Here is a 72,089-nt window from a genome sequence, read left to right as displayed (position 1 = left end):
AGACAATTTGTATATGAGTCAAACACCCACCCGATTAGTCCTCGGACTAGTCGCCTCTACAGCCTTTAATGGGAGTTAGACGAAAAACCCCTTCAATTTTCAACATTTTCACTTGACGTATTTAAATGTAAGCGTTGATGGACGATCGTTATCGGGGAAACCACTGGTCATGGACTTTGACAGGAATCAAGCCATTAGAGCATTTTTCAATAGTAACCTCTCTCTGGGTATGGTTGGAAAAGATGCTGGGAATGGGATAGACTATAAACACTTTAAGAACGGCTATACCCTGTTTGCTTTTGATTTAAGCCCCAGTCTTTTGGATGGTGAACAATTTGAATTGGCTAAATCTGGACCTGTTTCTATTGAACTTAAATTTTCACAAGTTACAACTGAACCGATTCAAGTTATTGCGTATGCTGAACTAGATTCGGTGTTAGAAATTTCAAAAACGAGACAAGTGTTGACAGATTACACCGCCTAAAGCGTCCTATAAACGAAAATGAACACAAGAGAACTACAAAGTATACTGGCCGCAGACTTATTTGTACAACGCACAAATCTCTTTGGTGTTGTAGCGTGCGATCAACTACCTACTCGTATCGATAGAACGAAGCAAGCGGCGTTCATTATAAATTTAGATTTGTCCAAGGATGAAGGCAGCCACTGGGTTGGTCTTTTTTTCAATGGTCTATCGCAATTTACTTATTTCGATAGTTTTGGATTACCACCGCGTGAACCCGCCATTTTGACTTTTATAAAAAATAATTCAAACAGATCATTCGTTTACAATTCAAGAGTTTTGCAAGACATTGTAACCAACAGCTGTGGATTATACGCAGTTTATTTTGTTTTGAAGAAAGTTCGGGGAGCTAGCCTAAAACTTATTCTCCGCCCTTTTTCACCGTCACCGGCTCGACAATATATTAACGATCGACTTATATCACGTTTAACACTTGCACTTATTGGGACTAATTATAAACGTTTATTTCCGCGCTTTCAAGATGTCTAGTGAAGATTGGATACTTGTGGCCAGGAGTAGTTATAAAGTGACGGAAATACGAACGACGAATGACAGTGGTTATAAAGTAGCTATCGTTAGTCAATTCATGAACAAAAACACTTTAAACCTTAGAGATCTTATGGATGGTACAGATCTTAAATTTCCTAATAATTCTGGAATTAATCTCTCTCGTGTAGCCTTTGAACGTTTACTCGCCCTGAGATATGATATTTTAAAAGCGTTTGATGACTTGGAGAAAGTTGAAATAAATTCATAAAATATAAGAAGTCTTTTGTTGTGATATAAGTTGTGTGTAAGTTGTGTGTGTGTGAGTGTGTGTATATAAACGCAAGCCATAAACACAACAAGCAAGTAGAAACCAGGAAGGGGGCAATAACCGCCCGGCTGTTGGCACGTGATGTATCTCTTTATATTAGGACGAGTAGAATTCGACATCCATCAGTCCTATTCAACAAAGATTTTATACGGTCAACATGTTTAAACATGACTTTTAAAAAAATCGATAGTAAAGGCGCGTGAGTTGGATTAGACAATGAGGTACAGCACCTGCCTTTGAGTATGACGCGAGTAGCGGCACACAAAAGGACATGCTCACACAGACTTCAGACAAAGGGAGAATGAGATTGCAACACACAAAGGGAAGGGATACCACCTGCTACCACCTCCCCCACCCCGCCCCCCGGGTTTCACCCGCGTCACCCCCACCCACACCCTCACTGGAGGGTGGTGAAATACTATTTTACTATATACTGTTAAAGCCGGACTGTCGTCCAGGTCAATAAAAAAAAAAAAAAAAAAAAAAAAAAAAAAAAAAAAAAAAAAAAAACAACAACCAACAAATGGGCAACTGGTCAACAACCGATAAACTGATCATCTGGTCAACTACTGGTCAGTTGGTCAACAACTGTATAAGACCATTAATAAAACAATAGCTCAAGTGGTCAGTTGGTCAACTGGTCAATATATCGATCAATTGATCAAAACAATAACCTCCTCCTCCTCTATGATAACCGTTAATAAAACAATGTAAAACAACATCTGGTCAACAAGTGATCAAGTGGTCAACATACCGATCAAAACAATAACCTACTAGTCAAAATAATCAACAGTTGTTTAATGAACAATCAACAACGGGCTGAAAAAATCAATAGTTGGTCAAAAAACAGGGACAAAAATCAACAGGTGGTTGAGAATCAATCAATAACGGGTTAAATAATCAACAGGTGGTCGAGAATCAATCAATAACGGGTTAAATAATCAACAGGTGGTCAAGAATCAATCAATAACGGTCAAAATATGCAACAGGTGGGCAAAAGTCAATCAATAACGGTCAAAATAATCAATCACTCCTCCTCCTCCTCCTCCCCCTCCCCTCCTCCTCCTCCTCCCCCTCGCCTCCTCCTCCTCTTGCGGTCCAAACACGACCTACTATACTACTCAGGTTACAACGTTATAACCTTGTTAAGGCCACTAACCTCTTACTTAACTTACACTAGACTGGAAGTGCGAAAGAGTAGGAAACCATTGCCGCTTACATTTTAAAGCTACAAATAAATTATTCATGAACAAGAAACACACACACACTCAAACAAACACACACACACTCACACACACACACAGTCACATACAGACACAGCGCAATGCTCCGTTTACTTAGCTCAGCATTCCACGTCATACCAATGGGGATTCCCCTTTTCGACTTTTTTAGAAAATGTGTTTTCCTGGGAATTCTTTCCAGCGGAGAAGGTGTAAGCTGAACAACCGTTTTATCAAGGGTACAGAACTGTTAAAAAAAAAGCAAATAATAAACGTGTAATAATTATCTCGCAATTTTAAGAGCACTTATGTATTAAAAGTTACACAACTGTTTTCAAATAATTGTGTTAAAACTTTTCAGTAATAAATAAAGATTAGCGATGTTTTTATCAGATGCAACCGAGCGTGTTAACTTAGCAGCAATCTTTTAATTTTATTTTTTGGTAAATTATAGCTAGATCTGGAATTTCAGGGGAAGCCACTCTACTTTACAGATGGTTGCTGTTTATACAAGATACTAGCCATCGGTACCCGTTTCACGTGAATTAATAGACCTATATATTTTAATTTTTAAATGTACTTGTTTGAGAAAAATAATTTATGAAATAGTTATTGGTCGCTGAACTATTTATTAGTGACAAAGCAAAGAAATAACTAATTAGCTAAAAATCCGACAATTTAACATAACACAGGCTCACACTGATTAAGTGACTTAAATGATTCTGTTAAAAATCTGGCTATTCAATGGTCATTATGTTGTTTTTAAGTAATTTGTATTAGTTTGACCGATAAAATTGTATATAGTTCTTAGCGTACGTCTTGTTGAGTAGATCTATAGATCTAGATGTAAATCAAATTTGAATGAGATAGTTCATTTCTTTTTATTCTAAACTCGGCAGATGACGTCATTAGTTAATGTATAAACATTAGTGACGTCATTGTTTCTTGGGTTCTTTTTCACAACTATAAACGCTTTTAACTAAAACTGTTTTTCCACATTTGAATACGCCTTTATTTTTTTATTTTTGTTCTTTAAATAAAATGTTGGTTATACATTTAAAACATCTACCATATTTTTTTCAACAAAAGTCCGTATCAAGTTCTCTATATTTCGCTGAAGATTCTGATGTGATGTCCGGCGAAAATATTTTGCGTACAGAGAGAGAGAGAGAGAGAAGTGCGCACATGAGCTTTTATATATTAGGATAGCAAATTTTGCTCTCACACATTGCTATTTAAAGTTGATTTTGGTCCTATATTGATATATATAGACATTGCGTTTGGTTTATTATTTAATAATATATTATATTAGATTAAAATATACCACAATATACTTGTATAAAAGCAACATTAATTAGTCACCTTTCTTTCACATTAATAGCTTCGGGCGATTTTACTTAAGGCCTTCCTAAAATGAGTGAGAGAAGTTGACTAAGTTATTCTATGAGAAGAACTGTTTGACACACAAAAACACTGCACACAAACATTAAAACAATCTGGTAAAGAAAATTATTGAGGCAATGCCAGTAACGTACATAACGTTTAAACAACGTTGCAGAACAGCAGATATGAATTAGAGACATAAACAAAGAGGAAATAACTATGGCAGTTGAATGGAAAGTTGATATGAGATACATGTTAGTCAAAGCGTTCGCCTAAAAATAAAGCTACAACGGGGTCGGCGTGGTCGAGAGGGTAAAGCTTTTCATTGCTAAACCGAAAAGTCTAGAGCTTGGACCCTCGGGCAGATGTGGCTTGACTGCTGGGAGAGACAACTCTAATATATATATATATATATATATATATATATATATATATATATATATATATATATATATATATATATATATATATATGTATATATATATATATATATATATATATATATATATATATATAATTTTGTTGGAGTGAATCCCTTGCAACCACTAGAATGAAGAACGAAGAAAAAGAACTTTTGTTACAAAACAAAATTTTATTTCGCAAGATTTTTTGAAAAAATAAATACAACAAATAAAACTTTTTTTTTTCTTTTCTTTTTGCAACGTTTTCACAGATAAATGGCAAAAGTAGAAAGCGAGGAAGTGGTATTGTTAATGGTGGGCAGGACAGGCAGTGGTAAAAGTTCAACAGGAAACAGATTACTGGGGTCAGGAAAATTCAAACCAGCAAGTACTTCGGACAAACCAGAGGATCATCAGGTAATGAAAGGTGAAGGTCATGTTGGTGGTGTCAGACTGACCGTTGTGGACGGGTCGAGGATTGGCGACACGGGTGAAGACATGCCTGGAGGTATCAAGGAAGCCGAAAAACGGAAAAAGGAAGCTTTAGAACTCTGTAAAGGCAAATTTAACGCTTTAGTGTACTGTTTAAAGTACGGAGAGAGGTTCACAAAACAGGAACAGGACGCTGTAGCTCACGTTAGGAGTTTGTTTCACACAGATGTGTTTTCTAAACACGGTATCATAGTGATGACACACGGGGATAACTTTGATGGGAGCACAGAACATTTTAAAGAATGGTGTAAGCAACAGGAGGGGGAATTTAAAAATCTGTTTGATGAATGTGAAGAGAGGTGTGTTCTTTTTAATAATAAAAGTCCGGACGGAGGGATGATTGATAATGTAATTAAAACAGCTAAACTCTTAAAACTTTATAGAAAGAAAAAACATGCATGCCGAATTCATTTTCAAAGAAAAGAAAGGAAATAATTACATTTAAAAAACTGGTTTTATTTTTTAAGTAAAAACAGAAGTGAAACGAACATCTATTTTTTAATTCATTTTAAAACAAGATGAGTTAATATTTTTGAAGCTCTTAAGTTCCGACATCAATAATAAATGAAGTAGTTTTAGATATTGTCATGTTTTAGATTTGATATTATTTTTCACGTATATATGGTGTTCATCGTGTTATTCATATCTATTACAAACATGCATGTAAAATATATTTATATTGTTTGGTACTAATTCAACAAAACAATTATAGATCAATATCTTTTGATCTTCATTATCACGCTCACACCAGCAATCGATACAATCCATCGAACCCCAACAATGCATGGGTTGGAGGGAGGTATGTGTGTGGGGGGAGGGAGGCGGCTGGGGTTGCTTGGCTTGAATCGATTCAGTAGCTAATTTGCACAAGTTAAATTCAAAATGTAACAAGTTGTATTCTACATTGTATTTAAAAAAGTCTTTGGCTTTGCCATCGTTATAATGTAAAAGACCAGCGAGGTGTTGTTAGAGTATAGTTCCTCGACACCATCAATAACCAATGATATATTGAATGATATATTGAATGATATATCGAAGAAAACTTTAATCCAAGATGATTGAACACAAGCAAACATTCATGATGCTCCAATAGAATTGCATATCACCGATTCTTCGACATAATCAGTATTCTCATGATACTTGGACACTATCACTAATCTACGATAATTCGACACAATCACTAATCTACGATACTTGTACACAACCACATATATACGATAATCCGACACAATCACTAAACCTCGATAATTAGACACAATCACTAACTCCCAATACTTAGACACAATTATTTATAGTCTGAGTTGCTGTAAACTCTTTCGACAACAAATACAAAGTTTGTAGCGTACCAGACCGAGTTTTTGTGAAAGGAATTATATCATAATGTTATTGACAAAGTCGAGATGACAGTGTCATTCGTCTGTTTGCTTTTGTCGCAAAAAAGTAATATCGCCCATAGCCCACCTTTATAACAATTGTTATAACCTATAACCTAATCCGCTACATAATTAATACTTAACTGCATAATCAAACATTAAAGTGTAGGCTACACAGTATTGTAATATAATTTATATTTTGTTATATTCTGTGGTTTAACATCCTTGGCCAAGCTTTCTATTTTTAGTTTCGAATTTTTAAAACAGCTCCTGTACTTTTATTTCAAGTACATATAGCTATTGTTTTGTTTTCAGCAAAAAAAAAAAAAAAAAAGAAAAAAAAGATATATAGGCCTATATATATATATATATATATATATATATATATATATATATATATATATATATATATATATATATATACATATATATATATATATATACTAGCTGCATCCCGTGCTCCGCCACGGTAAATCATTTTTAAATGAACCAACTTGGGAACAGAACAAAATTAAACACAACACAAACGAACGCAAAAAAAAAACACAAACGAAAAAACAAACACAACACTCATAACATAAACACAAGTTAAATGCAATCATAAAGGCATATTGCTCACAGTCTAGCCCGTAGCGCCAAATCGCGCAATTTCCAGTGATTTGCACCCCCCTCAAACTTTCGATTTGCACCCCTGTCTCCCACGCCCTAAAACTTTTGATTTCCACCACCCCCCCTCGCATATTTTTTCCAACCCACTTTGGCGCCCTCTAAGGTCGGCACCCGGGGTCATATGCCCCCCCCCCTCGCTACACCTCTCCTATAAAACGCCTAGCTTTTCCGCAAACCAAAAGATAGAATAATAATTAGTAAACAGTATAAATAAACAGTATTTAAAATATCCGTGTTTTACCTACAATATTTCACTTTATCCATTCACGCATTTTTTTTCCCAGTACTTTAATTTTTAAAAAATTACAATAGAGTTTCATAACTAAAACCATTGGGCACCTAATGAACGTGATGACGCGTCTATAATAGTGCTGAATAGTTGATTAAAATTATAAGTAATAAACAGTAGGGCCTACATTCAGTGAATAAAATAAATAAAAGATTGCCTTTTATCAATCCATGCTAATTATAATTTTCTAACAATTGTTTCCTCTTACACCTCCGCATAATTTGCATTCACATTTTGTTAATTATATTATTGCAACACTAATTCCTTCTATGACGACCGTATATTTGCATTCACATTTTTATTAGCGTTAGTTTAATGTATTTTTAAATTACCTCCTTTGTCAAAATTAGAAAAAAGAGCTAAATTAATTTGATTTTTCTACCGTACTGTTATTTTGTTATTGAATTGTATCCACTTTTTCTGGGAATATAAACGAAAATGATATTTGACATTAATACTTTTAATATTTTAGCAGTGTGCGTGTATTTAATATTTTCTTTACGTTATGCAAAAAAGTAAAAACAGTGGCAATTATAAAATAGCTCTAAGCCGTTATATAAACAAACCCTACTCCATTACTTATAATAAGACACTGCGGTGCACTGAAAAGCACAGCATGGTGAGATGTATACTTTCATGGTTCCAAAAACTATAGCGATGACAGAAGGAAGGAAGGAAGGACTGGCGCACGCTCAGCCCGCTTATATTATAGATATATATGAGTATATGTCCACCAAACTGAATACTACACCATTCATTCGATTGCCACGAAATTCGAGAATGGTTCCAACATTAAACATTTTCAATTCCTTAAACAGACGTTTCATTTCTTATTTGTTGCTGCTCATAAAGATAAAAGTACAAAGTTTCTTTTATTACATAAACATATTCAAACAATACTACTATTACTATTGAACGTTTCGTTACTTACCTGTTTGTGAGAGTTATAGCTTGGACGATGTATTCAGCCATTAGGTCCACCATCCACCAACCGTTGTATTCAGCCATCAGGTCCACCATCCACCAACCGTTGTATTCAGCCATCAGGTCCACCATCCACCAACCGTTGTATTCAGCCATTAGGTCCACCATCCACCAAACATTGTATTCAGCCATCAGGTCCACCATCCACCAACCGTTGTATTCAGCCATCAGGTCCACCATCCACCAACCGTTGTATTCAGCCATCAGGTCCACCATCCACCAACCGATGTATTCAGCCATTAGGTCCACCATCCACCAATCGTTGTATTCAGCCATCAGGTCCACCATCCACCAACCGTTGTATTCAGCCACCAGGTCCACCATCCACCAACCGTTGTATTCAGCCATCAGGTCCACCATCCACCAACCGTTGTATTCAGCCATTAAGTCAACCATCCACCAACCGTTGTATTCAGCCATTAGGTCCACCATCCACCAACCGTTGTATTCAGCCATTACGTCCACCAACCACCAACCGTTGTATTCAACCATTAGCTCCACCATCCACCAACCGTTGTATTTAGCCATCAGGTCCACCATCCACCAACCGTCGTATTAAGCCATCAGGTCCACCATCCATCAACCGTGGTATTCAGCCATCAGGTCCACCAACCGTTGTATTCAGCCATTCGGTCCACCATCCACCAACCGTTGTATTCAGCCATTAGGTTCACCAACCACCAACCGTTGTATTCAGCCATTAGATCCACCATCCACCAACCGTTGTATTCAGCCATTAGGTCCACAATCCACCAACCGCTGTATTCAGCAATTAGGTCCACCATCCACCAACCGTTGTATTCATCAATCAGGTCCACCATCCACCAACCGTTGTATTCAGCCATTAGGTCCACCATCCACCAACCGTTGTATTTAGCCATCAGGTCCACCATCCACCAACCGTTGTATTCAGCCATTAGGTCCACCATCCACCAACCGTTGAATTCAGCCATTAGGTCCACCATCCCCCAACCGATGTATTTAGCCACTAGGTCCACCATCCACCAACCGTTGTATTCAGCCATTGGGTCCACCATCCACCAACCGATGTATTCAGCCACTAGGTCCACCATCCACCAACCGTTGTATTCAGCCATTAGGTCCACCATCCACCAACCGTTGTATGCAGCCATTAGGTCCACCGTCCACAAACCGTTCTATTCAGCCATCAGGTCCACCATCCACCAACCGTTGTATTCAGCCATCATGTCCACCAACCGTTGTATTCAGCCATCAGGTCCACCATCCACCAACCGTTGTATTCAGCCATCAGGTCCACCATCCATCCACCAACCGTTGTATTAAGCCATCAGGTCCACCATCCACCAACCGTTGTATTCAGCCATAAGATCCACCATCCACCAACCGTTGTATTCAGCCATAAGATCCACCATCCACCAACCGTTGTATTCAGCCATCAGGTCCACCATCCACCAACCGTTGTATTCAGCCATCAGGTCCACCATCCACCAACCGTTGTATTCAGCCATCAGGTCCACCATCCACCAACCGTTGTATTCAGCCATCAGGTCCACCATCCATCCAGCAACCGTTGTATTCAGCCATCAGGTCCACCATCCACCAACCGTTGTATTCAGCCATAAGATCCACCATCCACCAACCGTAGTATCCAGCCATCAGGTCCACCATCCATCCAGCAACCGTTGTATTCAGCCATCAGGTCCACCATCCACCAACCGTTGTATTCAGCCATAAGATCCACCATCCACCAACCGTTGTATCCAGCCATTAGGTCCACCAACCGTTGTATTCAGCCATTAGGTCCACCATCACCAACCGTTGAATTCCGCCATTAGGTCCACCATCCACCAACCGTTGTATTCAGCCATTAGGTCTACCATCCACCAATCGTTGTATTCAGCCATCAGGTCTACCATCCACCAACCGTTGCATTCAGCCATTAGGTCCACCATCCACCAACCGTTGTATTCAGCCATCAGGTCCACTCTCCACCAACCGTTGTATTCAGCCATTAGGTCCACCATCCACCAACCGATGTATTTAGCCATTAGGTCCACCATCCACCAACCGTTGTATTCAGCCATTAGGTCTACCATCCACCAATCGTTGTATTCAGCCATCAGGTCTACCATCCACCAACCGTTGCATTCAGCCATTAGGTCCACCATCCACCAACCGTTGTATTCAGCCATCAGGTCCACTCTCCACCAACCGTTGTATTCAGCCATTAGGTCCACCATCCACCAACCGATGTATTTAGCCAGTAGGTCCACCATCCACCAACCGTTGTATTCAACCATTAGGTCCACCATCCACCAACCGTTGTATGCAGCCATTAGGTCCACCGTCCACCAACCGTTGTATTCAGCCATCAGGTCCACCATCCACCAACCGTTGTTTTCAGCCATTAGGTCCACCATCCACCAACCATTGTATTCAGCCATTAGGTCCACCAACCGTTGTATTCAGCCATCAGGTCCACCATCCACCAACCGTTGTATTCAGCCATTAGGTCCACCAACCGTTGTATTCAGCCATTAGGTCCACCATCACCAACCGTTGAATTCCGCCATTAGGTCCACCATCCACCAACCGTTGTATTCAGCCATCAGGTCCACCATCCACCAACCGTTGTATTCAGCCATCAGGTCCACCATCCACCAACCGTTGTATTCAGCCATTAGGTCCACCATCCACCAACCGTTGTATTCAGCCAACAGGTCCACCAACCGTTGTATTCAGCCATTAGGTCCACCATCCAAAAAAAGTTGTATTCAGCCATCAGGTCCACCATCCACCAACCGTTGTATTCAGCCATTAGGTCCACCATCCACCAACCATTGTATTCAGCCATTAAGTCCACAATCCACCAACCGTTGTATTCAGCCATCAGGTCCACCATCCACCAACCGATGTATTCAGCCATTAGGTCCACCATCCACCAACCGTTGTATTCAGCCATTAGGTCCACCATTTACCAACCGTTGTATTCAGCCATCAGGTCCACCATCCACCAACCGTTGTATTCAGCCATCATGTCCACCAACCGTTGTATTCAGCCATTAGGTCCACCATCCACCAACCGTTGTATTCAGCCATTAGGTCCACCATCCACCAACCGTTGTATTCAGCCATCAGGTCCACCATCCACCAACCGTTGTATTCAGCCACCAGGTCCACCATCCACCAACCGTTGTATTCAGCCATCAGGTCCACCATCCACCAATCGTTGTATTCAGCCATCATGTCCACCAACCGTTGTATTCAGCCATTAGGTCCACCATCCACCAACCGTTGTATTCAGCCATCAGGTCCACCATCCACCAACCGTTGTATTCAGCCATCAGGTCCACCATCCATCCACCAACCGTTGTATTCAGCCATCAGGTCCACCATCCACCAACCGTTGTATTCAGCCATAAGATCCACCATCAACCAACCGTAGTATCCAGCCATCAGGTCCACCATCCACCAACCGTTGTATCCAGCCATCAGATCCACCATCCACCAACCGTTGTATTCAGCCATAAGGTCCACCATCCACCAACCGTTGTATTCAGCCATAAGGTCCACGATCCACCAACCGTAGTATCCAGCCATCAGGCCCACCATCCACCAACCGTTGTATTCAGCCATCAGGTCCACCATCCACCAACCGTTGTATTCAGCCATCAGGTCCACCATCCACCAACCGTTGTATTCAGCCATCAGGTCCACCAACCGTTGTATTCACCCATTAGGTCCACCATCCACCAACCGTTGTATTCAGCCATCAGGTCCACCATCCACCAACCGTTGTATTCAGCCATCAGGTCCACCATCCACCAACCGTTGTATTCAGCCATTAGGTCCACCATCCACCAACCGTTGTATTCAGCCATCAGGTCCACCAACCGTTGTATTCAGCCATCAGGTCCACCATCCACCAACCGTTGTATTCAGCCATCAGGTCCACCATCCACCAACCGTTGTATTCAGCCATCAGGTCCACCATCCACCAACCGTAGTATCCAGCCATCAGGTCTACCATCCACCAACCGTTGTATTCAGCCATTAGGTCCACCATCCACCAACCGTTGTATTCAGCCATTAGGTCGAACATCCACCAACCGTTGTATTCAGCCATTAGGTCCACCATCCACCAACCGTTGTATTCAGCCATCAGGTCCACCAACCGTTGTATTCAGCCATCAGGTCCACCATCACCAACCGTTGAATTCCGCCATTAGGTCCACCATCCACCAACCGTTGTATTCAGCCATTAGGTCCACCATCCACCAATCGTTGTATTCAGCCATCAGGTCCACCATCCACCAACCGTTGTATTCAGCCATTAGGTCCACCATCCACCAACCGTTGTATTCAGCCATCAGGTCCACTCCCCACCAACCGTTGTATTCAGCCATTAGGTCCACCATCCACCAAACGATGTATTCAGCCATTAGGTCCACCATCCACCAACCGTTGTATTCAGACATTAGGTCCACCATCCACCAACCGTTGTATTCAGCCATTAGCTCCACCAACCGTTGTATTCAGCCATTAGGTCCACCATCCACCAACCGTTGTATTCAGCCATCAGGTCCACCATCCACCAACCGTTGTATTCAGCCATTAGGTCCACCAACCGTTGTATTCAGCCATTAGGTCTACCATCCACCAACCGTTGTATTCAGCCATCAGGTCCACCATCCACCAACCGTTGTATTCAGCCATTAGGTCCACCATCCACCAATCGTTGTATTCAGCCATCAGGTCCACCATCCACCAACCGTTGTATTCAGCCATTAGGTCCACCGTCCACCAACCGTTGTATTCAGCCATCAGGTCCACCATCCACCAACCGTTGTATTCAGACATTAGGTCCACCATCCACCAACCGTTGTATTCAGCCATTAGGTCCACCATCCACCAACCGTTGTATTCAGCCATCAGGTCCACCATCCACCAACCGTTGTATTCAGCCATTAGGTCCACCATCCACCAACCGTTGTATTCAGCCATTAGGTCGAACATCCACCAACCGTTGTATTCAGCCATTAGGTCCACCATCCACCAACCGTTGTATTCAGCCATCAGGTCCACCAACCGTTGTATTCAGCCATCAGGTCCACCATCACCAACCGTTGAATTCCGCCATTAGGTCCACCATCCACCAACCGTTGTATTCAGCCATTAGGTCCACCATCCACCAATCGTTGTATTCAGCCATCAGGTCCACCATCCACCAACCGTTGTATTCAGCCATTAGGTCCACCATCCACCAACCGTTGTATTCAGCCATCAGGTCCACTCCCCACCAACCGTTGTATTCAGCCATTAGGTCCACCATCCACCAAACGATGTATTCAGCCATTAGGTCCACCATCCACCAACCGTTGTATTCAGACATTAGGTCCACCATCCACCAACCGTTGTATTCAGCCATTAGCTCCACCAACCGTTGTATTCAGCCATTAGGTCCACCATCCACCAACCGTTGTATTCAGCCATCAGGTCCACCATCCACCAACCGTTGTATTCAGCCATTAGGTCCACCAACCGTTGTATTCAGCCATTAGGTCTACCATCCACCAACCGTTGTATTCAGCCATCAGGTCCACCATCCACCAACCGTTGTATTCAGCCATTAGGTCCACCATCCACCAATCGTTGTATTCAGCCATCAGGTCCACCATCCACCAACCGTTGTATTCAGCCATTAGGTCCACCGTCCACCAACCGTTGTATTCAGCCATCAGGTCCACCATCCACCAACCGTTGTATTCAGACATTAGGTCCACCATCCACCAACCGTTGTATTCAGCCATTAGGTCCACCAACCGTTGTATTCAGCCATTAGGTCTACCATCCACCAACCGTTGTATTCAGCCATCAGGTCCACCATCCACAAACCGTTGTATTCAGCCATTAGGTCCACCATCCACCAATCGTTGTATTCAGCCATCAGGTCCACCATCCACCAACCGTTGTATTCAGCCATTAGGTCCACCGTCCACCAACCGTTGTATTCAGCCATCAGGTCCACCATCCACCAACCGTTGTATTCAGACATTAGGTCCACCATCCACCAACCGTTGTATTCAGCCATTAGGTCCACCATCCACCAACCGTTGTATTCAGCCATCAGGTCCACCATCCAGCAACCGTTGTATTCAAGCGATGTGTGGATACAATTGCCACTGCCCATGTTGCCACTCATACGACCGTCGTTTCCTCTATTGGCGATGTTGGACTCAAACTCGGAAGATTGAAAAGCTGGTTTATAGAGCGCCACGTTAAACCATTTGTCACCGCCACTTACGGCTTTTAGAAGTACAAATACTGCAAACGTCTTGAAATATTGCATTGTTTTGATACGCTCTTTAGGTTTAAGTGTAAGCTCAAAGCTACAGAAAGCTACAGCAAGTTAAACACTTGTAGATAATAATTAAAATTATTTTTAAAGCCTCTGCTCTTGATTAATTTTAAGAATGTAATGAGAAATTATTCTTTAAAATATGTATTGATCGCTAAAAAGCGATTACTCAGAATTAAACAATATGAGCGAACGTTTTAAATTAACCAACCAAGAATTTGTTTTGTTTAATCGATCGTTTGTTGTTAACGTGTTTATCAAACAACAATATAAAAACGCTCCATTGGTTTTTAAAGCAAATTGCGAAATGTTAACAATAAAATGATTGAATTATTATATAATATATAATTAAGGAATTCACGGAATTTTAAATTTCCAACCGTCTTAAAACATGTTATTTTATACTTTGAAAATAAGTAAAATAATATAATCTCATGTTTCAGTAGGCCTTTAGTTTTTACCCTATTGTTACTATACAAAATAGAACTCTTGCTAACATGCTATAATGTTGAGGTCGTGTCGGAAATGTGATATAAAAGAATATATATTTTTGATGACAACTTGATTATTGATACGTAGTGCTACTTTGTGACATCTATTTATACAATAATTATCAATAAGAAAGCTGTATATTTGTTATCGTATTGTATTCATTAAAATGGTAAACAATCTGTAGTAGTTTTTTTTATATCTCATTGTATTTAGGGGTCTCCTAACTTCGGCCCGCTGGTCGGATGCCGCCCGCAAGGCCCTCTCGTGCGGGCCGTGGAGATATTTTTGTCTAAGAAAAATATGGAAATTTACGTGTATCCTGTCAAGATCAGCCGCTTACATTGATGTTGTGTTTTTACAGAATTAAAATACAGGTGTGCAGTAGTGCATTATGTCTTCCAACCGATCAAAAACAATTCAAAACATTATTACCAGAAGTTTGTTGGACGGCGCTAAGAAACTTTGCCCAGAAAAGTCTAAACAATTTGAAAAAGTAGCCGAGTTGCTGGCGTGGGTTAAATCATTACGACTCATGTAGCGAAAAAGGCAAGACAGTTTCGCCATTTTATAATTGTAATGGATGAGTTGCTGGACAGCTGCTCCACCTCGCAACTGCGTCTGTTCATTAGAGGTGTGGATGAAGACGTGAACATAACACAAGAGCTGGCTTCCCTTTATAATATGTGTGGCACTGTTACCGGAGAGGATATATTCAATGAGTTAAAGTAAACATTTGCTGATTATAACTTGGACTGGACCAACCTTGTGGGTCAATTAAAAACACTAGTTTAATGCCCCAAAATTCATCAAAATTAAGTGCTTTGAACGGACAAAAATTTTGAAAATTCATAATAAATTATTTTGAAGATATACTCTTAAAATATTTGGCTGAGTTCCTTAAAATATGGGAGAAGATTATGATTGCATTTCAACATGCGAGTGCTCCAGCACAGGTTGGAAAGTATCCTAATATATAAAAGGCCATGTGCGCTCTTCTCTCTCTCTCTCTCTCTCTCTCTCTGTCCGCAAATTATTTTCGCCGGACATCACGTCAGAATCGGCAGCAATATATGGATACCTTTATACGGACTTTTGTTGAAAATAATATGTTAGATGTTTTAAATGTATAACCACAATTTTATTTAAAGAAGAAAAATAAAAAATAAAGGCGTATTCGAATGTAGAAAAACAATATTGATTATGAAACACGAAAAGTATTAATAGATGTGAAAAAGAACGCATAAAACTGTGACGTCACTAATGCTTATACATTAACTAATGACGTCATCTGCCGTGTTTAGAATAAAAAGAAATGAACTGTTTCATTCAAATTTGATTTAGATCTACGTACACTATGAAATGTATACAATACAATTTTTCCGGCCTTAACTCATAAAATTTATTTTATTTATTTGGATTCTAGATCTAGAGATTCTAGATTGTAGATCTAGACTAGATCTAAATCTACGCAATAACCAGACGTAGACGCTAAGATCTAGATTTAGACTCTAACTACTCTATAATCTATTCCAAAAATAAATTTCTATATTAGGCCTAAACTATTTCAAGACTTAATTATTTTATACAAGATCTTTGTTTGGAACTGGCTAATTTGGGATTTAAATAGCCAGATTTTTAACGGAATCATATAAGTCACTTAATCAGTGTGTGCCTGTGTTATGTTAAATGTGTCGGATTTTTAGCTAATTAGTTATTTCTTTGCTTTGTCACTAATATCGTTCAGCGTGTAGTAAAGCACATTGCGTTTTGACCAATAACTATTTCATAAATTATTTTTCTCAAACAAGTAAATTTTAAAATATAATTCACTTGAAACGGTTATTATTTTATTTCATTCAAATTTGATTTAGATCTACGTACGCTATGAAATTTATACAATACAATTTTGCTCGGGCTAAACTTAAAAAAAAATTTTTTAGGATTCTAGATCTAGATATTCTAGATCTAGATATTCCAGATCATCTAGATCTAGATATTCTAGATCATCTAGAGCTAGATATTCTAGATCATCTAGATCTAGATATTCTAGATCATCTAAATCTAAAGATTCTAGATCTAGATCTAGATGATCTAGATCTACGGAAAAACTAGACTTACACAGATGTAGACCTTACCTAGATCTAGAATCTATTCAAATAATACATTTCTATACTTAAGTATTTCAGGCCTTAATTACTTTATTGAAATCTTTGTTTATCTATGCAATTTGCTAATCTCTATAATATATAAAGCAAAGTTGTCGGGTGCCCGATAGGGCACTTCCCGGCGCGGCAGACGCTTCAAATTTGGCAGGATCTTGCCTTGGGGCGACAGAACACGAGGGCCGGTTGGCCGAAAAGTCTTCCATGAGGGGGGTCAAAACTGACTTCGACTGACCGGCGCCTTATATGAGCTATAAATCGAAAAAAATGTCCACGTAGGAACCTCTTCATAACTCCTGAGGTCGTAGACCGACCCTCGGGCGAATTAATTAAGCATTCAAATTCTTAATGTTTTCGAAAGCCTAAGCGAAGCTGGGCAGCATGCCTAGTTTAGAAGAAATAAGAATAAAGAAAATGTTTACACAAGTGTCAGTCTATCAGAGCGACAAACTAGCATTACTATTTGTTGGACAACAATTTGCACATTTTATAATTAGCCAACATCCGAATCACTCTATAAAAATGAAAGCAGCAAGAAAACAATTTCTTGTTATTTTGAAAATTTGTTTTCTAGTATGTAATAAATATGTAAACAAATAGCATGCAATGAAATATGTAAAGTTACAATTCGTGTGGTAAGGTTAGATCAACAATTTTGCCAGCATTTCTTACAAAGTAAAATATTTTAAAAACATTAAACATGTAAAGTGCGTAAAATACATTAAAGTAGATGCAAGTTTTGACGGTAAAACGGTTTAAATCAATCAAAAGATTTGTTTTAATCATTTAAATGTAATGAAATGTTTACAACAAAGAATGTTGGGATGGCGATAGGCATACTTATACGAACCTTTCATTTCCCAACATGTAGACAAACGCTGCAATGGCGCATGGATATGTACATGTTGTGTACCAATACCTGATCCCGATACCAATCTTTTTTTTGTATGCCCATCGTCCTACACAGACCTGTTTAGGACAGCCATGAGGATGTGACACTATAACGGCCGCCTTGTCCACATCAACAAATCTCCTGTATTTGTTCCTTACCCTCTCAAGTAGATAATGAAAGCGCTCACACTTCTTATCAAGTTCATCAATCAATTCTAAGTCACATGTCACATGTCTCAACTGACATTTGTCTCTATCAATGTCTGCCCACCACACTTTCCAGCCATAAAGACAGACCACTGGACGTTTATTGTCATCAAAACCTAAAACACACCTGGTCCGTCTGGTCTCACTGTCATCAAACACCACGTGTGTGGCTGTCACCAAACCAACAACCCCCCACACTTTGCTGGGTGTGGCCGAGACTTGACAATTGGCACAACGACAAGTTCCACATCTGTCATTCTCTGTGTAGCACACCATCCCTGTCCCAAACCTCATCACGTGACTTCCTCTGTCCTTATAACATGGATATGGAACTTGAGTGCCTGGGTAAAACTCTGGTCTCTCTAGACTGGTGAATTTAGTCTTTACCTGGACAGTTAGGGCTGCCAATGTTTTGATTGTCTCAGACATGAGCTCGTCGTCATGGAAACGCGAGGGGAGACAACTTGCGTTGAAATCTTTAAGTGGTATAAAACCTGTGTGGCCTGGATTATTTGTACAGCCTGTAACATGTTTGTGTAGATCAGCTTCTCCTCCATAGCACATCTCAGCTTCATGGTTTCCTACAGGAAGAGGGAAACAAAACATTTGAAACGACTAAAATTGCTTTAAAAAATGATATAAAATTATTTTATTTGGCTAATTAGTTATGCTTTATTTAAACGAGATCAAATGTATAATTGTGTACATTGTGTTCAGCGTACGTTTATTGTTTCTTACCTGGACAAAACACACCTGCTGGGCAAGTTTGTGCAACTTTGTTGGAGTTTTCACAGCAAGATAAATCTTTAGAAAAAAATATTAAGAATCTAGACATGGTTTTCTCACAGTACAAAGGAAACATATTTTCTAAAATGAAAGTCACTTATTATTTTAATAACTCTATTTTTATTCTAGCACAGATTTATATGTACTAAATCTGAAAAAAAGACTATTAGTATTTCAGACTTCCTTACTTACAGGAAGATATATTAACAAAAATCCATTAAAATAAACAAAAACATTCTACTTTTTTTTCTGATAATATAAAACGATAATATAACATAACTGTGCTGTTAGATTAGCATACATATATAGAGGATTTAATAAATTCTCCTTTCAATTTCTGAACAAATAGGCCTACTTTATTTAAGTACAATAAAGTTGTTCATTACCTGCAATTGTTGAGATCTTTGGCTTTTTGTTGGAATTTCCCATGGCGTGTGTTGTTGTAGATAATTAACGTGTTTTATTGAAAACCTGCAATTGTCTTGTAAGATGCATAGGCCTACAAGTTAATACAAATTAATCATTGAAACAAAAAAAAGAAGTTAAAAGTATTTTATATATTTTCCTATATTAAACAGTTTTTTTTTTAATTTGAATTATTTTTTAAGTTAAGTTTGTAATGGTCTTTCAGTTATTAATAAATTGTGTGTACAATATTTATATTCATATTTTGTGTTACATTTCCGAACTTAAGTTGTAAACTTTTAAAATTATTCCTTTATATCTGATCAATGTAAGCTGATACTTTTGTAATTTTTCAAAAACTTATCATAAATGTAGTCAGTTTTCTGTTCAAAAGGACTTGTTTTCAGAGCAAATGCACACAGCTGTCACAACTCATCTTTGAGATCTGAAGTCATGCTCGAGAATAGAGTTTAACTGTTGTATTTTAAAACAAATAATATGCGAAGTATTTTAATTATTGATAACAATAATATACTTTTATAAAAAAAAAAACACAGCGATACACAATATTTAAAGTATCTGATTTAATTTAAAATATTTGTGTGTAAGCAATAATAGAATGATTTAATTCAATTTAAAATAATTACTGTTAACAAATAATGAGAAGCATTTTAAAAATAGAAAACTTTATACACTTTTTCTAAACATGATAAAGGACTGAATTCAAGTTAAAATAATTACCATATGTGACAAAGTCAGCATTGTCTGACTATATTTTGACTTGAAAATAACAATAATTTGAATCATTTGAATCATTTGAATGAACAAAACTTGTTGATCTGAAATTAAACTGTTAAAATTAAATGCTTTCAATAATTCAAAAAGAAAACAAAATACAAAAATAATACTTCAACTTGGTGGAATAATGGGAATAATTGTTATGGTATCAAAATTGAATATGTGTGACTTACATTACTGCAGTAAACTATAATGCAGCTGCCTAAAACATAAGTCGATTGTTTAAATTAATTATTTGATAATATATAATAGGCAACACTTTATACACTATTAGACAGTTTTAAAGCAGTGCATCATATGCTGAAGATGATATGCATACATTTAAAATATAGTCTAAATATCTTAGACTTCTACCAAAATTCATACAAGTTAATTGATTAAAATATAGATTTAAAAATTTAACAATATCCTTACTCTTAAAATCAAGCTGAAAAAAAATGTACTTAAGTATTCTTCAAAGTAGCCCTACTGGTTTAAATAGTTTCAACTGACAATTTACTTTTAAAGGATATTGTTAAATTTTTAAATCTATATTTAAGAGTATAGTTTTTGAAATATAATAAAGGGAAAAACAAGGCTTATAACTGAATTCTCGTCTATTATGCTTATATTTTAAAGTATGACTATTTATGTATGGATAAAATCCGGTGTAGAATATGTTTCTAAATACAGAGACCAACATTTTTTAGTAGCGATATATTCCTGATTTATCCTGACTAAATTGCATCATTTTCAGCAATTGTCGATAAAATATTTTACTTCCCAAATTTCGATTTAAGAAACAGTAGACATAATATATTTAGACTTCAGAATAATATATTTGTATTGACACATTTTGTAGTAATTGTTTAATGAATACCAAACATGATATTTATAAACCAACTCAGTGGCGTCGCTAGGTCGGGTGTGACCCGGTATGGCATTTCGCGGTGTCACTCCCCCCCCCTAAGTAAAAAAATGAGTATATATATATATATATATATATATATATATATATATATATATATATATATATATATATATATATATATATATATATATATATATATATACATACATAAATATATATATACATGTGTGTGTTGCATACATACGCCTACAATTTAAATATATGCCTCATACGATTACATGCATGAGTATACATTTTAATCACTTAATAACAACTATGTTATCTGTACAGTTTGCAATTTTTTTGCCTTGGTGTCACGTCCCTAAAGGGTGTCACCCGGTGCGGTCCGCACCCTCTGTGTCATAGCTTAGAAGAGATAAAACTAAACTGTACAGACTATTAAGGACGGCGTGAACTTGGCGGTAGACGATTTGGTGCGAGAGTATTGTGCGCGTGTTTAATAAAATATTTGTAGCGAGAGTGTGACGTGAGCGTGACACGACAATGTTCCTGTGACGTAGGAGTGAAGACAGTTGGGGGCTAGCCATTGTAGGAAAAGGACGTGTTTTTATATTGTGTAGTATTAGTATTTGATAATAAAGTTTATTCTATTTCATGATCGAAGTTGTTGATATTGTAATCTCAGTGTCGTCGGAAAATAAGCGTGTCCCCGTCCTCCTCGCATGTTATAGTTGGAGTATTAGTTATAGGAGTAGTCACCATAAAGAGTATAGAGCAACGTATACTCTTCCCCCCCCCCCCTCAACACATCCTGCCCCGACATAGCTACGCCTCTGAACCAACTACTGTGAGGTAATTAACACTATCTGTTTTATTACTGTTTATAAACTATAAATAAATAAGACATGTATACCTTACCTAAAAAAGTTTTAGTGCCTATCGATTAAAGTTTCGAATTATTAGTAAGGCAATCACCAAAAATATATTAGATTTATTTTTTCAAATATCGATATATTTATTTTCGCTATATTAATACATATCTAATATTTTTTTATAGAATACATATTTTAATATTTTTTAGTTTATTTAAACCCATATTATTTTTTCTGCAACCGGTGAAAATTAACATTCCCTTAAAATTAAACATACTGATGTGCTAAAACCTGATAACACAATTATATTTTAACCAATTGATGAAGAGTAAGGTGAGTAAATAAAGTAACACCACAATGTAAATTACCCATGGACGTTCTCAAGATCAATTGTGTTGTGAGCTCTCAGTGTTTTCAGACAGTTTTAATTCTATCACAGACTATCTATAGCGATGTCAACAGTTTTAATTCTATCACAGACTATCTATAGCGATGTCAACAGTTTTAATTCTATCACAGACTATCTATAGCGATGTCAACAGTTTTAATTCTATCACAGACTATCTATAGTGATGTCAACAGTTTTAATTCTATCACAGACTATCTATAGTGATGTCAACAGTTTTAATTCTATCACAGACTATCTATAGCGATGTCAACAGTTTTAATTCTATCACAGACTATCTATAGCGATGTCAACAGTTTTAATTCTATCACAGACTATCTATAGTGATGTCAACAGTTTTAATTCTATCACAGACTATCTATAGTGATGTCAACAGTTTTAATTCTATCACAGACTATCTATAGCGATGTCAACAGTTTTAATTCTATCACAGACTATCTATAGCGATGTCAACAGTTTTAATTCTATCACAGACTATCTATAGTGATGTCAACAGTTTTAATTCTATCACATACTATCTATAGTGATGTCAACAGTTTTAATTCTATTACAGACTATCTATAGTGATGTCAACAGTTTTAATTCTATCACAGACTATCTATAGCGATGTCAACAGTTTTAATTCAATCACAGACTTTCTTTAGCGATGTCAACAGTTTTAATTCTATCACAGACTATCTATAGCGATGTCAACAGTTTTAATTCTATCACAGACTATCTATAGCGATGTCAACAGTTTTAATTCTATCACAGACTATCTATAGCGATGTCAACAGTTTTAATTCTATCACAGAATATCTATAGCGATGTCAACAGTTTTAATTCTCTCACAGACTATCTATAGCGATGTCAACAGTTTTAATTCTATCACAGACTATCTATAGTGATGTCAACAGCTTTAATTCTATCACAAACTATCTATAGCGATGTCAACAGTTTTAATTCTATCACAGACTATCTATAGTGATGTCAACAGCTTTAATTCTATCACAGATTATCTATAGCGATGTCAACAGTTTTACATAGTAGAAAAGATGTACAGAGTACGACCCGCGTGACTAGTAGAGGGACTCTCAAACTTCAGCTTGTTGGGTGGATTGTTTCAATGTTGCTTGTTTTAATGTTGTACGTCGGGTTAGAGCACACGTTTTTAACAACTGACAACGCGTCATTATGTATGGGGTTGGTCAATAGGCTCCTGAAGTGGGTATGCGCAAATTAAAAATAAAAAAAGACGTAATAAAGAAAAAAAATAGCGTTCAGGTAACAATCATTTACTTCCCATATCGTTAAAACCTACGTCCGACAATATTATGTATTTTATTTAGGTTTAAAAGCAATTGACATAGTATTATAATGATGGTTTGTAGAGCATATAAACGCTGTTGTTCACACAAAGGAAGCAGGGGTTAGGAAATAGTTCACAGTTCCATGAATCTGATATCGTATAATTAGATATTTACACTGTTTAAGGCATCACACACATCGCTATGATCCGCCGCTATTTAAATTCCGACTCCCCCCCCCCCCCAACAAGATGACCGTGCCCCTAGCGCCTCCTTTTGGAGTTATAGTTATACTATTAATTAAATAAAAGTTTGATTTTAAAAATAATTGATAAACCAGTAACTACATGTATATATATATATATATATATATATATATATATATATATATATATATATATATATATATATATATATATATATATATATATATATAGTCCGGCTTCTTGCTTAGAATAATATTGCTTAATTAAATAGTTTGTAAATGTAATTTTTTAACACGTTATGTTAATTAGTATGTTTAATTTTTTTTAAGAACGATTATGTTACAAAAAGTAGAACCCCTGATAACGTATAATTAGAAAGTCGCCACTTAATTACCTCCCCCCCCCTTTTTGACGTATCTACACACAAACAAAGGTAACATCAGCAATTTTTTAAATCGGGAACTTCCCATTTGTTAAAAACAAAATCAGAAGTTATCGCTCTTGATAACAACAACAAACACGCTTGGATAGCAATGAAAGAATTACACGTACACGTCAGTCTCACATTTAGACTTGACTAATTAGATCATGAAGGCCTGTTTGTAGTTAGACGAATGTATCAAATAGTCCAGTAACACTCGACGCCATTAATGTGAATTATGAAGAGCTACTGATAACGAATATTTATAATTGCTCTGGATCACAAACAGCAATAAAATTATGACTAAAAAAAGTAAACCCTCGTATTGTCATTACGAGAAACTGGCATCATTTAAGAGAAAAGCGCAAAGTGATATCATGTCACTTGTTCACGTAAAAATCTAAAAATTAGATACGCTATCTATTATAACAAATGTGCCATATGCAATGTAGTAAAAATTTGATAAATAATATATTTCATACGTATTTAAAATATATATGGGTGTCAATAAATCTTACCGAGCATCGTGTACAATTTGATACAAAATATCCCTGCGATTGCACACGTCTGAATACAAAAGTGGGACACATAATGGTTATTGAATTAAGAAATGGCTGCATGTTCTGATGTACGATTGGAAAATTGCGATCGTGTTTCGAGCCACAAAGCTTGACCAAAAAGTTTCTATGAGCACCAGGCCTCTCTCACAATCGATGGACCCAGGGGAAAAGGTTCAAAGGGCCAAATAGTGCCCATGTATCAGACCCTTATCTCACAACTGGTGATAGCCTCTAATTTTTATTATTTGTGGAAGTTCTACAATTAGATTCTAGATGATGTTGCATGTTGTTAAATATCAGAAGTCATCAATTTTCACAGTTCACTACAGGAGTATTGTTGTGTGATTCTGAATGGTTTTAAGTCAAAAAAGAAGAAGGAAAAAGTGGAGTTTGTCTGTTTAACTTACATCGATCTCTGTATAACTAATGTGATTAACAGCATCCCCAGCCTCACTATTCAAAGTGTTCCTAACTTTTCTAAACTTAAGTACAATAAAATGTAACTCCTCTACCTCAGTTTTTTACACAATGAGCAGCCCAGAACTAGATTGAATAATAATAAATAATAAATAATAAATGTGCCTACCTGATCTGTCATCACATATGTAGTTATGAGCACCCACATTACACAAAGATGATACATTAGCAGATGGAGTAGAGGTAAGCGACGTATCCGTCGTTTTGTATAACCTACTTAATTTTATCTTACCTGTTTAAAAGGTTTTAAAACTTGTACGCGATAAATACGCGGATTTGATATCATCAGGTTGTTATAGGCTAGATATCATCTGCAATGTTGTGGTAGGCTAGACCAACACCTGCTGTGATGTGGTAGGCTAGACAATCACCTGCTGTGATGTGGTAGGCTAGACCATCACCTGCCGTGTTGTGCTAGGCTAGACCATCACCTGCCGTGTTGTGCTAGGCTAGACCATCACCTGCTGTGATGTGGTAGGCTAGACCATCACCTGCCGTGTTGTGTTAGACTAGACCATCACCTGCCATGTTGTGCCAGGCTAGACCATCACCTGCTGTGATGTGGTAGGCTAGACCATCACATGCCGTGTTGTGCTAGGCTAGACCATCACCTGCTGTGATGTGGTAGGCTAGACCATCACCTGCCGTGTTGTGCTAGGCTAGACCATCACCTGCAGTGTTGTGCTAGGCTAGACCATCACCTGCTGTGATGTGGTAGACTAGACCATCACCTGCCGTGTTGTGCTAGGCTAGACCATCACCTGCCGTGTTGTGCTAGGCTAGACCATCACCTGCTGTGATGTGGTAGGCTAGACCATCACCTGCCGTGTTGTGCTAGGCTAGACCATCACCTGCCGTGTTGTGCTAGGCTAGACCATCACCTGCCGTGTTGTGCTAGGCTAGACCATCACCTGCTGTGATGTGGTAGGCTAGACCATCACTTGCCGTGTTGTGCTAGGCTAGACAATCACCTGCCGTGTTGTGCTAGGCTAGACCATCACCTGCTGTGTTGTACTAGGCTAGACCATCACCTGCCGTGTTGTGCTAGGCTAGACCATCACCTGCTGTGATGTGGTAGGCTAGATCATCACCTGCCGCGTTGTGCTAGGCTAGACCATCACATGCCGTGTTGTGCTAGGCTAGACCATCACCTGCCGTGTTGTGCTAGGCTAGACCATCACCTGCTGTGATGTGCTAGGCTAGACCATCACCTGCTGTGTTGTGCTAGGCTAGACCATCACCTGCTGTGATGTGGTAGACCATCAACCGCCATTTTGATACACTATGTCGTGGTAGCTTTTGTTCTACTACATTTGAAGAAATTATGTATTTATAAAATGTTATTTTTTATTCGTCTATATTTTTACTGATGATCTCATGTGTTACAGTGTTGTGAAAGGCACAATAAGTCTTTCTTCAACATTCTTCTATTCATCAACACATCATCATGATGTGCGCGTGTGTGTTTGTCAAATGATGTCAAAAGTTAAAAAAAAGAGATATGCTTATAACAATTTTCCGTTGTTGTGTTTCAGTGTCATAGTTGTTTTTGTTTCTTGTAGTATGTTAGGCCTGAAATTGTGTTGGATTTTTTGTTTGGTAGTTAAAGCTAATTTTAATGTCATGTTAGAGTACTAGTGTATGTGTGTTGTACAAATAATTGTGTCGATATTAGATGCCTAAAAAATTTCACACATGTATTATTTGTCCATGGACAGTTATTTATAAATAATAAATAGCTTTTATCTTGTGGCTAAGTAATTAACTTCTTGAAGTTTCACGGGGTGATACCGATATGTTTTACGTTATATAGGCCATATAAGGCGGTGAACATTTCTGGTCAATTTTCGCCGCATCATCGAATTTGCAGAGGTGCGCCGATAAATTTCACTGTAGGTTTGAGCTTCTGCTAAATAAAACTGATCAGGCACACTTGGAAATGTCGTGCAGCAAAAAACTAAAACTCCAAACCCTCAATTAAGTTATTGTGTGTATATTTAAACACAAAAAAAAAATCAAATTACTAATAAATATCTGATTATCATAAAAAAAAGCAATGTCAAGGTCGCATCACTTGGCTTTGCCACCTTCAGCTCTACTGTAATTTGCCCGTTTGATCGCTCCTTTTGGGCAGTAAATCGGACATTTTTAAAACCATTTATAACCATGTTGTAATATATCCTGATGTATTTTGACAACTAACATACTTTACAACGAAAAGTAATGTACACTTGAAGCTGAACATATTTTTAATAAACAAACTTAATGTACTAATTGAATAGCATTTGGTACTGTGTTGACAATCATTAGAAAAGATACGTAAAAATGGTACGGACATATCGCATGGTCGTGAAAACTAGACAAAATATGTCCACACAGTGTGAACTTTTGGCTTAACAGGTGATGATGGTGCCTTTGGTGGTTAAATGACAAAGTGGCAGGCAAAGATAAAGATAGGAATATAAAAGTATATGCTAAACAAGTTTAATAGAGGCCCTAAAGATGGAGAAGGACGGAATAACCGAATGAGGTCAAAAGTATGGAAGTGGTCCCCGACCAGTCCACCAAGACTATGGGATTTATAGATAACCAGATAAATTAATTGCAAATCCTAAATTAGATATCAATGCTTATTTTAGACCGATATTTAAAGAAAATATAAGAAATGTGTTTATATCATTAACTGTTTATAGTTAAAACGCAGCATTGTAGATAAACTATGTAGGGGGTGGAAGCAGGCGTTGTAACTGAAATAGCAATATTAACAGAAAGTCATATTTCAACGCCAAGGGTAGACAAAGGTACAGAAAATAGTCCAAGTAAAGACAAGCAGTCAGACACCAACGGGGTTCGAACCTTGTTGTGTTTATGAAAGCTAGCGGTTTGACCTTTCGGGTCAAGGGTCAAAGCCATCCCGCGTCTACCTGCACAAGCTATGATAGTGGTCTGCCAGGAAAGCTTTATTTTTTGTAGGGCTAAGTGGTAGAAGCGGTTACACGTCTGACTTGATGCATGGAAGGCGAAGGCGAATAGGTGCCGTGTGGAACGGTAGGTTCGAACCCCGTTGGTGTCTGACTGCTTGTCTTTACTTGGACTATTTTCTGTACCTTTGTCTACTCTTGGCGTTGAAATATCACTTTCTGTTATTATTGCTATTGTAGATAAACTATCACCATCCTATACATTTCAATGTGTTAACGGTTAATTGTGTCGTATAAACTTACAGGAATTTGTTTATTGTAAACTACTAAAATTATTTAACATGGGCAAACAATAAATAACATATATCAAATACATAACACATTAAAAACACAAATGTCCATCCATATAGATATTTTGAATTATGTATAACACAAATGTGTGTATTAGACTACAGAAAAAAGCAAAGATAACTGTAAAAAACGTTCTGATTATACTTATTATATTGTTCCTTCCCTTTGAACGTAAAATGATTTAAATTTGAACACGTTTTCAAATGCCAATTGTCGTCTTACTATAAAGTGGACAGCACGTTGAAAATTGTAAAAGTAACTCGTTTTATTCGGTGGATGTCAGAAACATTTTGTGAAGCCTACGGGTATTGTAGATATATTCACCGTTTTTGCGCGTTTTGTATAGTGTTTTTTGGAAAATGACCAAAGTAAAGTGTGTAATATTTTAATCTGAAACCTAACTTGTTTTTCATCAACATCCTCTATACAACAAATAAAATCCATTGGAGATCCCAACTCAAGATCAGTTGGTTCGAAATCAAATCTAGTTATGTTTCAAGCTTGTATTGCTAAAGGTCATCTTTATTAACTGTAACATTGAACGGCATATCTTCCAACGCAATTTTTTACCCGCTATTTTACCCTCTCATTTTGACCTTCTGCCTGTTTGATTTATCTGCACCTCTGCCAAGCTAACGAGCCTCATCATCCTGGGGTCATAACAGCTATTATAATCAATTATGACTGATCAAGCTGTCAAAGTTTGTTACAACATTACTTAAAAGTTAACGACTTACTTTAATTTTAAAAACTTTACCAAAAAAAAGTTATTGTTCAAGGCTCACGATCGATCGCTGCCGTATTGAATTTTTTTTTTTTAGCATGGCAAATTATTCGAATGTGAGAAATGTTGTTAACACGCAGATGTGCCTTAACGTGTAACAAAACAAAACTAAGTGAAACAATCGGCTCGTTAAAACGTAAAGAGTTTAATGCGATATACACTATCTACACAGTCTATTCTAGCATCAAATACGAACTCTAATACAAAATTTAATATACAGTAGCTAACTAAAAGTATGTACCTAATCTACACTAACATTGGATGAGATCTGGACGAAACTGAGACAACCACACACGTTCTCGCACACCTTATAAACCCTTACAGAAAATAGGACAAACCGGTTTTCAGAATTCAAGAAAACTCAACAGGAACGAACAGAAAAGGGTACACACAGCATTCCCCTCCATTCATCCTGTTATGATGCATGTTCGACTAGGGAAATTGGTGCGCATGAATGTTGGTGCGAAAGGTATGTTGAACGCAATGAATGATGAAACGTATGGTGCGACAGTGACGTTCTAGGATAGAGACTGGTTGCTGGGTGTTGTGCGTGAGGGAGAAGGATTTTCTTGGCCTTGGTGGAAGGAGGTATGTGAGTTGAGAGTACAGAATTAAAGATAAGAAAAGAAGCCTGCGTTACTCTCATTAATTTGGTGGTCGTCTTTGTCGTCTTGGTGAACGAGTGTACGATGCATGTATGTGAACACGACATCTCCAGATGGTAGTGGTTAAGACAAAATGGTATTGAATCAAACAATCAAAGCCACTCACTCAGTTGTAACATATTCACTATACTCAACCAGATAAAAAAATACTTTACTATTTAATACGAGATGAATGGCCTGGTGAAGGAGAAATACAAAGGGCGCTAGGATTATAGTGTCTTTTTCTCTAAACCGAAACCAAAACCAAAATCACCACCTCATTTCAAGTTTAATCGGAAGCGATACATAGAAAAATGTCATTGAAAACGGTTTTTTATCCAGAATCGGCATTTTAACCGGATTTAAGCTTGATCTACACGTAGTTCCTGCACATTGATTCTAAATATAGTCGTAGCCATACCCCTAATCTTTGCAAGAAATCTCAATCATGACAAGTCGCATTTAGAGTTTCTTTCAGGCGACTCAACTAGGGGGGGGGGTAATCCCCGTCGCCAGACAGCCAGCTATACCCCTCCTAGGCCCCACCTACCCCGAAGCATGCCTACCGCCCCCTTCAACGAAAGAGAATTAGAATTTATATAGAAAAAATACTTTCACCAGTGTCCGCCTCCTCCGAAGTAAATTTTGTCCCATCCCAACTCCGAAAATTCCAAGTACCCACCCGGGAAGGGAAAGACCTAAAGAAACACTGGTTGCATTTGTAGATCATACCGATTAAAGGTAAACCCTACTTCTATGATATAGTCCCGTTTCCTACTTTTGGCTGCTAAACTTAAATCATCGAGATAGTTTTTCTTTCAGACTTTTTTTTTCTTCGGGGAAGGGGGGGGGGGGCACTATACATTTTGAGCGGAGCATGCAGATGGATTTCTTAGAAAGAGGGTGGGGCTAACACGGGTTAAAGTATATATTTTCTATATAAATTGTTTTTGTTCGGGGTGGGGGAGGGGAGACATTTTCTTCGGCGTAATAAATAGAGGGGGGGGGTCGACTTGTCCCCTACCCAAAAAGATACATGAAAGAAAGTATGCACGTAAGCCACTTCTAAGATTAGACAAATGAATTAGGCGGCGATGCCAGTGTTTTTATTATAGAGTATCGATGACATCATTACTATTTTGCATTTTTTCACCATTGGCTTTTTTATTTATTGTTTACACGAGAAACAATGACGTTGTATTATTTGTGTACATTCCCAGCTTTATTCTTGTTCGTACTATATGCTCCATGTGACGTCACGTATAGTTTTTCGTATTACTATGCATGTTTTTACTTTCCATATGTTTTCTCAATAGCGTTCCAAACAGACGCATACATAGATAGACAGACAGATAGACTGACAGCGAAACAATAATTCTTTAGTGTTTTTTCAGGCGACTCTATTTTGGGGAGGGGGGGGGGGGCTCCCAAAGACTCAATTTTCTAATGCAGAGATTTTGTTCAAATTTTCTAGATATCTTTGTGTTCAAGAACAATACAACGATATCTAATTTAATTACATGTTTAATCAGTCATCTATCTATATATATAATTCTCTTCATGGGGACCATATTAGACACCACGCAGCTTAGCCACCACCCTCATACTCACCTGTCAGTTGTGCTGTGGTTCACCCAGAATGTTTACAATCGTTGTGCCGGGTCGGCTATAAGGGGTAGGGGCAGATAATTTAGATGTTAAAAAGGGAGGTAATAACAATTTCTGCCATAACTATTCACTGTCGTCTGTAAACTGTCGTCACGGACTGCTACGAAGTTCGCGGGATGGTGGGGGTGGGGACGGAGGGTGAGGATAAGTAAAAAATTAAACAACTAAACAGCGGCGTATGCTTACGGCACGGGTCAGCTCGTATAAATTAATAAAACAGGTTTAGCAAGATTAAATGCTAGCGATCAATCGATTTATTACTACATTCATTAGCAGAAGGAGAGATAACTAGCTAAACACTATCACACGATCAGTAGGGTGAGCTGTGGTTCACGCCGAATATTTATAAACGGAGAGCTGGATTAAATTAAGGATGTGTATTAGGGGCAGATAATAAAGTTTTCTAACAATTTGAAACTAAGGGAGGTAGCAATATAATGAACTACACGTCGCTTCATAAGCTCAAAGTCTGAAAATTGTTGTCAAAGACGACTTCTTTTCATGGGGCTAATAATTGCCTTTAAAACTGCGTGAGCTAGTAAAAGTGTTTTAAAGCAAATATTTTTCTTCGGATCGACTTCATAAATTAGGAATATCTAAATAGTAGAAAATGAAAAAAAAAATTAAAAACCTTAATTGCAACAAGATTTTAAATGTACTGAAAATAAGATATTAAAACGAATTGGCTTTTCAAATTAATGTCTTTATCTCTCATGAGATCTTTAACATATTTTAGCGCCACTTTTTTGTTTGTTATAAAAACTAGCTAAATTTAAAAAGTATTTTCAATGTATTTATTAGCTTGTAGCCATAAAGATCTTTTATGTTTGCTTTATTATAAGAATACAATTTAACTGTCTGCTAATGACGCGTACATTTATACAAATAGTGGTTCTATATTATTTGAACCTTGATGCTACTATACAGTTTTAGGGCATTATCAAAAGTTGATAATGATAAATTATGAATTATGAATTATGAATATTTACTTTAATCTAGAAGTTACTTTATAATGCCTTGGTTTTTAACATTTAAATTGCAAATTCTGTCCTATAAGCTCTGATTTTCATGACACACGAAGTAACTCGGTAGCGTAGTGCTAACACATTTAATGTGACTTTTTGTGTTTTGTCTAGGTCGTGTAGATCAATGTTCTGTTCCTACATCTCTAGGTAGTCGACTAAGGAATGCTGTTTTATTTATCAGACTGAGGATGCAGTTTGATTTGCTTTGTGATATATTTCGATAGATGCCCATTTCATGGTTGTGAATTAAGGAGTTTATGGGATGTATCCCTAAGGCGAAACTATGAAAATAAATTGCGCATGAAACTTCAATTAGAGTAAAGTTTCTTGTAATAATGAATGTCGAGATCGACTTTTATCTAAAAAAAAATACTTAACCATATTTATTTGTAGAATTTACTAAATTACGGTGTTATGAAGTCTGCGGAGGAGGCGCTATAGTATTTAATGATTACTGCATCGTACTACACTAGTTTAGAGTTATTATTTATTCTCCTATGTTTGAAAAAAGACTTCTAGTAAAAATCATTTCCCTTAGGTCTAGTTAGTTTTACAAATGACCTGCTGTGTTACATTCTATGATGGCAACTGATGACATGTTTGGACTACCGCGATGTGTACTTTAAAGAATCATCATAATGTGTGTGTGTGCTTGTGGGCATGTGTGTGTTTGTGTGTATGTAGGTGATGTGTATTTTAAGGTCGAAGTTGATAAAAGTCGAATGTTGTAAGTGTTTTTGTGCGTATGTGTGTGTGTGTTTGTGTGTGCGTGCGTACGTTCGTACGTTCGTGTGTGTGAGAGAGAGACACATATATATTTAACAATAAAGATTTAGTTATATTTATTTTTTTAAGTTGAAAGGTAACCACAATAGGGTCAGGCTTTAGGAAGAAAACGCAGATCTGAATAAAATTAGAAATGAAAGTCAAAACGTTGTCTTGAAGTTAGAATGATGTCTTCAAGCCCCACTTCATATCGCAGCCTCCCCATCGGTCGTCAGTCTGATCCCGATAGTACTGGGTCCATTCATTGGCGATGACGCACTGGTGTGATGGAGCGTCACCACCACATTGTGAAGCGTCTCCTTCTGCTGCCCATTCATAGCACATCTGTACGGCTTTCATCCAGTATGGTGCGTTGTCAGGGACTTGAATCATCCATCGCATTTGGCATCCACCATTGCGATTGCCTGTGTCATCAAAATACTCAGGAGTGTTTTGGTTTATCGGAGCGCAGTATATTTCACCAGCATTTCCTCCGCATTGGTAAATATCGTCTTCTGCATACCACTGAAAGCACATCTTTACTTGACTCAGCCATGCAGGGGGGTTGGTCCAATTTGTGAAGATCGCCCATTGCATCTTACAGCCTCCCCACCTCCAATCCGTCCAGTCTTTGTATACAGGGGTCATTTGATTGACGTCAGCACAAAGGTCTTGAGGAGTAACGCCGCCCCCACCGCATTGGAACCCGTCAAAGGTTCCCGACCAATGCATACATAATTTTGTTGTCGATACAAACCAATTAGGAACACTAAGGTATTCCTCAATATCGCTAGACAATGCAACAACGGCACTTTCACTGACTTCTTTGCTGTTCTTAAAATCGTTGAGTCGGCCCAAAAATGTACTGATTATGCTATTATCAGACTTCATTCTAGCTGCATAGATGAGAGATTCCAGTTCTCCAAGGTAGCTTCTTATCAAATAGTTTTTGACGGCCGTTTCCATGGATGTCTTTTTTGTTTCGTTTTTCATCAAGTCACTAATGGGCTTCAACTTGCCAGAGCAAAGCCAAGGGTCGTTCTCTACTGTCGGCTGCCACTGTGAGAAACCATCAGCGTTTTGTTGGAGATTCTGGTCGCCTCCATAGTATCTACTTATTTGCTTAGTGTTCGAATTAAACGTTTCGTCCACGTTTACATTTGAGTTGGAGCCCCCAGCACTGGCAGAAAATGCTTTATTGAAGGAAGCTTTAGCATTGGTCTCGATATTGTCTTCCGTTTTGTTTAAAAAATATTCTTTCGTTGTCTCAAACAACATTCGTATATAACCACCAAACTTTCCCGTTGAAAAATAATGCGTGCCGTAAACCTCAATAAATTTGTTGTAAGCGCTAGGGTTACTTTCATAGGTCCCAGTGAGGGTTGTGTCAATGTAGGTTTCGGGAAAGTTGTCTAACGTCAAATTTTCAGGTGGGTTGACATTCATATAGGTTACCCCGACAAATGACGTAACATCAGTCAAATATCTAGAATCGTTGGTGATGTAGCTCTGCATCGTCTTGTAGGAAGAACTTGCTGAGAAAGCAAATTCTCCGATATTAACGTCTAGACCTGCATTAGAACTCATGCTCTCTCTGACTTCAGTGTAGGACGTGTAGGACGTGACTTCGGATGACATGTATCCACCGGGATCAGAATTAATTTGCCAAATCTGGTTAAAATAAAAATAACAATATGACACTTAAGCCGATTTCTCAAATATACGCTTGTCCAAATGCGACAAATGTCCGAAAAGACACTTGCCCGCATGCGACAAATGCCCGAATGCGACACATGCCCGAATTGACATATTCCCTAATGGGACAAATGCCGAATGGACACTTGCTCGAATGCGACAAATGCCCGACAGTCACTTGTATGAAGGCCGCTGGCCCGAAAAATGTTAACATGATATAAATTACTAAATAGTCAATCTTAATCAATTTAAATTTGCTATGTGATAACTAATACATTTCTAAGTAAAATGTAAGAGAAAAAAATAGTATATATTACCAAGCAGGTATTATTAATTAACTGGATGTATAATATAAAATACTTTCAAATTTCGCAGAGTGAAATCTGATTTATTTACTACAAGAGTTTGTTGTGTGACACACCTGATCAGGCATATCGTACGTTACGCCTTTAGGACTCAGCCATTGCTTTTCTTGGTCACATGTCAGTTGAAAGATTGGACTCAACAAACCGTCGTCATGAGCAATGTCGAGTGGAAAAAATTCAAATTTCGAGATATCAACACCTTTGGTTATTTTTGACAGCCCAGGTGGTAAGTTGGTGCAGTTTTTAGCCGCTGCTAGCGACAAGACCACAGGGAACCATAAAAGTAAATTTTTAAACATCTCTGTGACCTGCAAATTATCAACATGACAAGTAGTATTTTGCACTTAACAAAATCATCGCTTTAATTTCCCGACGTTTAAAATAGGCCATAGCCATAGCCATAGCCATAGCCATAGCCATAGCCATAGCCATAGCCATAGCCATAGCCATAGCCATAGCCATAGCCATAGCCATAGCCATAGCCATAGCCATAGCCATAGCCATAGCCATAGCCATAGCCATAGCCATAGCCATAGCCATAGCCATAGCCATAGCCATAGCCATAGCCATAGCCATAGCCATAGCCATAGCCATAGCCATAGCCATAGCCATAGCCATAGCCATAGCCATAGCCATAGCCATAGCCATAGCCATAGCCATAGCCATAGCCATAGCCATAGCCATAGCCATAGCCATAGCCATAGCCATAGCCATAGCCATAGCCATAGCCATAGCCATAGCCATAGCCATAGCCATAGCCATAGCCATAGCCATAGCCATAGCCATAGCCATAGCCATAGCCATAGCCATAGCCATAGCCATAGCCATAGCCATAGCCATAGCCATAGCCATAGCCATAGCCATAGCCATAGCCATACAAGCAAAGTATCATACAATTGAAATCAGTAAAAGAGTACATTACAACAGTGGCACAGTTGCCCACTTTTAGATGACTAAAATGAATCAGGGGATGCACAGAGCCCACGTGGTGTAGTTTAACCGGTGGCTCATGAGAGCACCCAGTGACACCCTTGACACATCACTTTACGGAGGGGGATTAACCAACAGTAAAGATCAAATATTGTGCATGCACTGTTTACAGTTACATAACTCAGTTATAGAAAACTAAATAAAACACAAACGGTAAAGCGTTTATAAAACCCTTCGCAAAAAGTGCTGTGTCACTTAGCTGTGTACAACTAGATTGCACAAACGCGCAACGAGTACGCTAGTATATACAAAACACCACCACAAACGAGCAACATATGTTATAAGCTAAGGCACACATATTTAGTAATGTTTTTAAAACTCACTGCTTCGATGGACTGTCGGTATGAAGTAACCTTCTATGAACAAGATTTAATGCTGCATTGTTAAATAGGTTTGATGTCACAAAAGGTGTGGATACAGCAATTACAGGCCTGGCAGGTATTATATTATTTCTAACAGTTCAAGGCGTGGATACAGCAATTACAGGCCTGGCAGGTATTATATTATTTCTAACAGTTCAAGGCGAGATATTTTGCAATCCTCCTAAACCAATTGTGATTTTGCAATATGTTGCAAGACAGATTCTATTACATAACACCTATGTAAATTATACAGATTTTACTCATTTCAATTGTATGGTGCTTTGCTTGTAATTTTTATCATTTTACATGTTTGTAAACAAGAAGTAACAGTCACATTTAATTTGTACAGGGCAACTCTTAATAAAACAAAGCAAATTATGTATTTAATTTCCTATACAAATGTTATAGTTAGAAACGTTTTGAACTATAAATCGGAATTTAAAAAATTTTTTTTTTTAAATAGCAGAATAAAGTCTTTATCAGTTACTGTGTTAAAAAACTATGTTATAGTTGTGAAATTGAGAAGTATCAGAAAAGAATACAATAAATGTAAACAGGCTTTTAACACCTACACAAGTCAATTATTTGCCAGTCATGAAATAAAGAAATTTAATTTTTAACATCTTAACAAAGTCTTCTCAACAAAGTAATTTAGGAAGTAATTAGCTATAATAGCCTTTTTTCTTCTTTGTATACAGCTTAATACATTGACAATAACTTAGAAAAAATGAGTATTGCAGACATTTGGCTACAGAGACTAATTCAGTACCCTTTGTTGCGATATGTTGCAATATTTAAAAATAAGCACCTCCATAGTGATCAGCAAATCGACAGTTTTTCAAAAGTGAAATTGGAAATTGAAAAAAAACAGGTTGCTTTTTTTTATAGGGAGATTATTCTAAAGGGGTGCAAAAGTTTAATGAACGTTAATAAAAAAGATGCCTCTCAAGCTCAGAGACCCACACTTTCAATCATTGTCTGTAAACCTGGAGTGTTCGCCCGTGACAAAAGATAATATATATGCCCGTGAGAGAAATATTCCTCTTGGTTCTCAACTGACTGACACAACGAAAAATAGTGCAGATGAGCATCTGACACAGTCTGAAATATTTTTATTATCTTCAAAATCTAATTTTCGCCCCGTACAGACCGAATCGGACTTACCACCCCTAACCACCCACACTCTCACTTACTAAGTACCTGGCCCGAATAAGACGCGTCTGAAGCTCAACCCACCTACACGCTCATTGATGAAGCTACCTTTCAATATTACTAGCAACATTTTTTAGGAGATAAGCTGTCTGCTTTATAGGTGATATACCGCTAATTTCCACCAACCCGATTTTTAGTTTCCACCAGTCACAATGCATAACTTAGACAGAAGGTGGAATTTCTTAGTTGGTCATTGCATATATAATTAAATTAGCTTAAAACCAGCTTTGCTATTAATTGCTGCAAGATGTTCAGTTAATGTATATTGAAGCTTGTTTATGACTTACTTAAATATTATATGAAAAGACACATTATTTCCAAAACAAGTTAATTAAAAAGTCTAGTGACAATTTTAGCGCAATTTCCTTATATCGAACCTCAGCTTATTAATAGGGTACAAAAATAACGTTTGATTTAATAAGTAAATTAAATCGAGATAAATCATATATTGAGCAAATAAATAATGCAACACAAGTAGTTTTAATAATTCAAAACAAAATAGAAAAAATATTTATTAACGAGATTTTAAAAAAATCCTTTCGAACCTCCGCTCATTCGCTATGGTAAAATCCTTTCGAACCTCAGCTTATTAATAGGGTACAAAAATAACGTTTGAATTAATAAGTAGATTAAATCGAGATAAATCATATATTCAGCAAATAAATAATGCAACACAAGTAGTTTTAATAATTCAAAACAAAATAGAAACTAGCCTCACGTATCAGTCGAAAAAAAAGGGGAGAGTAGCCTCCCGTATCAGTCGAAAAAAAGGGGAAAAATTTAAAAAATCCTTTCGAACCTCCGCTCATTAAAATCCTTTCGATCCTCAGCTTTTGCGCTAAAAACCTACAAGACGCTCAGTTTAAACATTCTTAATTAATTTTTTGTGACCGAACGAAAGGATATTTTCGAAAACTTTCTTCGGCAATATTGGTTTAAATTATGGCAGGAATCGATTGGTAAATGTTTCAAGCCGCTACGTGGTCTGGTTGCCTAGATATGTAGCAAAAACTGAATTTGTTCGAGGTTTTTTGGCTTTTACGGGAAATCCATGAAAGAAACCCGGAATTTTTATGGCCTATGTTCATCCTCGTAACTGGCTTAACATAATTGCTTTGGAACTAGTCATCGATATTGCTTCGTTGAGGAGGAGATACGACTTAAAGCTGCGGACACACATTCATCCATCCATCCATCCATCCATCCAGAAATGACGGGTTAATAAACGCAATTCTCCAGAATGGAAATTGCGCTAAAAATCAAATGTAACATTGCCAACATGGTTCCATTAATCTCTTAAAAAGATACTTTTATTTCTTTTAATATTTTCCCAGGTACTCATTGCTTGTATAGATAAGATTATGTTAGAAGTTGGGATCCATAATTTGGGAATATTGTATAGCTTTATGCAATGTTAGAAAAAATGTGTGTTGAAACATTGTACTGTTGTCACACCACATAGAATTACAATTGTACTGTTGCTGTTATTCATGATTGCCTTGCATGGTATATTTCTTACAATTTTTCATTTGTTTTGGGTTTCACAAGTAATGTAGACGGCAACTTTGCTTGTTATTGCATACTTGCAGTTATTATTGACTTATGGTTTGTTAAAACAATGTTCTATATTTTGTACTATATATTTGCAGGCACATGATGATGTGCTATTTTTTCTTGCCTTACGTATAAAGGCTTATATTATAGGTCTAACGTTTAGACGATAATAATGTCGGTAATTGAACACTTCTCTCGCTTTCCTGCTGTAATATCACCTGGTTTTCGCATGCCGGTGCCTGGCCTTCAGGCCCTGCTCTTAGGTGCTATAAGTTTGGTTTCACTTTGTTAATTTCACTGTTGGTTTTGTTATTCATGATACTGGATTCTGCTTGTATCAAGCCGGTTTAATAAAAAAAAACATTTTTTTAAATACGCTGCATTATTAATTATATATTTAACAATGTTACGCTGCTTGTGACTTAGCTCACGTAACATTCAATAACTTACCTGATTTAGTTAATTAAAATTTACAGTGTGTCTGTGGTGATGTGAAGTGTATGAAAGGTGTGTGCATGGGATGGATCTCTTCGCATGAGCGTGTACACCGTGGTATTTAGCGCGAGGCGGGTGTGTTAACATGTATGTTGTACAGAGTGAACGAGGGTAACACGGGAAGCTACTGGCCGAGTGACAGCGGGCGTGTTGTGAGCGAGAGGAAGGAGCTGTATAATAGTGTATATCGGTAAATGTAGATGGCAGTTTGAGATCACGATTGGAAGTGATATGTAGCTTGGCTGTGATTAGGAACAGGTAAATAGATCAGATTAAACTGAACTTAACTCAAGCGTTTTATGTTTGGTGTGTCTATATTGGTGCTACAAAGTTAACAACCACTCCGTGAACGCTTTCACACTACCCATGTTTTAGCGTACAGGGCAATTGAATAGTCGAATATCTATATGACTTAAAATAATCCTGTCCATGATGTAGTTCCACATATCAGTTACCTGCTATATAACTTTGTCCTGTCCTGACTTAGCTTTCCTGGCGTTAGACCTTACCTATTGATATGATCAGCCACGGAAAAGTAAACTATACATTATTATATACTACATATTTTTCTTTGCCGGCCGTAAACCCTAAGGGTCAGAGAGAAAAAAAAATAATATCGAAATATCGAATTATTCAAATTTTTAATAAAATATGAACAGCTTTTTTTAAGGTGGAATTATAGTGTTTGAATAACGTGATGTAGGTATGACTAGCTTCGATGATGCCGATGCTGTGATATTACATTCTATACAAGTAAGCCAGGCTACATTGCCACAATTTTAACGTTTACTTGATTTGGTACGCTCTCTACCAATATCATCTTGATTATTACAGAATACATAATTATACACTTAGAAACAATGATAGAGTAAAATAAAATAGTTAATGGTGATGGCTTAAGACTGCTAATACAAAAGCCACGTGTTCAGATCACAGGCTCTTATCTAATGAGCACCAGGCTCAAGCAGCATTTCTTCCAGGCATCCCTTCAGGGGGGCTCTTCCCCCTCCCCGCCCCCCCCCCCCCACCCCGAAAACAATATACCGCCCCCCCCCCCCCCCCGAACGAAATGAAATTTATATAATTTATATAGAAAATATATACTTTTAACAGTGTCCGCACCCCCCCCCCCCGAAGAAAGTCTACCCCCCCCTAAACATTTCAAGTGCCCCCCCCCCCCCCCCACCCCGGAGAAAAAAAGTCTGGAAGAAACACTGGGCTCAAGCTAGAGAAACAAAGACATAGCGCTGGCAACATCATTCGCTCTTACGCCGAGATCAATGAACCATACAACTCTACTTCATCTGTCACATGTATCTTGTTCACGAAAGGGAAAAATCGATGTATCTCGAGCACTCTTTCTGGGCGAAGTACTAATCTTCTACTTTTTAAAATAAAAATTTATTGAGAAAAGTATACAAAAAAAGTTTCATTCCGTCCTGACCGTTTGACTTGATCTTGAAATCGTGTTAGAATTGTTCATGAAAGACAAAACCCAATAATAATTAAAGTGGAAAAAGGACACAGATTTTTCCTTTTAGAATTTAGTTTCTGTTTATGTACAATTTGTGAAGATTACTGATAGGACCATCTAGACCTAAGCATCTAAATTAACACTTTTATAGGACAACAATTTGCACACATTCATAAAGGTCAAAATATTTACATTTGAAAAAAAAATACTCTAAGATAAAATATGGCACAAAAAAGTAAGAAATTAAAAATTGTTTAAAAAAACAACAACAAAAAACGTATCATTCTATTTAACGATATCGTTATGTAATAAAATATTATAAAAACAGTTTAATGATGGAAAATTTTCTGTTATTTCATTTGTTTACATCCAGTAGAGAGGTCAGTGATCAAACAGTTACATTAGTACATATATTCCCCACTGTAATTTCCTTCAAAGTTTGATCCACTGTGGGGATGGTGATGAGACATCCAACCGCTACATCCAAGCCTATAAACAGTCGCTCCACTGGAACCTGGACATGTACATGTTGTGTACCAGTACCTTGTCCAGTCATCCCTCTCACGTCTGTGTATCCATTGTCCTACAGATACCTGTTTAGGACTGCTATGAGGATGTGACACTATAACGGTCAACTTGTCCACATCAACAAATCTCCTGTATTTGTTACTAACTGCCCTACATTGATCAATAAAACGCCGACAAATCTTGTCAAACTCATCAACTAACTCTAAGTTACATGTTACAAAACTCAACCGACACCAGTCTCTCTCAGTGTCTCCCTCACCAAACATCACCCAGCCATCAAGACTGACCACTGGACTGTTATTGTTATCAAAACCTAAAACACACCTGGTATGTCTCGCCTCACTGTCATCAAACACCACGTGTGTGGCTGTCAACACAATAATCTCCCCCCATACTTTTCTGGGTGTGGCAGAGACTTGACACTTAGCACAACGACAAGTTCCACTCTTCTCAATTCTTTTGTCCACACGACACACCCTTCCCGTCCCTAACCTTATCACGTGACTACCTCTGTCCTTATAACATGGATATGGAACTTGAGTGCCTGGATAAAACTCTGGTCTCTCTAGACTGGTGAATTTAGTCTTTACCTGGACAGTTAGGGCTGCCAATGTTTTAATAGTCTCAAACATGAGGTGGTCACCATGGTAACGTGAGGGCAGACAATTTGTGTTGAAATCTTTAAGAGGTATAAAACCTTTGTGACCTGGATTCTTCTTACAGCCACTAACATGTTTGTGTAGATCAGCTTCTCCTCCATAGCACATCTCAGCTTCATGCTTTCCTTTAAGAACAATGAAGCAAAACATTATTTACATATCCAAGGAAATGTTACATTACGTAATGTTAATTTGCATTTAATTTGAATATGTTTTAAAAGAAAACCATTTAGATATTAAATCTAGTACATATTAATGTTTTCTTTAAATATATTTACATCTTGTATAGTGTAGCTTACCTGGAAAAAACGCCCCTGGTTGTGTAATTACTTTATCTTTACTTTTATAATAGAAGATTGCCATATCTGAAACAGTTTGTGGGTATGTTACATTTCAATCCGGAAGTAATACATAATGATATTATCTGCTGTTTAATTATCTGACCATTTTTAAGGTCTCAAAATTACATTTCTTCTTACCTCCTATTTTTTGAGGGGATTTTTGCTAAAGTTTCCAAAAGGGTTCTCTTTGGCAGCTGGAGTGTTTCAACCTGAAGGGTGAAAAACCAAACTCAAATAGTGCACGTACTAGATTTTTTGAGTAATTAGAAACAGCAAAAAGTACTACTACCGGTAAGCGGAAATGTCTCAGTCCAGTAAGTTGGAATTATAGACCTAGATTGAGATAAAATTCTCGATTTAATTATAAACTAATTAGCCATTTATTAAAACATTTAATATGTACTGAAGTCTGAAGGCCTATCGCTTTCCTGAGATGATTGACAAGTTGCTATTTGATTTTTCATTTCTGAGGCGCAATAAGTCGATAGGCGTCTATATTATAAGAGGAGAGTAAGGAGAAGTTGTGACAGAGTTAGTGGTACAGCGCATTATTACGGTTATGATTGTTTCCATTTTTTATGTTGGTAAATTGTCAATGTACAATAAAACATACAAATGCAAGCGAAGCTTTATTAAATAACTTCCTTCCTGTGCTAAAAAATCTATAGTTGAGCTGTACAGAAAAATGCATACAAAACATTATTTAATATCTTCACAATTATTTGGACATGGTCAACATTTTCTTGATCCTAACTATACCATGGTTAGGATAAAATGTGTATTCATGTTGCGATGTAAGTGAATTATTTGTGAATGTTTTGTGCTGATTTGATTTCAACGACTATTTTAGTAAAATTATGCCATAAGTTAGCTTTGTTGAAAAGTGGTACAAGGTGTCCCTTCCTCAGCGCAGCCGTTCAGTATGCCCCCATATAGATATTACAATTCACAGACGCAATAAACTTTATCTTTCTTGCAAGCACATTTGAAAAACAACAGCGCTGTATGCAGACCAAAGTATGATATTTATTGTTATTTTAAAGGTATTGAATATAGAAATGTTGAGGCTTGTGGCAGTGAGTCCTAGAACAAACGTCCTTCGTAACTACAACCTGAGCGATTCATTAGATTGATTTGTGCATGCTTTTCACGATTGTTTTCACTGACTGTAGTGAGAAACTGTAAGACTGTAAGGTATAAAGGGGGAAAGATTGACGTGTGATCTGTGTCAATAGAGTCCGATGTAAAAGTTTGAAGTTTGTTTTTTTAGAAGAGATTTTAATTACACGATTTGTCAACACTAGATAGAGTACAAATCATCAGACTCAAAACAGGCTACAATAGACTAAAACAGCACTTGCATAAAAAAAATTAAAATTGGGTATGTCGAAAATTGCCCATGTGGAATGGCCCCGGAGAATACAGAGCACGTTCCTCACAACTGTTTCTTATATAGCCATGCGCGATCTAAGCACTGACCCCTATACATCCCGCTCAAGGAAAAACTATGTGGGGCACCCGCAGAACTGGAGACCGCAGTCCATTTCATACTCGAAGTTGGACTTAGTGCTTAAATTCTCCACCATAAACTAAATTAAGAACGAAGAAGAAGAAAGAAGAAGATATAATCAATAAACTGGTGAAATAAATCGTGTAGATAAAACGTAAGTACGCTCCAGTTCTATATTTTACTGATTAAAGGAACTCACATCACTGTGTAAGAAGATAAATGATCAGAGAAATTAAAATATACAAGACTTAATATCTCAAAGACAAATGATCTCAGGACAAATATCCCAGACAAAATGTCTCATGGACAAATGATATCAGGACAAAAGATTATTTGCCCTTGAATCAATCACAAATGTATACATGCAAACTACCTTGTGACTGATACAATTCGAAAACGTCTATCCTTCGCAATTATGTACCTAGCAGGCTAGTAAAAGACCATAAACAGCCACATAGTTAACCCATATTCTGCTAGCGTCCCACTTATGGGACGCTTGCAAAAAAAATTGCTAAAATTTGTTAAAAACTAGTTAAAACACAAATTATGTTTCATTGTATTTGAAAATGGTTAGACTATTGAATTTGTCTGTGTTTTGTGAAAAAATTTAATTTAGAAAAATGTTATAGCGCCGGCTTTGCGGGACTTGTCAAAATGGCGGAAAAAAGAAAACATGCGCACAGGAAGATGCATATCTTCTAAAATATTAACATTTTAAGTGCAAAATACATTTGAAACTTGTAGCAGTACCATATTTCTATCTGATAAAAATTTAAGAGTAACAATTTTTTTTAACTACTTCGTTATATCAAGTGTACAACAAGCGTCCCATAAGTGGGACGCTAGCAACGAATGGCCCCATGTAGATTGTTACACAAATGTCACATTTATTGGACACTAGCGAGATAGAGAGATGCAAATGTTTATGTTAAATGGTTATTTATGGTGAAAAAATAGTTGACTTTGTTAACTGTTGACTTTGGGGTGTTAAGTAGTATTTATAGATATGTAATTATGACCTTGACCTATATTTACTTATTCATTATTGTATAAAAATTGAAAATATTTCTTTTGGAATAAATTTACATTTTTTAAAAAAGTTTTCACAACTACACTAACTGATGTATTTAATATAATTGAATATAAACTAATTTAGTATTGCTGTAAATTTATTAGCACGTGATATTAAAATTATAACAAACCAGCATAATAACAATGGTCACGATTTTGGTGAAACGATTCAGTCATAGGGGTTGGTTAACAACAGATGGAAACACTGTACAACTCTCTTCATATAAGAGAGCTCAAGCTACATATAACAGAAAAGTGAATAAGCTGTGTACTGTTGTCATGCCTCAAAAATATCCCCCCCCCCTCAAAGGTTCCCTGTAACAGTTTTACTTTGTTAACTTTGACGAGACTTTGAAAGGGGATTGCTGTTGCTAGGTTGGGAGCTGTTCGAATAGTGAGGTGCATACACGGAAGAGAGCCATGAACACTCAATACAGGACTACAGAGACGGATCCGGGCCCTAGAAATAAGATGTCTGATGTCCTAATGTATGCCTGTAAGGGTGGGAGGGGGGATAGCGAGGGCAACAAAGGAGGAGATGGCTGGATGACATCTGGGACTGGACCGGATCGTCTTTTGCAAATTCACTGAGGGCAGTTTCATCCATGCATCCCTTTGGGGGGGGGGGGGGGAGAGGGTGCTCTGCTCCCGGAACAAAATGGAATTTATATAGAAAACATACTTTTACCAGTGATCACCCCCCCCCCTCCCCTGAAAATTTCAAGTACCCCCCACGGAGAACAAAGTCTGGAAGAAACATGACTGAGGGCATCAGAGGACCAAATGGATTGCAAGGCATTGGGGAAGAGGCAACCGTGGTACCCCACCAACCGTCCGACAGATGTAGAGGTGGATGGGATAGCTGTTCTACACAACGTAATTATCTGAAAGTCTGAAGTCTGAGAACGTTTGATGCAGTGTGGTTCAGTTGCCTGATTGTAGATTTATATACCAGAATAAAAACTTAGGTCTGGTGCTGTGCTAAGCCATACACCATCAGAAATTAAATTAAAAATGACAGACTATATTCACTAGACATTCTTTGTTGACAATTGTATCATCAACTCATCACTTGTTTTATCAAAAGAACGGGGTGCCTAAGTGTCAAACGAATGTGTGTAATGTAATAATCCACATCTTATCAGTTACATTACACTTGCACTATTATATATATATATATATATATATATATATATATATATATATATATATATATATATATATATATATATATATCATGACATAGTAAACACACTTTAACCTAAAAATCAATTATTTATATTTATTTATATTACATTTTCGATGAATAATAACAATATTTGTGATCATGTGTGTATAATTAGATGTACCAGTCACAGATTTACTTATTTCCAAGTGTTATTCACTTTGATGGATACTAGATTAAAAGAAAACTAGACGTTTGAACATAATTTCTGCATTTTAGACCATGGTATGGCTAACCCAATTGAACATTATTAGTATTTTTAGTAGTGGTAAACAATGTAATCATTGGCCTAACAATACAACATCAGTAAACAGCTTAAATTTCGCGTGATTAGAAATATTTGGTGATAAATGGTTATTTTTTTGCAATTAATTTACATGGGGCCGTTCGTTGCTAGCGTCCCATTTATGGGACGTTTTTTAAAATATCGATATTTCAAAAAGTATTGATTTTAAAAAAAAATCCATAGTCATTCCTTCATTCAGTGCCCAAAAGCTAAACCATATCAAAAAATTATAAAAATTTGAGACCTTGGGATAATATGGGTTAAGGCTAAGACTTCGTCAAAACAGTAGCAGTCACATTTGAAGTAAAACTTTAGTCGTAACTGAACAAATCATCTTCAATGTAAGACTTTTCTACATGTTAGATTTGAAGAACATGGTGATACAGGCACAAATGGTTAAGAGAGAGATTAACAAAACATTAACTGCTTTCGTACGTGTCAAGTGGTGTAAGCTGCTTCTGACTACACAGAGGTCTCGAAAAGTTAAAAAAAAAACTAATAAAAGCCTAATTAGCTGCTTTAGAGAGATTGTCTACTTCCCTTAAGCTTTTCAATTTACTTTTTAAAAAGAATGATAGCCTAGCGGAGGAGAGCTAGTGCACATAACTAATAATTTTAAAGCCTCAGATTCAAATCCGTATGAAGTAAGTAGAGCATGCCCGAATCCACCAAAGTAATTTGAATCGAATTCACGTTAGAGAAAGTAAAAGCGCATGTGGAATCGTCTGACAACATCTGCCGAGATCACATGAACTCTCAGATTCTAAAAGGTGAACACAGGAGACAATTAAACTACTTTACAATGAGAATTACCTTGTGTTATTGATATCCGTGGGTACATTCTGAAGTTTAAGTTTCAATGTTTGTAGACAGTTTTAAGTTTATCACAGTCTGAAGGTCTCTGGTAATGTCAACACATAGATAGCGTAGAAAAACTGTGCCAAGTACGACCCGAGTGAAACACTACAGGGACTCTCAAACTTGAGGTTCTTGGGTTGATTGTTTTATAATTGCTGGTTACAGTATAGGACGGCGTGCTACAACACATGATTTATGATGTTTAAGTTATATACCATGACTAGTAGTTTATTCACTTATGAATGTATATCTAGACCAGAAAGTAAGGTATTCTTGTTTATTTTTCCATTTGATTTTACAAAGAGAAAAGATACTGCGCTATAATTTGATGTTTAATGTATGTAGAAATATTAAATAAAACGTACGAGTAATAATTAAAGGACAATAATTAAAAAAGATTGTTTTACAGCAGGGTAAGCAACACAAATGGAAACCACCAATGAAGGAAATATTCATTTAAATAAAATACTTCCTGGTCAGTTGTGAGCGCTTGACTGCTAACACAAACAGTACCGAGTACCGATCAAACAGTGGTCTTTACCTGGGTACAGCAAACCATCTGGGGAAAAAAATATCAAGCAGGAGAGGAACCATTCAGGAAAATAATCTGAACCTTAAAAACCGATAATCTACGATTCTGAAGTTAATATTAAAACGATACGCCACTTTATTACACGATTATTTCAACTGTATTTCCATAAACACGGATACCTAAATGAGCTGACAAGACAAAAGACCGACACGGACAAAACACCGAAATGGACAAAAGGCCGACATGGATAAAAAGCCGATAGCCAAATGGCAGACAATTAAAAGGCCGACAGACCATAAGACCGATAGAACATAAGGCCGTCAAACCATTAGGCCGACAAGAATAAAATATACTAAAATCGCAAAATATGTGTTCCTGCATAGCACATATATTGACACCATCGAAATAAGGCATGAAATAAGGTGAAATGCTTAAGAGACGATACTATTTGCTATCCTTATAAGGTTAATCATCAGGTCCAACTGACTGAAGTTTAGTTTCTTAAATTCTAAGAATCAACACCTAAATATTGCGAAATACGGTAACAACTGTTTTCATAGCTCCTTTTATGTCAACCAGATGAAACAACCCTCAGAGAACAAAGTCAAAAGCCACCGGCTTCATTATCTACATGGAACAAGGTGGAACGCCATAAGACAATCCTAGTTGCTCTCCTTATAACTTGAACAATGGGGTCCATGCAACTAGCAATGACGGGAGTGTACAAATGATAAACAGATGGGTGGCGTTATCACCATATTTCGCAAAGAAACCAAATGACTTGACTGCTTGTTAAATACCGAAAAACTTATATTTTTAGTTTTGTCCATTGCGGGTTGCGTAAAACTAATTGTATACTATATTCATAAACGTGATACTAGCAGGCAGAGAGTGTAGGGGATAATATCAGCTTAAGATAAACCAACAAAAGTTGTATTCGTCTGTAAATATTGTATGTGGGAGATGCAGCAAGCGGACACTGGTTTACAGGTAATTTAATCTTATATAGGTTGTATGTATGATAGTAGAAGACTGAAGATGTAAGTGAAACTATCAGTCATATAGTTATGTTCAAACTAGCAGACCGACAATGAAGGTAATATTAACACACAGAGACGGTCTTATTTTGTTTTAAGTATAAGATATTATAAAAATATGAACGTTTCAAATCGTGTCTGACGTCTTTTTCTCTTTCTGATAGAGCTGTGTCTATTGTCTGCATCTTGATAGATATTGTCTTGAATCCCCTAGCAGGCCTGTAAATCTTCTTAGGCTGGCCTGGACCTTAAGCTTAATTCGTGGGCGGCAGAGAAAAACGTGTTAAATTTTTGTTAAAAATTTTAGTTGTAAACTTTAAAATGAATTGCTTTGTTTTAAAGAAACCAAACGGTATGGGCACTTGATACCGTGTACAATAACTTGTCTCTTTGTACCCAGCTTGGCACTATTGTATTAATAGCCACTTGAAGACTCTTTCTGTAAGGTTTAAACGACACGATTTGTCGTATTCGTTGGTGCTGATAATGTACCATCTCTTTTGGTATTGATTCTATTCATGTTTACGATAACGTTTGCAAAAATATTATTGTTCTAAATTTACCAATAAGAAAGACAGCCATGAAATTCTATTGCAAGAAACATATTTTTATTGTTACTTCCCTTTGACCATTGAATTTTTGTCCATGCAGAGTTAATTAACACGCGTCAACTAACGGCCAAAGGCACCAATACCTAATTACCAAAAATAAAACATTACACAAGTCAAGAAGTCATCATATAATATAACCATTGCTATACAATATATGAATGTCCCTATATTACGATGGAGCTTAATAACTTCGTTTGTTGCGTATAGAGAAATTTAACATGTTTTTAAATGCACTCTGTTATATTGTGCTGCCTGCAAATAATTTTTAAACTGATAGGACATTTTACCTCTACAACCTGCACTTAATATATTAACATTTTTTATGACTTAGCGTAAAACAATGATTGGCTACAACTCGTTCTCTCATTGTTGATAAGACCGTTCTGACTGGCTAAAGGCTAAGGTAAGCTACGACCTGGTTATACTACATGTTACATTGTGTCACAACAGTGAAGATAATTCTGATAATGTCTGCATTTCAAGTCAGATAAAGTCGAGGAGAAGAAAGTCTGGTGTAGTGAATGATAGTGGATGGGAAAGATTTTTAGAAAGAATTAGTAATTACGTTATAGTTCATTCTGAATTTGATTCTAGTCTTCACTAATTTATAAATTTGCCCAACGGATTGTTTGAGCTGGTCATGTAACAGCTGTTTCGTTATTTTACACAATAATAAGTTTTCTCTAAAGATACAAGTACTTCAAAACAGAAACATTACGAAAATCGTTTTCCTAATTTTAATGTAGATGGCTTTATCTTGCAAATACAAAATGTTTACAATAACATAACCATACAATTGTAGTGTAATGAATTCTATTTTGCTCTTTTAAATTTAAATGTGTGAAGTATAAAGAGCTTCTGTCTACCTAGCAACACACAGATGACGGTGTAGGAGAAATGTAGATTCAACAATATGAAACAGTTTTCCATATTATATTTATAGGACTTAGGTGCTTCAAAAAGTTCCTTTATATATATTTTACTGTTTTTTATGGTTATTATTATCGCGTGATTTTCTTTATTATGTTGTCATGTATTGAAAGTAGAATAATGCTATGAAAAACATTTCTGCTATTTTAAAATATATTTTTGCTTCCAGTTATACGAAATTTATTATGGGTTGGAACATGTTAAAAAAAGAAAGATAATGATAAAAATCTATAGTTTTAAAACATTTTCATTGTTGCTTCCCCTTGACCGTAAAAGTTTTCCTATTCAATTTCAACACGTCGTTAATCTTTATAAAATAAAATGTCGGGTATATTTTTACCATTAAAGCTTGTAATTACTTTGATTTATATTACATAAATTACAATAGATCTCAAATATACTTCAAAATAAAACATGCCCGTATAACCTTTAAGTGTTTTGCGAGTTAATTTTGAACCGTTGGTTTTGTGCATTAACCATGATTTTAAATTTTCCAAATATTTACCAACTTTTGCCATAAAAGCGAAAGAAGTAACGGTATATTTAAAATGTGACGGTAAATCTAGCAGATGAAATAGCGTTAAATATTTTATTTCAACATGACTTTTGAATCAACTGTGTGGTCACAGACGAGTTTATATTGCACGATTTTACTCAGGTACCCATCAGAGCTGGATGGACTCAGAAACCAGAGACTCACATTTCAACATGCGAGTGTTCTATCACCAGTTGGTGAAAGTATTTAGAAGAAATAAGTATAAAGAAAATATTTACACAAGTGTCAGTCTATCAGAGCGACAAACTCCGATCTCACTTAACATTTCTATTGGAGTAGGACAACACAAGATGTAGATCTTAGTGGTTGTGTCTGGTATCAGTTAAGTTTATTAGAACTCTACTTCATTGAAATTGATCTATACTAGACAGTTATTTGTCCTTATAAAGGCTTCATGACAGCTTTGCTTTTTTTAAAACCACCGATATCAGTAACAAAGGTTGTTTGACAACAATTTGCTCATTTGATATTTAGAAACATACTAATTGGTCTATAAAAAACAAAACAAAGTATTTTTACTTTGGGCATTTATTTTCTAGTGTGTACAATTTAAGTAAACAAATAAATAGAGCAAGAAATTTAAAATGTAGAGTTGCGATTCATGGTAAGGATAGAACATCAATTTTGCCGACATTTGTCACAGAGAAAATGTTTAAAACATAAAACATGTAAAGTGCCAAAAATACATTATAGTAGATGCAAGTTTTGACGGTTAAACGGTTTAAACCAATCAAAACATTTGTTTTAATCATTTAAATGTGAAAAAATGTTTACAACACATGCAAGTCTTAATACAAACAGTTTAATGACGGGAATAGTTCCGCCATTTTGTTTGTTTACATTGTGTAGACAAGGGGAGAGAACAAACAGTTACATCCAGTCCAACTCCTCCCCATTATAATTTACTTCAGAGTTTGATCCACTGTGGGGATGGGCATACAATAACATGTCATATCCCAGCCTGTAGACAAACGCTCCACTGGAGCCAGGACATGTACATGTTGTGTACACATACCTGGTCCTGTAGTCATCCCTCTCATGGAATTGTGTCCATTGTCCTACAGAGACCTGTTTAGGACAGCCATGAGGATGTGACACAATAACGGTCAACTTGTCCACATCATCAAATCTCCTGTATTTGTCACTTACTTCCCAACATAGATCATAAAAGCGGCAACACATCTTGTCCAGTTCATCAACCAACTCTAAGTCACATGTCACATACCTCAACACACACCAGTCTCTCTCAATGTCTGCCCCACCCTCCACCTCCCAGCCATCAAGACTGACCACTGGACTTTTATTGTCATCAAAACCTAAAACACACATGGTTTGTCTCGCCTCACTGTCATCAAACACCACGTGTGCCGCTGTCCACACACGAACCTCCCCCCACACTTTGCTGGGTGTGGCAGAGACTTGACACTTGGCACAACGACAAGTTTTGTCACTCTCTGTGTACTTGTCCACCCTCCCCGTCCCTAACCTCATCACGTGACTTCCTCTATCATTATAACATGGATATGGAACATGAGTGCCTGGGTAAAACTCTGGTCTCTCTAGACTGGTGAATTTAGTCTTTACCTGGACAGTTAGGGCTGCCAATGTTTTGATTGTCTCAGACATGAGGTCGTCGTCATGGTAATGTGAAGTGAGACAATTTGAGTTGAAATCTTTAAGAGGTATAAAACCTTTGTGACCTGGATTCTTCATACAGCCAGTAACATGTTTGTGTAGATCAGCTTCTCCTCCATAGCACATCTCAGCTTCATGGTTTCCTACATAAATAGGGGAAACAGATTATTTAAACAGCCTAAAAATGTAAACACTGATATAAAATGCACCTGTTAATATTGTGATCATACTATGTTTACACTAACACTTAATTTAGCAAACTAGTATAAATATCCATCAACTATTTATCAACTTTACACTTACTGTAATAAAGTCATTTACACGTGTTCACCAGCACAGATTTGTAATTGCTTAGACTAGAGTTGCCTTATGTTTGTCATATCTCACCTGGAATAAAGACACCTGTTTGGTCACTTTTGATAACTTAAACTGGACTCTCATAGTATGGTATATCTAAAATAAAATAATGAGAAAATAACACATACATTACTTTATAATTACAATGGCAAGAAATGTGCAGCCGATCCTACACTATTCTCAATGACACTGTTGTTTAGTCGCTCATTGACAGTAACGGTATAGAATAAGGCTATACATTTATTCTCATTTGATTCTGTCGTTGAGACTCTAATTATAGTTATAAACTGTACATAATAGCCAACGGAATAAAACTATTTCGATTAATTAATCGATTACAAAAAATTACAAGTTTTAATATAGGAAAAATAAAACAACCATTCATTTTACAAAGCTAATAATAATTAATAATATAAAATTGTAACTACTGTCTTAAAAATTGAAAATTATATTATTTTCAGCAATAAAAATTAATACAGTTGGTTGCTTAGTTTAATGGGGATCATACTTATGATTAATTTTAGAGACTTGTATGATTAATTTATACACAATTTAGAATTTAAGAATATTGATTATTCAGTTTAGAAAATATTAGGGCAGAAATGATTTAGGATATAGGAATATGGAATATAGCCTAAATTAGTATATTACTAGCGTACCCGTCCATGCGCGTTGCCGCGGGAATAGAAGATAGTCCGACGAAATATATAAGAAAGGATTCATCCATGCGTTACCAATCCTATATTCTTAGACTCGTGACCTTATTTTCTAAAAGTTATTTATTTAAATGTAAACAATGCCTGCGCTTGGATCATAAATATCGGGACACGGGTTTACCTACACTACCGCGTGAAAACCTTATGTGTACATTAATCACTCACCGCAATAATGAGGTAGAACACACTTCGGTGACCACCCATGTGTCAGGGACGTAGAGGGGTGCTCTCAGGAGCCCCCCCCCCCCCGATTACACTATCGCATAGGCGCAGCCTACGGCCCCTGGCTCCTTAAAACTAACAGGCGCCATCGTGCTCATAGGATAACCCAGAGTACCAAATAGCATCCTGTAAACAATGATGCACATTTCGTCATTCGCTGAAGTGACACAAATGAACAGGATTTTTTTCTTTAACGCGTAATAACTATTTGACGTGTTTTAAACATCAGTGTGACTGATGCAATATGGTAGCGTTACTAATGGTCTATTATTAGATGCTCGATCTGAATTTCTGACTGGATTGTCTAATAATAGATGCTTATTGCATCATTCGCAAAATGACGAAACTCTACAGTAGGCTCCTCATATTCAAAAAGTTATTTTTTCATCTTTCGCAAGGTGACGAAACTGTACAGAATGATTTCCTCGCGTTACAAAGTTATTTTCAGAAGTCTTTTGTAGCTTTACCGCTGAATATAGTAGTACCCCTTACTCGCTATGCAGGACGCTCGATTAACGGATGTCAAGTGCCAACATAGTCGCTCTAAAACTTTGGGCGCCAAACCGTGTATTGACGAAAATTGTACCCTACATGGCGCCACCCATAAGAAACTTTAGTTTTCTTTTTCGCAGAAATATTCTCAGGAGTATTCTCATCTACTCCTTAAAGTTTCATGGCACTCGGATGAACCGCATCCGAGTTTTATTTTTTATATACCGTGTATAGAGAAAAAAATCGCTCTCCCCTGGGGCGCCGCCCTTGCAATATTAAAAATATTTTTTTTTTTGCAGAACCCTACCATTGAGTGATCTAATCATCTTCCCAAAGTTTCATGGTACACGGATGAACGGTGTCAAACCAAAATTGACTTTTATTTTTTTTAATCAATAGTTGATCCAGTAGTACCTTAACATTTTAGTACATCGACATGAATATTTTTGAAATACTAGCAGCTGAATGAGAAATATTTTTCTTTGAATGCAAGCAAAATTTGAGATGGTCTCGGTCGCAAACCGTCTCACTAACAAAAAAATCAATTTTCTTTTTTTACGTAAATCAAAAGCCAGTATGATTCCCCATAATGCCTGAAAATATTATAGAAATATGTAGAATGATTAGAAAATATGTAGAATTCAGCGTAAACCTTGCGATTCTAGTAGGCGAAAAGGGGTCGGTATGGACGGTCAACTAAAACCACACACATGGCCGACTCCATCCTACGACGAGTCGGTACAGCCAATTTTTGCTGAATCGACAAGTTTCGACTTCAAACCCTCGGACAGATAAAGCTCGATAGCTGGGGACAGCTACTCTTCCAGGAGAGACAACTCCAAAATAAAACAAGTGCTGCCTTATAGTTTGTTCTTGGTTGTACAAAGGCGAAGGAAGCAAGTCCAAAGAGAAAGAAAAAGGATGCTGAAATCGGAGTCGTCGGCCTCTATGGCGCATAACCAGTTGACACGTATACTTGTGTTGGAGAGAAAAACATGCTATGGCGGTAATGGGGCAGGTGTCTGGGACCAAATATTGGTCTTGAAAATTGTCGCCAAATTGATTTATATAAAAAGCAGTTTATTTATAATAGTATTTGATTTTTTTTTTATACCATTGCCATTGCCGAGTTCTCTTTCTCCTATCAGCAAACACACTCTATCGCCGGTAACATTATTTTAAAAAACAAAGTGCATTGCTCTAATCAGCATTAGTCAAAAGATATTAATTGACATATAGTTTTGATGAATCTAATTGACAAAACAAGGAAGATAAGACTATTTTTTATATTATTTAGAAAAGATTATTCATATTAAATGAAATAATTAAACATTATTTTTATTGATTTAGTATTAATTAAGGGCCAGAAATGATTTCTGAGGGCATTTTTTCTGATTCCGCCACGGGTTCTGGAGGTTAGGTGGGGGGGGGGGGAGCTACTAAGAGTGAACATAGTGGTAGTTTTTAGATGACTTAAAAAATACATAACTATATATTGTCAAATAGTACCAGTGGTTAGTGGGGTAGTGGTGTGCCCCCCAGAGGCGTAGCGACCCTTCCTGGGGACAAACTTTCAAGTTCTCGATTTGCACCCCTCCCCCCCTCAAACTTTCGACTTGCACCCCCACAAGTTTTCGATTTGCACCCCACCCCCCTGAAACTTTCGATTTGCACCCCCCTCACCTCAAGTTTTTTTCGATTTGCACCCCCCCTCAAGTTTTTCTCTATATATTTTACTATTTTTTGCCTTGGTGTCATCCCCCCCCCACCTATATGGTGTCACCCGGTGCGATCCGAACCCCCGCCCCACCCCCCTCGCTACGCCCCTGCCAGTGGTATTATGACGATACAAAGTTTTTTTTAACACAGAGAACCGTAAAAGGTGTGTAGGGTTAAAAGCCCCTTAACTCCCCAACCCCCACCCCTGCCAACACAGTTGTGTGTATGTGCGCATAAAAATGTTGCAAACAAAAACTTATTTGATGACGTTTATATCGAAAACAAAATCGTTACTATTTAAGATTGTATACAATGTTTTGATTTTGAAATTTCTTTTGATACGATAGAAAACATCATTAATCGGTAATATAATAGCGATAATCTGTTAGTGGAGCGTTTGAAGTAAAAGACTTTGTTCTTCGTCAGCTGGTATGTTGTATAAATACAATTTTAATTTCTCGAATAGAGTATAGAGAAAGTATTGTAATCGTGCACAAAAATTAATTGAAATTTTATCAGTTTTCATCGTTTTACATCTCAGTCCTTCATCTTATTCTGAGTATAGAGGACTTATTTTAATCGGGCGAAAATTATAAATTAAAATTTATCAAAATTTGTTTTTTTAAGCGTAATCAAGTCTGAAAAATTGAGCTTTGTAATAGGGATCGGCGTGGTCGAGTCGGTATAGCTCATGGTTGCTAAACCGAAAAGTCTCGAGTTCGAACCCTCGGGCAGATGAGGCTCGTTAGCTGGGGACAGCCACTCTTCTAGGAGACAACTCCAAAATTAAAGAACTGCTGCCTTGTAGTTTGTTCTTGGTTGGACAAAGGCTATGGAAGCAAATCCAAAAAGAAAAGCAGGCTGAAATCGGAGTCAATGGCCTCAAAGGCGCATAACCATTTGACACTTAACGCTTAATTGTGTTGGAGGCGTGGTCGAGTCGGCAAAAAGCTCATGGTTGATAAATTCGAGCAAAAGTCTCGAGTTCAAACCCACTGGCAGATAAATCTCGATCCCCTTCAACACTAATAATTAAGAACGAAGAAGAAGAAGAGCTTTGTAATTCTGTCCGAATGTTTCTGTGTGGGTGTATGTGAGCGAGTGTGTGTCTGTAAACAAGATAATTTTTGTACCGTTACAGCTAAGTTGATGAACGAAATGAAATTTATGTTGAAAATATATACTTTTAACAGTATCCACCCCCATCCCCACAAAAAAAGTCTACCGCTCTCCCCCCCCCCCCCCCGAAAATTTCAAGTACCCTCCCCCCCTCCCCGGAGAAAGTTTGGAAGAAACACTGGTTGTATATTGAGTCGACGCTCCTCTATGACAAAAAGTTGTGTACACTATATGCACTAAGCTCATCCATAGAATGGTGTAATGGACTATTAGGCTTGACCTACTTTCGTAAGCTGTTGCCTTGTTAATGATGGCTGCGGGAAAACACAACCAACATTTTATTTACTAAGTAGAAAGGTCATTTTAAACTTTCGCGTTTATGTTTGGTGTCACCCCTAATACCTACTTCAATTTGGCGCAAAACTGAGCGGAAATTTTATTAACGATATGTTTATAACTTTATTCAATTATTTTTTGATCCAGCTCAAGTGTTTGTTTTCTATGCAAATAATTTCTCATCCTGCCACTCCTCTAATACTCCATCGCGATTTGTAACTCTGAAACTTCAACTCTTGGTACTTAATAATTAAACTGGAAATACATATTTCGAATAGTTATGATTTAGTTTCACTAAAAATCACTTAGATGTCACCATGTGTGATGCGCCCACAACACCCAATTTCTCCGTGTGACCCTACTCGTTATTCCGCATTTAAAACCTATATATTTTTCACTTACTTCAATGCAAAGCGTAAAAAAAAGTATTATAATCGCGCCAATAAATCGAAATCGAGATTTTTACAAGCTTTTATATCACTTGCTTCCCCTGTCTGTCTTAATCATGTCTTTCTGTCTTTATTCCTCCTGTCAGTCTAGATCGAAATGGGAAAGCGAAATTTTAGGCACTTCTACCTAACAGTTTCGTTTCAAAGTTGGTACGTGGATCAAATCCTAAAGACAATGCAATCTGACATCTATTTGACTTGATTGAATGCTTTGATAAATGTTTATGAATTAATTAAGATTTTCTGAAATTAGTAGGCATGCTTTTAATTCTCTTTCCGCACTATTAAACGCGCGTTATCATGTTCTTTAGTTGTTCAACAGTATTAATTCATGACACTCTATATAGACATGAAAAGCTGGTTCCAAATTATTCCAAATATTTGTTGCCAGAAAGCTAATTCTTTAACCAAAAATTGAATTTTATTACATTTGTGTGATAAGTACAAAATATTTTCCGTTTTCATTAAAGCTAGATGTAGTCAAAGAAATAATTACTAATAATATAGTAGTAATTTAGCCAACACTTTTATTTTTAATTCGGATTAGTAGAGTCAGTGTGTTGTGGAGAGTGGGGATGTTATATTATTTAATATGAATACAACACTAGGCTTTATACCATACATCAATATTGTGTATTTTTATCATGGAGAACAATTATTCTGACTTTTATTGTTTTACTCTCCCTGGCCGATTCGGTTATACTTCAATGAGAGGAGGAGGGCAGTTTTTTTAAAATATATGAATTGATAAAATAATTTAAACGGCTTTTCAACGGCTTATACTTGATACAATAATAAAAAAATGGATGTAATCAATGGTCCCCAAACGGATTTAATTTTTACAAATGTGACTATGATGTTATCAAATTTAAGATATATTTTTGTAAGGATATATCAACATTTTTATTACTATTTCATTTTAAAGAAATACCTCCATTAAAAAAAGAAATCGAAATCACCTAAAGCATTATAAGAAAAGTGGTCTCGCGGTAAAGAGCTGGACTGCTAACCCGTTAGTCTCGAGTTCGAATCCAGGTTCAAGTCAGTAGACCGCCAATCAGTCTACCCAACTCTGATGGGTACCTAACTCACGTTAGGGAGAGTAAAGGCGGCTGGGCATAGTGCTGACCACACTATCTCTTCATATGCCGAGGTCACAGAAACAAGTGAACTCTACTTCACTTGCCCCATAGACCGTCATGTTTGAAAGGGAAACTTTCTCCTTAATTATTAGAAAAGTTTTAATTTTTAAGATAAAGAATAAGCTTCATTATGATTTATTATTGATTGATACACCCCTTGTTTTATGTATATCATGTTTACGTCTTATTATTGTTGAATGTGTACTGTGTGGTGTGTAGTTAATGTGTATCTAATAGGCAGTTGATGAAAAATTGAGTCAGAGACCCCTCGTGTATATAATAATAAAGTACTAGAGCTATCTCAAAGAACTGTGTCTATTTAAGTAATGTTACATAATATATAAGAGCAATCGTAACAGTTAAACGCTATGTATAGCAAAACAACACATTTTGTTTTTCCATTTAGGAAGAGTTTTTTTCATTATTTAGACTTTTTCTGTGTCTGTGTCTGCGTCTGTGTCTATGTCACACACCAAGGGAGGAAAGCGGTACAATTTTCTGCTAACAACATTTTAAATGGGGTTTTTCCTTCCTCTTGTTGTAACAAGTGGTAAAGATATGGTAAAGTCTTTAGATTAAAGCTTAATGAAACCGAAGATTATTTTAATCCTGTCCGTTTTTTCTCTTATTGAAATATGCTTTAAGATCAAATTTATTATTATAGATCAAAGATTCACGAAACAGATTTTTTTTTAAATTGGAGATTGTCAGTCAATTCATGAACAAAAACACTTTAAATTTTAGAGCTCTTTTAAATGGCGCCGATTTTAAATTTCCTACTAATTCTGGTATTACTATGACTCGAGTATGTTTTAAACGATTGTTAAGTTTACAGCATGATATTTTAAAAGCCTCTGATGATTTGGGAAAACGTAAAATAAATTAATATAATTTAAGAAGACTTTTGTTGTGATTTCATTTGATATTAGTTTCAGGTGTATGTGTGTTGTGTGTGTAAGTGTAAGTGTGTATTTTATTATAAAGCTTGACTTTTATGTATTGTTTTTCTTAAATCGGCACAAATAAAAAAAATGGTTCCTTATGGAAGAAATTTGTTACTGTTTAGTTTGGTCATTTATTTTAAGTATTAAAATATTTTTTTCGACACGTCTAGAAAAAAATTATTAAAAAAGAATAAAGCTTTAAGATAGTATTTAACACTGGCAAGATTACAGTCTTTAGTCTAGTAACATTCATTTCCTCAATTCAACACATTTGATATAAAAGTCTGAATTAATCGTATTGATCCAATAAAAAAGATCAATCTTTTATCGGACTACCTGCTCGTTTCTTCTCATAGCGACGGTAGATAACTCTATAAAATAACTTCCATCTCGACAACAATAGTTAACTCCCATCAGCTGTGTTTCTCGTAATTTAAATATTAATTTGTGTGTGTGAGTGTGTTGTGTGTGTGTAGGTGGGATGTGCGTATCAATAAGCTGTAGAATGTTATCACTAGGAAAATTTAAAACTTAAAACTTAGTGATTATAAAATAGTCTCTCCTATGTAAATAAATAAACGTGCATGAAACCAACAAGCAAGTATTAAAAATAAAAATAAAAATTTCTAATAAACTATACGTAGTACAAATGGTTGAAATTTTTTGACTCCAATTAATGTAACTAACAAGTGGTGTAAAGCATCCATCAACTCAACCATGGTCGCAAATTTAATAATCGATGTGATGAGACAGCTGGCCACAAAGAACTGATGAGGTCACGTGTCCGCCACCAGCTCCAGCTCCAACCTCTCCTTCTCCAAATACTACTAAAATGTTACCTAATATACTACTCATGCATTCACCCAGGCACACATGTGCTTCATAATTTTGCACTCGATTGCTTTGTACCAAATCTAAAATGTTACTATACCCACAACAATTTTGAGTCTACCCGTTGGACACTCTAGTTACAGACTTATCCTCACTTATCTAAATCTATCATACACTATTTTTAACTCACAGTCGATGTTAGTTTATACCCTGTCATACAGCTATAAAATTACGCTAACGTACCAGATGTTACGATCAAAGTTCAGCTTGTATACTCGCATTCGACCTTAGAATAACAATACATAAACACTCCGGGGTCAACTACACACTAGGTTAGCTCAACTCATACACGCAATATACCTTATGTTCTAAGCTATTCTAACCTAATCTAATCTAACCTACATATAACCCGTAACAGTCAAGGTTTATGTTTATTTTTGAGTTGGTGTTTGCCTTTGCCTTTGTGTTTGTATTTGTTATTGGATTATTGCTTGCATTTTTGTTTCTGTTTGCAAATGTGTGTGTGTGTGCTTGTTTCCGTTTCCGTTTGCGTTTCTGTTTTTCTTTTGGATCTAATGGTTGAATTCGAATAAAGTCCCTGTGTCGTGATGGGTATCCTTTCTGGCATAAGTGAATGTATTGACAGATTCGGAATGATCACATTTCTCTTTGAAATACAGATGTCACAGAAATATATGACATCTACTCCATCTAATCCAGGTTCGATTATGAATAACGCTATCTCATTATTCACACATTATCAATATAGTTGAAAAGACATTATTATGTCTTAAAATATATTATTTATTATATAAAGTAATAACTTTGGGTTACCTAATGTGATATCAATATTGTAAAGTTTCTTCAGATATGACTTAGAAAGAATCGTTCTGTCTTTGTTTGTATTCGTGTATGTGACGTAAAAGTGTGCGATGTGTTCTCGCTTAGTGAACGTTTATCTGATGTGTGTATGTTGGGAATTTTTTGAATACACATTGAATATATATCGTGTACATTTGTAAATAATGTTGTAAGACTATTATGTTCATATGTGTACATGTTAAATGCATGTTGGGTGTATATAGACAATGTTAGTTTAATGTTGCGGTAAAAGTAGTATATTAGGTCACTTTTGGTTATCATGGCGGATGCGGATGCGGATGCGGATGCGCAAAGGATATATATTGGAAAATACTCCTCCCACCAGTGGGACCCGCAGGGGCAATGACATATAGTAAAATACTCCCCCACCTGGCGCTGGTGGGTGAGCCGCAGGGACAATGAGATATATTAAAAAAACTCACTGGGGGATGCGGAGGTACATCGAAATATAGTAAAATACTCCCCCACCTGGGGGATGCGCCGCCGCCGCCTGGTACAATGAGATATAGTAAAATACTCCCCCACCTGGGGGAGCAGGATGTGGAGGGTGGCGCAGCCTGGTACAACGGGATACAGTAAAATACTCCTTGGGGAGGTGGTGGGGGAGTAGGTCAGTAGGTCACAACCGGTGACCTTGTTACGTAATCACCATCGGTGACCTTGTGACGTAATCACCTTCGGTGACCTAGTTACGTAATTTTTTAATGAGATTTTAATGAGTTTTTTTAATTAGATTGAATTTATTTTTTTTATTTTAAATAATTTTCATTAACTAATTACGTAATTTGCTTATTTATTTTCTTTTTAATTTTTTTAAAAATTTTAATTGATTTTAGTTTGATTTTAATTTTTTAAATTTTTAAATTTTAAATTTTTTATTTATATTGTTTTGTAATTTTTATTAACTAGTTACGTAATTTGATTATTTGTTTGATTTTAATTAGTTTGATTTTAATTACTTTATTTATATTTTGTTTGTTTATTTTTAATTAGTTTAATTATTATTTTTTAATTTAAATTTGATTTTTCAATTAGTTTGATTTTTTAAACTAGTTTGATTTTAATTTTTTAAATTTTTAAATTTTTAAATTTTTAAATTTTTAAATTTTTAAATTTGATTTTTAAAGTTTAATTAATTGATGTTTATTTGTTGTTTATTTGTTGTCTTTTATGAATTTTTTTTCTTTGTATGTTGTTGTGTAAAATAATCTAGTAACGCTAACGTATACAAAAATAGAAAATTCTTTCTCTCAACATCAATTATCGACACCCGCGGTTGATTTATGGCGGGTTCACTGAAGCGAACAGCATAGGGGAGTATGGTGGTTAATGTAATCCATTAAGTGTTTCTCAGTGAAGCATTAGCCAACACGCAACAGCTGTTGCCGAACTTAGCAGCGGCTCCCGGGCTTTTTTCATTAGACTACCTCTGTCCATTAACTATGTTCACATATCGTACGACTGGTCATATATTGATCATATTAAAATTATTGTTTCCACATGTCCTACGAACCGTCCCTTGATATGTATGAAAGATTAATGGATGTAACTATTCGCTTATAGTGAGGGTCAGCGAAAACAAAATATATTTAAGGGTTGGAATTTTCTTCCAACCACCGTTAAATCAGGTTTTGAGACGAAACGAAGTCTCGGTAGGTTCGTGTTTTTTAATGGGCGACAGGGCGACTTGGTGCGTTGGTACGTGAGGTATGCGAGGTAGACATGCTTTTACAAGTCTGGAAAAGTAATTAAGTTTTTATGACCGTTCCGATTTTCTTTTGATCTGAGTACCAACTGGCCACCCTGAGACAGATAAACTTAACAAGTGTTCAATACATATTCGATTATAGTAACATGGGTGAGAGCGATAAGCAAGTGGGTGAAGGGTGAACAGGTGGGTAAAGGGGGAGAAGGTGGGTGAAGGGGGAACAGGAGTAGGAGTAAAGGATATATAGTAAAAGACTCCACCACCTGAGTGAGGTGGGTGAGGAGGTGGATTTTAAATTTAATTTTTTATTTTATTTTTCATCATCTGTTAACTTTAAGGTTCTATACCTCTTTATATTTAAATATATTTTTTGATTCAGCCGAGTTTACTTTCCCTAACGTAAGTACATGTAAAGAGGGGTTTCCATAGATCTGTAATGAATTAGGCCTTTTTGACTATGACTTGTTGCCCAGGGGTTGACATGATACGCTTTTTTGAGATACACGTACACACACACATACACACACACATACACACAATTCATACTAGGTCGGTAAAGGTGGAGAGATCTCATAGGTACACATTATCATGGTGACAACAAAAGCGCCCCTTATTTTATTTACACAAAAGCGTGTTTTCCAAAAAGTGTCACCATGCCGTTGTCATTTTCGCAGCGGAGTTTATTTTAAGTGCACTCCGTGCACGCTTGTTTACATTTTAAACGACGTGTCACGTGTCTTCCCTAATGAAGAAACGAGAGGAAAGACAACTGTTCTAAAATTAGAACAGCCTTGTTTACAGCCACGAGTAAGGTTCCTTGTGAAAAAAAAACTCTCGTCAGAATCCTTAACTAAACATTCATTTTCTTTAACAAGTTTAAAAATAATTTAGGAACCCAATGGTTAACAACATTAGACGCCACCCTTTGTGTTTTCTGTGACGACAGGCACAATACACTTTTGTATTTTATGTCTCAAGTAGAGGGGTGGGACATTTTGTCTTTGTAAGCGTGTTGTAAACAATGGGTAGAGGAGGGGATTACTAAGTAAGAGGGGAGAGAACGTGGTTTGCATCGCGATATTTGAAAACATGGTGATGTTTAACCTCAACCAAAAAAGTCAATGAACCTAGAAGGAAGACGAATATATATCTTAATCTTGCAGCAGATTACCTTCCCATGTTCGTTTTAGAATTACAGTTTTCATCAAACTTCTTGTTTACTTGAACTTCTTTAATCTAAGAAGGTTTACTTGTACACAATACATTACGTCTAATTACATTTTTTTAAATTTTTACCACTCAATGTATTTTGTTTTTCTATATCTTGCATTGTCATCTTAATTTTTGATCACCTGAGTAAAAATTTGCTTTAGATTATAAACTTTAAGTTTTAAAAAACAACAACGTTATAGTACGTCGTGTCAAATGACACACCGTTTAAAATGTCTACATTTAAATTTCAACAAAATAATGACCATAACAAATGGTACATTCTGCTATGCCTAAGTTTTTTCTCTCCTGACTTTACCTTATATTTAAGGAAATCGTTTAAAACAGAGATGCGGAGGCTGTATTAACAGGAATCGATCTTAAACAAATCAAGTGAGTTGGCGAATTATTGCCTACTCTTATGCACTTAGGAAGCCGAAAGGAAAAAAAAAAGAAAATCAAAATAGTTTAGAGCAGTGGTTCTTAACCAGGGTCCGATAGAACCCAAAATGTTTGATGAGTTAATTTCAGCGACTCGGCGGAGGTCAAGACACAACCCCGACTCCTATGATTCAAGATCGGATTTTGGCTGTGCGGAAGATAGAACTATTAAGAAGGGTTCTGCGAATGCGCATATGAAACTAGTGAAGTTCGGTACCTCCAAAAAGAATAGTGTATTAGAGTTTTAAATTATCAGTTAGGTTGAGTAAAGTAACAAAGCAATTGCAGTCATCGTGTTTTCCTTTTTTACCTCGTTTAGTAGGTTTCTTGGCCTTAACTATATGAAAAATGCAGTATTGGGACTTGTTATGAAACAAGCAATGAAAAATGATTTATTCTGAACAATATTCTACTTTTCTAGAAAACAATTTTATTAGGTAATATTTTAATATAGAAAGCTGTGTTATATTTTTCTTAGCTCTTACACTTTTGGCCAAAGTGTATCGCCTTCTACCCGCCCGCTCCAACCGTATGCTATTTTACTGATCAGATGGGGATATTTATACAGTGGATACAGGCAGCATGTAATGCAATATAGTAAAATATCTGGTCCCTCATGTTAAAGTTTAGATAATCGTAAGAATCGTAAAACTAGTCACGTCACTTCTTAAAAAAAAACAACCGGCGTTAATACAATTGGTTTCTATTCTAAATGTTATTGGGTGTTAGATGTCGAATTTCAGTTTTGACCTAATTATTAAAGTATATCCATTTCTGAATATAAAACCACATAACATATTGTTGGAAAATGCTTATTTTTATTTTAAATTATTTTTTTTGTGAGGCATGTATATGCATGTTTTGTCTAATTTTTCAAAAACACGGCGAAAATTGCCAAAGTTTACTACTATAAAACAAACAGAAAACTAAAAACAGCTGCCCCGTGTTTAGTATCACCGGATAGCTCATTTTATTGTCTATAACGACATGGTAAATTTGTCAACCAATGAAATATTCCTTTTAATTTCGAAAGTTTAAATGAAAAACACTTTTTAAAGATTTTGACCTACATATACGAAATTTTCCTACTCGGCCCTACCCCGGAAGCAAGGTAAAATTCTATTGGCTGGCGGACTCGGCATTATCAGTGTTACAATTTTGGATTCGCTACCTACTTTATCGCTTCCGGCGTGCCTAGTGATGAACTGGTTATTGTTGTGGATTTTAAATCAGCTGTTTACCTACTTTGAGACAAACCTCATTGTTTCAATGTTTTTGTCGGTTTTATAATATTAAAAGGACTACAGTATCACTCTAGAAACTGTTTACAAGTATCGCGATTTAATTCCAGCCACCATTCTCTGTTCATTCACTGCTACTAGATTTAGTCTACTACAAGCCTACCGCGCACGACTAGAGTAAGCAGTGTGTTACTTGTATAGTAGTTATTACACACAACACAGCAAGAAATACTTTCTCACTCTGTGATCGAACCCAAAACAGACTTATCAGATAGAAAGTTTCCGGTAATAGCTTATGTAATCCATGGGTGAAGTTGGCCTGCACATGTTTCAAGTGTCCTAATGCATAATAAGGAAGAAACTAGACTCATGTTTGTGATGTTCTACCGCAGAGTATGACAACTACAGCCTTCATTTTGTTTACAGGGAATAAATGCACATCAAGCAGTGAGTATTTCAATATCCATTAAACTATTTGAATTTTAAGATTAGTTAGTAGGCCTACATATTTTTTTGTTTGAACATCGTATTTAGGTTTGAAGACCTGTTTGTTATTAGACTCATTAGTTAGTGGTTCAGATACTAGTTCAAAAGATTTTTATCTCCTCAAACTAATGAATCAGATTCTACTCAGTGATTCTCCTAATCTTATATTCATACAATATATCATTATAGTTTTATGATTACATTTTCTTTTTATATTGTATATTTTATTACTTAATTCATTTCAGTGGCGGAACTAGAAAAACAAGGCTCCCCCGCAAAATTTTTTTTTGGGCCCCCCTATATGTGTATATATATAAATATATATATATATATATATATATATATATATATATATAGGTAGCGTGCTTCTCTAAATTTTAAATTGTCTATTACATGAGTATTTTAATCTATTTCATTGCAATGTATAACCACTCTGAGATAACGAACCAGACAACAATACGTCCGAACTAATGTCGGGCCCGCAATAATCCCTGTTTTACAAGTGTTTTTATTAATTTTTTATTTTTTTTTTAAAGTGTTTTTATTACATTTTCATGTTTACCGCAAATTGACAAATGTTTGTTGTTGCAAAGCTGGTCAAATTTATATAAACACGTAAGCTTGATTTGTGCAATGGTTTCTCGCGTTATGTTTATTGTTATGATTTTTTGTATTTTTATTATTATTTTTTAAAACATTCATTTTTATAGCTTTAGGATTCTTTAGTATGCCTTATTTAGATAATAATTAAGAGAAGACATTGCTTTTTAACTTACATAGTACAAAACAATTTAAATGAGCTTTATGGGCACCCCTATTTTAAGGAAGGGCAGTAAGTCATGGAAGTAGTTGGAACGTTTGCCTATCTTTCAAACTACAGCTCTTGTAGATTTTATATTTTTCTACGCAACAGTGTGTGTTAGTAACTGTAGAACATGTCTTTAGTAGACATGTTTGCTTTTTACAAAACCACTATCAAGGTGCGCGAAAGTATTATTTATGAAAAGAAAATACATTGTTTTTTTTTTTGGTCGGAATTGGGCCCCTAAACGTCGAGCGTCGCCCCGCATTGCGGGGTCTGGCGGCACTGTAGTTCCGCCCCTGATTCATTTCCCCTATGATTTAGGCCTACAGTGTGTGTTAAAACCCTGCAAGTTGTCCTCTGTTCAAGGTGACTTTTCCTACACATACTTTTGTTTATCATAACAATATCTGGAGAAAATAATTGAAGAGGTAGTGAACTCAGTGAAAGAATATGGCAAAATTTAAATACTGCAAATAGGAGAATGACTGAATCATGTATCCGAGTGACTGCAAACCGCTTTTCAAAATCTTGTTCTGGACTCAAAACGTTTGTAGAATATATTTAAAGCTTATACCTTACAATGATTTTGCAACTTATTTTAGGATTCAGTACATAGTCAATGCAAAATTTGTTTGTGGTAAAGTGTGGGTTTTTTGTCCACTAAAATAACTTATGTTCTACTTTCCATTATAGAATTGACCTTTGCCAAGAGAAATCCAAGCAATATAAAAACAAACAATTAAATGGAAAGAAGAGCAGTTATTTTGGTCAGTGCACAAGTATTCACAGGAAAAGATAAAGGGCGCTGAAGAGATGAACAAATCAATTATTATAGTTATAGTGGTAGCAAGGATTTTTAAAAAAGCGTTAAAATATTTTGCCGGACCACTAATCTGGAAATAGAAAATGCTAGATGGCAGGAAAAAGTAGCATTTGCCAAAATGAAATGTGAATATGCTTAACAATATAGAACTGTTAGGTGTGGTTCAGCTTATTTTAAGAATATAAAAATGATTTTCACCTTTACATATTTGACGCATTATCTGTGTATGACAATTTTTTTACTTTATTATTTAAAATGTACTTGCAAGTTTAATACTTCATTGCATTTTTATGTATTAAATAAACCTGCATAAATTAAACAAAATTTTGTTAGTTTTTGTTAGGTTAGGAATGAAATTTTTAATTTTTCTTTGGTTTTTTTGCGTTTTTCTGAAAACGTCAAAATTCACTTTTCACATCACTACTCCTCTTTTAGTTCTGCATGTATTATAATGAAACTTAGCCTGATTATTCTTCTAACATATTTAAACAACTTCTATAAAGCATTTTTTTAAAGATTTTTATTACGTTAGATTTTATGGACTAAAATATGTTGAATTTGAGCAAATTTCAGCTTTTTTAACAGTCTAGTATTTAAAAATTAAAAATAAATTTTTAAGCCGTTTTCTTAAACCGTACTTGATAGGAAGTTTCAGCCTAGCAATATTCTACATAATGCTTGCATTTCTGTGTGTTTACCTCTAGTGGTTGCTGAGCCTTAGCATTTTGAAAATGATAAACAAAAATCCAATGTGGCGGACGTAACCATGGCAACCAAAAATATTTTTATTTTTTCTAACCCTTTTTAAAAATCTTATTGAGCATATATTATATGGATGAAGTTTCAGTGGATTTGCTTGACTAATAACAAAAAAAGTGGTTTTGGCGTAGTAAACATTTTTTTATTGATTTAGTATTAATTAAGGGCCTGAAACGATTTCTGCGGGGCATTTTTTTCCGATTCCGCCACTGGTTCTGCTGGTTAGCTGAAGGGGGGGGGGGGTATCAACTCAGAGTGAATATAGTGGTAGTTTTTAGATGACTTAAAAATACATAATTAATTATTATATATACAAATGTAGAAATAGAGTCAAATAGTAGGCTGCCAGTGGTATTATGACGATACAATGTTTATTTTACACAGAAAACCGTAAAGGGGGTGGGGGTGTGGGGTTAAAAAGCCCATTAACCCCCCAACCTTCGCCAAGGCAGTGGTGTGTATGTGCGCATATATATGTTGCAAACAGAAACTTATTTAATGAAGTTTATATCGAAAACAAAATCGTTACAATTTAAAAATGTATTACAATAATTTGAGTTTGAAATTTCTTTTGATATGATATAAAACATCATTAATCGGTAATATTATAGCGATAATCTGTCGGTGGAGCGTTTGAAGTAAAATATTTTGTTCTGCGTCAGCTGGTATGTTGTGTACATACAATTTTAATTTCTCGTATACAGAGTATAGAGAAAGTATTGTAATCGTGCACACAAATTAATTGAAATACTTAAAATTTTGACAGTTTTCATCGTTTTACACCTCAGGCCTTGTTCTTATCCTGAATATAGAGGATTTTTTTAATATTATAAATTAAAATTTATCAAAATTTTGTTGTTCTATGCGTAATCGAGTCTGAAAAAATGGGCTTTGTAATTCTATCCGTATGTCTCTGTTTGGGTGTATGTGTGCGTGTGTGTGTCTGTAAACACGATAATGTGAGTACCATTACAGCTAGGTTGATGAAATTTCGTATAGTTCTATAAGTATTACATCAAAGTCGTAGATCCGCATCAATTTTTTAGCAATTTCCGATAACCGGAAGTTGAACTTTCAACTTTCATTTTTTATCAAAAGATTATTACTTGGGAACTATTTTAGATAGATAAAGGAAATTTTACACGTGAGTAAAAGATCTAATTCTCTGCCTTCTGTCAAATTTTTAGTACCTTCCGTTCACCAAAAGTTTTAATAATATTACGCATTATTATACACATATTGTTTTGCGTTCATTTGGTGTGCAATTCATTTTTCTACGAGATTCTATTCTGTTTTAAAACCTTTGAGTAATTAAAAATGGATTAAAATTTATGTCTATATCCCGAGTTATCATCCCCCATATTGTTATACCAGAATATTCGAGAAAGTTTAGAGCAGATCACTCCCGGTTTATTTAATTAGCTACTGCTTTTTATGTTGTTTAAAGATCATTTTAAACTGTATTGCTCACACCTCTTTTCTGGTAGTTGCAAAAACAATATTCACAGAGTTTTACCTGTTTCAAAAGCTATTAATTGTGGCGGCATGGTATTTTGGCACCACATTACGCGTTTTCCAAAAGAGCCTGCCTCCTCTCTCCCCTAAACGAAATAGAATTTTATATAGAATACATATACTTTTACTACTGTCCGCCCCTCGGAAATATTTTCGCTCTCTGAAAATTTCAAGTGCCCCGCCCAGAAAAAAAGTCTGGAAGAATACTAAGGAGGGGGGGGGAGTCAACTTCAGCCACCACTATCCGGTCACTTTAAATATATTATCTTACCCAGCGTATACCTTGGTGTGACATTAATGCAACAATTAAGATGGCCTGTCCTCTTCAGGTGGTAAGGTGGGGGGGGGGGGGGGGGGGGCAAGGGAAATAACCAACTCAAAATGAACATAGCGTTAGTTTTTAGATGACCGTTCTAATTATACATATACAATTATAAAGATATACTGATTCATAAATAGATTTGAATATGTAACATTGTCAATATATTTTTTACACAGG

At 36.4% G+C, this 72,089-nt stretch overlaps 4 protein-coding genes across 4 annotated transcripts; 1 reads left to right on the top strand and 3 right to left on the bottom strand.

Annotated features, from left to right (window-relative positions):
• Nucleotides 1–4,620: 4,620 nt before the first annotated feature.
• Nucleotides 4,621–5,271, top strand: LOC131934705 (GTPase IMAP family member 7-like). The gene has a single exon (XM_059290784.1). It carries the CDS (start codon nt 4,621–4,623, stop codon nt 5,269–5,271), a length of 651 nt encoding a protein of 216 aa, XP_059146767.1.
• Nucleotides 5,272–17,759: 12,488 nt separating this feature from the next.
• On the bottom strand, nt 17,760–19,611 carry LOC131934734 (uncharacterized). The gene is made up of 3 exons (XM_059290844.1): nt 19,416–19,611; nt 18,982–19,047; nt 17,760–18,824 (listed from the first exon to the last, which is right to left on the bottom strand). The coding sequence occupies exons 1-3, from the start codon at nt 19,456–19,458 to the stop codon at nt 17,986–17,988; spliced, it is 948 nt and encodes a 315-aa protein (XP_059146827.1). The 5' UTR covers nt 19,459–19,611; the 3' UTR covers nt 17,760–17,985.
• Nucleotides 19,612–33,578: 13,967 nt separating this feature from the next.
• On the bottom strand, nt 33,579–36,872 carry LOC131934701 (perivitellin-2 67 kDa subunit). The gene is made up of 3 exons (XM_059290781.1): nt 36,842–36,872; nt 35,585–35,836; nt 33,579–35,139 (listed from the first exon to the last, which is right to left on the bottom strand). Exons 2-3 carry the CDS (start codon nt 35,825–35,827, stop codon nt 33,649–33,651), a joined length of 1,734 nt encoding a protein of 577 aa, XP_059146764.1. The 5' UTR covers nt 35,828–35,836; nt 36,842–36,872; the 3' UTR covers nt 33,579–33,648.
• Nucleotides 36,873–41,347: 4,475 nt separating this feature from the next.
• LOC131934735 (uncharacterized) lies at nt 41,348–48,112 on the bottom strand. Its single transcript, XM_059290845.1, has 4 exons — nt 48,049–48,112; nt 43,282–43,352; nt 43,102–43,167; nt 41,348–42,927 (listed from the first exon to the last, which is right to left on the bottom strand). The coding sequence occupies exons 3-4, from the start codon at nt 43,163–43,165 to the stop codon at nt 42,017–42,019; spliced, it is 975 nt and encodes a 324-aa protein (XP_059146828.1). The 5' UTR covers nt 43,166–43,167; nt 43,282–43,352; nt 48,049–48,112; the 3' UTR covers nt 41,348–42,016.
• Nucleotides 48,113–72,089: the final 23,977 nt, after the last annotated feature.

The sequence above is a fragment of the Physella acuta genome, unplaced genomic scaffold (genome assembly GCF_028476545.2).
Source record: "Physella acuta isolate Inbredline_101_S28 unplaced genomic scaffold, ASM2847654v3 ptg000116l, whole genome shotgun sequence".
NCBI classification, from domain to species: domain Eukaryota; kingdom Metazoa; phylum Mollusca; class Gastropoda; family Physidae; genus Physella; species Physella acuta.
This window is presented reverse-complemented; position numbering and strand designations above follow the sequence as displayed.

Coding starts and splice junctions, on each gene's coding strand:
- LOC131934705 (XM_059290784.1), top strand. CDS start 4,621: ATGGCAAAAGTAGAAAGCGAGGAAGTGGTATTGTTAATGGTGGGCAGG.
- LOC131934734 (XM_059290844.1), bottom strand. CDS start 19,458: ATGGGAAATTCCAACAAAAAGCCAAAGATCTCAACAATTGCAG. Junction 19,048..19,415: donor AAAGATCTCAACAATTGCAG/GTAATGAACAAC, acceptor TTTTTTCTAAAG/ATTTATCTTGCTGTGAAAAC. Junction 18,825..18,981: donor AGCAGGTGTGTTTTGTCCAG/GTAAGAAACAAT, acceptor CTCTTCCTGTAG/GAAACCATGAAGCTGAGATG.
- LOC131934701 (XM_059290781.1), bottom strand. CDS start 35,827: ATGTTTAAAAATTTACTTTTATGGTTCCCTGTGGTCTTGTCGCTAGCA. Junction 35,140..35,584: donor CGTACGATATGCCTGATCAG/GTGTGTCACACA, acceptor TATTTTAACCAG/ATTTGGCAAATTAATTCTGA.
- LOC131934735 (XM_059290845.1), bottom strand. CDS start 43,165: ATGGCAATCTTCTATTATAAAAGTAAAGATAAAGTAATTACACAACCA. Junction 42,928..43,101: donor ACCAGGGGCGTTTTTTCCAG/GTAAGCTACACT, acceptor TTGTTCTTAAAG/GAAAGCATGAAGCTGAGATG.